The sequence below is a fragment of the Lepisosteus platostomus genome, chromosome 7 (genome assembly GCF_059453375.1).
Source record: "Lepisosteus platostomus isolate fLepPlt1 chromosome 7, fLepPlt1.hap1, whole genome shotgun sequence".
Lineage (NCBI taxonomy): Eukaryota > Metazoa > Chordata > Actinopteri > Semionotiformes > Lepisosteidae > Lepisosteus > Lepisosteus platostomus.
The window spans coordinates 2,004,029-2,064,976 of NC_142617.1; the positions used below are offsets into that span (position 1 = coordinate 2,004,029).

Below are 60,948 nucleotides of genomic sequence, written 5' to 3' on the forward strand. Positions count from 1 at the left end.
TGGAATAAGTCATTTGCTTATGCAAGACCAGTGAGAGATTGTTATGCGCTCCCGTTTCCTCTCTCAGTGTGTGTTAATTCACTGTCCCCCAGGAAACTTTGCCAGGCTTCAAATGGATTGGAAACAGAGTGAAAGAGTTAATGGACAAAGGGAACGAGGTGCTGTTTGCGTTTGAAGAGTCCATTGGTATGTATGGTTTCCGAATGGCTGGGAACACCTGTAGTCAACACCATTGTTCATCTGAGCATGTACTTTCCATTTCACATGACCTGGGAGGCACAGCGCATTTCAGATTTAACGTGGCTCGTGAGCTTACCTTTCTTCTTCCATGAAATTGACTGTTTTTGGGGCCGTTTTTGATTCCTCGCTTGGAGAGTCTGCAAATAAGACCCGTGGCCACTGATGGACAATGATAGTGGTACGCTGCGGTGAACCATTAAGAAAAACTACTGTGAAAAACAGTGGCAATAGCAGTAAATGGATGAGAAAGCCATGCGGAAAATGTAAAATTACAAACCGTTGCAGGTCTTTGGAGATGTACAATACAGTCGCCATCCTTTTCAAACGCATGTTGTAGCTATTGTTAATTGATGTATTTAAGCCTGTTGCTGCCTGAAAGAGCTAATCATAATTAGATTTCACTGCTAGACATCAGGACCTTTGAGACTACTCTTCTTTCCTCGTCAGACTTAATTTCTGGTTCTTCCCTCGCCCACAGGCTTCATGTGCGGGACCTCGGTCCTAGACAAGGATGGGGTGAGTGCGGCTGTAGTTGTGGCAGAAATGGCCGCTTACTTGGAGACCAGGAACTTCACCATGACTCAGCAGCTGGCGCATATATATGAAGTGTGAGTCTTCCCCTCCACCCCCCCCCCCCCCCTTTGACTGGACCAACTTGACCAGAAAAATGGAAACGTGGTGTTTTTGATTAAATATTGAACCCGCCAGTGACCTGACTTACCTAAAACTAGGTGACTGGTCTTGTGAAACTTCTAGAGGGAGAAATTTCCAGAGGGAAGAGCAGGCGAGGATGTGAAGAATGTTTTGCAGAAAGGTCACCATACCTGTACCGATTGTCATATGTACTGTATATGAAATGTCTGTATATTGATAATTCTTTACACTTAGAGTATATAGAGCTTTTCTGGACACTCCACTCAAAGTGCTTTACAGGTATTACAGGTAATAGGGACCCCCCCCCCCTATACAAATGTGTATATCCAATATTGTACAGGAGAAACTGCAGTATGACCATGTGGGGATGTTCTAAATACAGCTTCGGTTCCAGGTTCTTGATGTTTTTAAGTAGGTGCCAGTGCATCTGATTTTTTCATTAAACCTTTTATGCAACAATGTGGTTTTGTGAAAAGCTTTGGCTTGAGAATTCAAATAGGTCAGTCACGCTACACATTGGTGGCAGCCTGACATCTGTGTGATGTCAATAACAGAATATGGCAGTATTGCCACAGTTGCACACTGACAGTATTCATGCATCAGTGGCGTAAAAATAGAAATGTGCCTCCCCCTTTCGTCCAAGTAGCCCACTAGTCCCAGCTTTCAGGCGCTTAGCAATGGGTCAGAATCCATAGGTCGGAAAAGACCACGAGTATATTCACCAATACTCGGCTTTGCTTTCACACAAGGGCAACCTGCTTTGAATTGGCCTTATACGACAGTCTCGGGGAATGCTGTATTTGGCATGGCCCTACATTGCAGTATGCTAAAGGAATGAAGTCTTCTCTGACTGAATAACTGCCAGCGTGCTGCGCGGTGCTCCAGCTGTGCAGGCATCCTGTCCCAGGCCTTCCGCCGGTGATGACCTCTCACCGGTGCTGTCCTTCAGGTACGGGCTGCACGTCTCCGAGACGTCCTATTTGATCTGCCACGACCCTCCGACGGTCAACAGGATATTCGCCCGTCTTCGCAACTTCGGCGGCGAGGTGCGGTACCCGTTGTCGTGCGGAGAGCACAGCATCACGCACGTCAGGGACGTCACCACGGGCTACGACAGCAGCCAGCGCAGCGGGAAGAGTGTAGGTGCCTCTCGGCCGGAATGTCAACCCCTCGGGGGAGAGGCCCCCCGAGACAGTCCCTTTCCTCCTCCTCCTCCTCGGCCGTGGGGGGTTCGTGTTGTCGGCTGGTCGGATGTCTGATGGCAGAGCTGAGTCTGGAGCAGAGAGTCGTAATTCAAATAACCGAGGTGTCCTTGATGCGTGCTTGACAAGTAATGTCTCGGTAACAGATGTGTGATGAATTCTAAAGTTTAGATAGTAGTACGTAGTTATAAAGGACTAACTCCCATGTCCGAAATGCCTGAAAAACCAGTACTTCCTAATTCCTGCTTGTTGTGTTCTGGCACAGGTTCTTCCCATCGCTAAAAACAGCCAGATGGTCACCTTCACTTTCCAGAATGGGAGCGTGGCGACTCTGAGGACAAGTGGCACAGAGCCCAAGATCAAATACTACGCGGAGCTGTGTGCCGCTCCAGGAAAGAGGTTTGTGCTGGGACGTTGTGTGCTGTATGGAGTTTGATTCGTGTCCCATTGAGGTATTTAGGTACAGGGCTGCTGCAGAGGCACAGAAACGTCTTCCCTTGGTTTTTCCTCTGATGGGGTGCCATGATATGAAGATTTTCTGCAGTAATCACAATAATCTCCAGTCTTCAGTCATTTTTAGTCCGTTGCTTAACCTTGGCCTCCTACACTGTCCACTGCCTCGAAATGAGAGAAATGCTTTATTTCATCCATATCGGCGCTTTCTAAATTTCCTGCTTCTCACAGGTGGGATTGTCCGATTGCTAAGCCGTATCCATAAATCAACCAGCAGATTTTTTTTCTTGTTATTATGTATATTATTACTTTCTGCTGGCAGAGGCCATGACTGATTTACCATATTTTCTGACTTTCAGCTTTTCAGGTGTACCGTTTTAGCCGTTTCTCAATGGTACTGAGAGAATTGAAAAGAGTTATTATGCCCAAGGCTTTCCTGTCCCTGCTCATGTTTGTGTTATTTATTTTTAAACTGGTGTACATGAGCACCGAGCTCATCGAGGGAGTTGAGAAATGCAAGCTGTTCAGGACATTACTTATTCATGACTCTGCATCAAATACATGTTTGAAAGCATTAATCTTTGTCTGAAAAACAGTTCCTGAATATGGGACTGTGTTGTTCAGGAAATAACATGTTTGTGTAAGTATAAGCGTTTGTTCAAGAGTGCACCAAAAGACTATAGTGAAATAGTTACCACTGCTAAAAACAAAATGAGAACTTAAAATGGCTACAAACAGCAGGAGACCACTGGAAGTAACGCAATAAGAATATAACAAACCGTAAGAATAGTCATATTTCACGCCTCATTGATGGTGCTTCTTTGTTAGGTGAGGATCAGTAAAACAGTGCGTGTTGTGTTGCTGCTGTCAGACAGTTCAGTAATTCTTCATACTTCACAGTTTGATCAGTGAGTAGTGTCTCAGTATGCACTTTTGGGGCCCTTATCAATAAATAAAGAAATTCTTTTTCTCGCCTTCTGCAGTGACCTTTCCAGCATGAGGGAGGAGCTCCGGAAGCTGACCGCCGCTCTGGTTGAGGACTTCCTGGAGCCGGACAGGAACAACCTCACGCGACGCTCCTCCAGAGAGAGTGAAAAACTACTCTAGTATTAAAATATTCAGCGGAATGGTCACTGCATTGCACTGCCTAAAAAAAAAAGTTTAAGGGAAATGTCCTGGGGGTTTATTTATGTTTTTTTACTTGTTATGATGTTGACTGCGTTATTGAGACACTTTGTTCCAGTTTAATTACTATGACCTGCATCTCTGTCTTGCTTGCTGGATTGCGTTCTGCCAGACAGATGAGCAGTCTAAGCCTTCCTGAGGCTCGATGCCAGATGGTTGTATTGTTTTGTTCTTCAACCATTATAGAACACCAGGGTTCAGTTTCATGAACCACGTTCTGGTTCTGCGTTTCTTAAAACCCCAGCAGAATAAACTTGCAAACCTTTCTTTCATGTAGATGTTGTTTTACTAAAACTGCCTGTTAACGTACAAAAAGCACCTTGCGAAATGTCACTGTGGCCACTGGGTTCTCCTTATTTACCGGGACAGTTCTCTTAAATATGTGCGTGTGACTGGGGGAGCTGGGGATGGTGAAGGCTGTGTCTGAGGGTGTTAGTGCAGGCTCTCTGCTGACAATCTGCTCTGCTGGTCACTCCCCATGAGTGCGAAACAGTGACATGCCACCTTCTACCAGTGGTGTTCTCCTGTACTAAAGCTGCTGTTCAATCGTGCAAATAAGTAAATGTGCTGTGTTTGACTGCAGTTCAGCTCAAACTGAACAGAAAATGCTTCCAAGTGTTTGGTGTCCCGTCTTGGATGTGTGTTTCTGTGCTAAAACAAACGCATCCCTGTAGCTCAAAGTGGGGATATTGTAGGGCTGTGCAGAGCATGGATATTTCAGCCTGTCTTTTACATGGCATCAAAGCAAATGATTTAACATCCCTACTTTGGGAGCCTTTCATACTTTCATACGTCATAGGTGCTTGCTTTTGGACTCCCCTCCCCAGCTACTTAAATAACATGTGCTCCCTACCTTCAAGCCATCACATATCTTACATGCCCGATTATTCACGACTGCTTTAGTTTGTACCTGAGCACACAGACCGCATGGGTCTGCCTTCATATTCATGTTTGTAAACAGAACATTTTGAAAAGGTAGCTTGTAGGTGAACTTGCAAGACTCTTAGTGCTACCTTTGAACAGACTCTCCGTTTCTTTTACACAGCAGTCTGACAATCAGAAGATTAACCTTGTCTGTCACCTGTGCTAAAGACTGCACACTCGTGTCTTATCTCAAGAGTTCAGAATTGTCTACTTCAGTTACAGCAGAATTAACTGCAACAAGTACCGGTCTTTGAGTGACAAATACAAGTCTTGGCAGGATAAAGGGGACGATGGCCTCTTGATTGACCTGTTCAGGTCTCTTGCTTGTCTATTTATAACCCAGGCAGCAGTGTAAGGTTACAGTTTATGCTCGTGTGATGAGTAACACAGCGGCAGTGTCCTTTTCCCTTGCACTAGGGAAATGCATTTGACTTTAGGATCCAACTTTACTGTCACTTTATTTTCACAAGTCCAGTGACGTCTCCATGATAAGTAAATGGTGACTTGTGGTGAAAGCGAAGAGCAGGATGGCTTTGGTCACATTTTATTTCAGTACCAGAAGTGCCAGCTTTTATTCCTTATAGACCTGGCAACATCCACATCTGCATTTTTAATAGTCTATAAATGGTTTTCCTGCACTGAAATTTACATTAAGTGCTCCAGTTGAGTGCTTAACTCTTGCGGTGAAATTATGCCCACGCCTGCGTAACGTTACTGAATCACCTCAGCTGTATGCAAAAAAAGCAAGCAGATTCTGATGCTTGGAGAGCTCAATGTGTGATCTAGCTAAAAGATGTTTACCTCCTGAGTAAAATGTAACCGCTGTGTTTGCTTATTAGAAACAGTAGGTGCTACAAACAAATCCAGATGCAGTCAAGGCTTAGGAGATCAAAAGATGTCTCTGAATAGCAAAAAGCAGAAAACAAGATACAAAAGACAAAAGATGAGACAAAAGGCGCTGGTTGTGTATCTTGTACACATTTGAAATATATGGGCTCTTGCTCAAAGGGGTTGTGAACACCAGCAGCAGGAAAAATGAAAAGTGCTGCTTTTGATGTTCTGCACACTGATGCAGAGTACCCTCACAATAAAAAGATAAGGGAAAAGGAAATTGTCTTTATACTGCATTGCTATATATGCTGTTAATACCTGTGTAAGCCTGGTATTGATGTACACTGCTTCATTTTTATTAAGCTGCTGCAAAGCTTTAGCCCTCCCTGTGTGCATGAGTGTTTTTCTCCACCAGGAGGTGCAGCTGAGAGTCTGTGTGTTCCTAATAACTGCACAATTCGCTTTGGGTAGGGATCCGACAGTAGAGAAGGAAATGAAACTGATTGCTTTAGAGTCTTCAGCTCTAAAGCTATTAAAGGGTCATGAAGAGTGATGCAGCAATTAAATTGCAATAAAGGCAAACCTACCAGACAGCTAGTGTAAGGTAAGCTTTGGTTGGCCTTGGGATAACTTAACCACTAGATACAGTACAATGGCTGCATTCTTAAGCAGGAGGTGTATGTTCACGGTCTGTGGAGTTGTGTGATTGTAAGGCTAGTCACTAGTGATGTTCCAGTAATGCTGTGTTAGATGGTACAACTGGAAAAGGCTTTCACCGAAGGTTTGTTTTCTGTTCATCACCTACAGTACTATAACAATTTGACACTTTAGATGTTATCCACCAAGGTTTAGACATTCGCAATGGGAGTGGCAGGAGAATCTATACAGGAACACAAAATTCAAAGGCTCCAGGATTATGGGGCCATATCAGATTACTCTGAGTGAGATTTTGGATGAGATACAGCAGGTTAGACTGTGGGAATCTGAGCACAGGATCTGGGGATTCGAGGGGAGGGAGTCTGGAGTCTCCCATTGCAGTGCCAACATTTCTGCAGTAAAACTAGAAAACCAAACCAAACTTGAGCAGCAGAGAAGACGAAACATATTTCCAAAACAAGCCACATTGATTGCTAGTCTTTAGAGCAATTTAAAGTGATTTCTAAACTTAAACCTGTATCCGTGTCCTCTGTAAAACTATTGGATATTTAAATTAACAATAGTTGATGATGGCACCCAGCTTGGTGTCATTCAAGCTGGAGTGCGATTTGTCTGTAAGTCTATGCTGCTGGACAGATGTTTAAAGAGTGCCTCCTATTAGTTAGACATTAAATATTTAACTTCTGAACTTAAAATTGTGCTGCTCTGGTGTGTTGCATTATACATAGATATATTTTTTAAGTGATATTTTTGGTAGTCAGAAGATAGTTTTGGACTGAAAAGACTTTATTTTTCATGCTGTTCAGACTGTCGGCACTTTATTCCTCTTTAATCATATTGTATTTCCTCTTGGGTTATCAGCTTTATGATTTCTTATCCTTCAAGTTGTATTCTAAAAATCCGTCAGACATTTCAGGCTAAAGAGCTCAACACCGACAGTCGGTGGTTGGATTGTGATTTTCGTCCTGTCTGAAGCCCAGGCCTGTGAGTGTTGTGCAGCTGGAGTCTCTGTTCCGCTGTGTCCAAACACCGGATCTCCAGGATCTCTCCAGCAGGAAGAGAGATTCAGGGAGCCACCTGCTGGCAAGCAATGTGGGCTCAATGGCCACCTCTGAATTCTGCTCTTTCTCACGTTCTTCAGTGAGAATAAAAAATTAAAATGAAATTTAACTATGCGTTCCTATTTATGAAGAAAACAACTGGCTTGGAAACGTGTCCTTAAATGCACATGGCAAAATGGGGAAAACAGACATGAGGTGTTTTGCAGTTATTTTATATTCTAGTAATAAAAATGTCAATCCAGATTTCACAGTTTCTTACTTTCTTTAAAACTTCCTGTCAGAATAATGTTACAGCGGCAACAGAAGGTTTTGCACTAAAGGGGGTCTTTTGAGACCAGATGGAAACTATAACATCTTTAATGTTTAGGTTTAGGGCAACTGTAAGAATAGTTACTCCCATCTGAAATTTCTTGAAAAAACCCATTCGTCTCGTTCGTCAAAACACTCCATTTACTTCAATTAGTAGTCAGTAAAGTCTCATTCTTATTGATGGGGGCTGCGTGTTTAAATGGGATGTAGCCCATTCCAAGTAAAAGTCCCCAAAGAGAAACTGATGCTGTGAATTCCAAGGAACAGTCCCAGTGTGGATAAATGTGGTGAACTGCTGCTATAGAGGTATTTGCTGAATTTGATAGAGTTTGACTGTAAGACTTTCCTTACAAGGCCAAAGAGCACTGCTTTGCTGCCTTTGTGTTAATGTGAAAACTCTTGTGTTGTTACCTCTTTAATGCTTCTTTAAGAATATATATTTTTAAAATCTTACTGCTCTGCGTCTTTACGATATCTTGAAATTGTCGTGTTCAGGGTCCTTGATGAACAATGGAGTGTTTTCCTGTGTTGTGTCTATTTATGCTTTAACTTGAAATCCATTTTTATATTGTGCCGAGATGATTGAATGACCCTGACCTCTTTTTTTAAACATGCCATGCATGTAAATTTGTCCTGACAAACACGGCCGTAATTTTTTGGTAATGTGAGAGTTCTCTCATCCTCTCTCGAAGGTCAGGCATGACTGCTGTGCGGAGGCGATAAGCTGATTTTTACTCTTTGCCTCAGTTACAAGCAAGGATGAGTAACTCTCAGTTTTCCCTTAAATGTACTATAAAGCAGCAAATGTACTCTTAGTCTTAATTTTCATTTTTTTAATTCTGTGATAAATTATTAAAACAATGTTCAGTGTGGTACAAGCACAGCTAAATATAAGTTATATATTCAATATAAGGCACATTATTAAAAAGTGGGTTTCTGTTGTAGATTTTGCTTTTCTTTGTAACTTATGACTGGCTGCACATTGTTTCAATGCTGATGTACCAATAAAACCATTTTTCCTCTGTAAGACTGTTGCATTTTCTTTCCTTTGACAGTAATGTGATAACTTAGACAAGACTAAAAGCAACTAGCCTATTTCACTTTCTGGACATCTGGACATTCATTAATTGAATGGAACGATTTTTTAAAACCAATTTCTAAGTGTCCATAGCCTTACATATTATTTTTCAGCTCAACCAGTATCCTTTGTTATTCCGAGCAGTTACACAGCAGACTAGTGAACCAGGGAGCCAGATTTACAGAGGAAGTCTCTCCAGATGTAGTGTAATCAGAGACAGATGTTTCTTCGGTCCTGTTTCTGTGTTCAGAACCTGTTTTACGCTGTAGCCACATTGCAGTTTGTTTTCTTGCAGCTTGTGGTCAACTCTCACCTTATAGTTAAAAAGGTCTCTTCTTTTTCTTTTGTCCATTTGTTTTGAGTGCAGCACTCTATAAGCGCTTAATGATATTGTATCAGTCTATACAGTTTTGAATGATGGAGACTGTCTTCGTTACTCTTAAAGCTTAAGAGTATCCAAAGGTGAGTCTCAGGTTTAATGCTACTGTGTGTTGTCATGGAATTGCTTCAAAATAGAATAAAAAGTATTGACCTTGTAATCAGTACAGAACCCTGATTTAATCATGCTTTAGCCACATAAAAGTAATTGTTTCAGCCCGGTTTGCACCTCTTAGCAGAGTGAACGTGCCTTTTCTTGTGCTTTTCTAGTTTCATATTGTCGTATTTCTTTCTGCCACATGAGGTCGCCAATGTACCATAAAACTGTTGCTCGACACTGGTCCCGCCGAACTGTTCCTTAAGCGTATTGTTTCGTCAGTTGAGGTTTTAAAATTCTATCATCTCTTAAAAAGCAATGATGAGTTACAAATTAGCATGAACCCAAATTCAGGATTATGTTTATGTTAAATTATTATATAATTGATCAAGTGCAACTGAAGAGCCCAATAATGATTAGTGATTAGTTATTGGACTGTTAAACAGTTCATTACCCTCCGTTTCTGTTCCTCATTAATTTATAATTAAGAATTAATTAGAAAACTAGTGGTCAGAAGGAATTCTAAATCAAAATAATACAGAGATTTGTCTGCCTAAATTCTTGGAAATAATGCATGTAAAATATTTTTTGAAACTAAGACCTAGCAACAGACACTGATTAACAATAATAATAATCCCCTGCACTTATGTAACACTTTTCTGGAAACTCCACTCAAAGAGCTTTACAGGTAATGGTGACTCCCTTCCACCATCACCAGTGTGCAGCCCCACCTGGATGATGCGATGGCAGCCATAGTGCACCAGTCCTCTCCCCACACACCAGCTCTCAGTGGGGAGGAGAGCAGAGTGATGGAGCCAGTTCAGAGAGGAGGGTTATAAGAAGGCCATGACTGGTAAAGGCCAGGGGGAGATTTGGCCAGGATGCGGGGGTAACATCCCTACTCTTTACGAGAAGCATCCTGGGATTTTTACTGACCACAGAGAGTCAGGACCTTGGTTCTGCGCTGTTTTAAACAGAAATGACTATTTTTGCTGTATCAACAATAAATACTACCAATATCCTATGTTATCCTGAGAAGTATCACATCAGTCCATCTATCTGCTCAGATACCATGTGAGATTGACAAAGGAAACAACACACGCGCCAGAGTACTGAACAAACCTCAACCTGAAAACACCTGCTGTATACAGGACGCGCCAACTGCCTTGAATTCATAGTCACAAGGTCATTGACAGGACCGTTCGGTTTCCTTTTGAATTTCAGACTGCACATCTGGCTTTGAAAGCCAGGTTCTCAGAGAAATGGAGCAAAAACAAACTAATATTTTCCTCCGTCCCTCATTCATTGGCTGATTTGGAATTGTTTCTTCACATCCATGTATGAATACACCTTCTCAGACTAATGTCTTCCTTCAGATCTTCTGTTTTCCCTGGCTCAACCACTTCGTTAACACCAATTTCCTGTTTCTCATTTCTTTCTCCTCACTCCCTCTCTCCCAGGAGCCCTGGAAGACCTGCAAACACACAATCTTCCAGGACCAGAGATCCTATGTAACTGTGATCATCAGCCAGAATTCGGGACAAGTCTGATGCGTTAACAGGCACCCCAGTAAGTAAGACTTTCTGTCATGACCTCTAAATGACAATGCTGGGTTGAAAACATCACCAAGATTTCTAATTTTCAAAACCAAGGTCCGTGGTGGCAACTAATCTGACCAAGAGCTACCAAGGAGCACTCTGGGATGCTGCAGTTGAGTCTTCACTGTCTGTGCTTTCCTGTGCTCTTTCTGGCTTTGATCCTTTCTGGCTTTGGGATACAGTAGTGGATACAGGGAACAAATGTATTAATAGTTATGGTATTTTTGAAGGTTTGATTGCTATTTAGTTATACTTCAATGTGTCTGTAGTTTCCATCAGAATTTTTTTTGTATCGTACACATTGCTACAGAACTGCCTGCCTAGAGTGCATTATTTTGGACTTCTGGGTCCATTCATGGCTCTGTAAAACCACAGAACGTGACAGTAGAGCTGAGAGCTGCGTTCTCAGTTCTGTAGAAACGGTTTTGTGTTCATGTTTCTTGTGTAGAATGTATGTAGATATCACGCTGTTAACAAATCATTCACACATTATTATGGGGCAAATCAATATATTTTTGTTTTTTGTGGTTTTAATCTGATCATACAGTATGCTGTGGCATTAACAGAGCAGAATGCTTTTGTTTTTCTATCCTGCTATCAAAGCTTGGTTTGCTTTATGTTACATCTCCAGTTCCTGGGGTTTTCTTGCTATTCAGTAATCACTCACAGTGTTATATCCTTGAATGGGCGTGGCTCAATCCAACCACTATGGGAGTAAATTTTAAAGCCCTTTAAAATATCCTCTACTGCAGAAAAACATCTAAATCTGCCTGATTAAATCTACCCTGAGAGACACCATGAATCCAAAATTTCTTCTGAAAAACATTTGAAGTGAAATGGCTCAGTGAAATACTGAAATATTTTCATATGGTGCAAAGCAGTATTGTAAAACAGACAGAGTGGGTACGTTGTTGTGAAGTCATTGTTTTCCACAGACAAGGAAGATAGGTTAGATAAACTATAGTGCAGGTGGAAATATAGACTCTGTCCTGTTAAACCGATTACAGTATTACAGGGTTATTAAAAGGTTATATATCACACAGAGGTTGCAATACTATTTTCAGACTTATTGTTGAAATGCTTAAAATCATTCTAAGACTCACAGCGTGACATGTTAGAAATAGCAGCACAAACACACACACACAGCAACTGGAAAATGTTGATTCTTTATTAAGGCATCATTTTTGTGCTTTCATACCAATTTACTGTATTACAGTACATAGTTGATCACTAATCAGCACCTCCCCTGTAAAAAGATCTTCCGTGCCATCTGGAATTTGATCATTATTACACTGTTAATATCTATTATTATCATCTATTTCATTATTTAAATATTGGTATATTGAATTATATTTAATATTTATATTATACCAAGACTGAACATTTTTGAAAATGGAAGAAATGTTCCATCAGAATGAAGGGAATAAAAATAGGTTTTAAAAACATTTCTGAATTATTTTTTTCTCTGCACATTTTACAAATATGAAAGTGTAAAGTATTGCAAATGTGGAAGTGTTATTTTTTAAGCATTATTTTCAAACTGTATTGTACTTCATTGGATGACTGAAAGTGCTGAAAAATGTGCTGATGTCGAACAAATATACATTTACCATGACCCTTTCAATAACATGTAAAAAAACCCAAATAACCCAGAACATACAGATACACAAGTACACACAAGTCAAATGGGAAGCACTGCTTCTTTAGAAATCATGATGCTTACAGAATTCTACCACATGGTCTTCACATGTAGAATTATGATTGGGCACAGATTTATTGTATCATAATTTTCATTTATAATTCATTATTTATAAAAGCCTTCATATGACAGGAAACTACTTTTCAAATTATTAGGTACCAATATGTGCAGGTCTGCATCCAGATTACACCATGTAAGAAATACTCAGCCTTACAAACAGTGAATAACTAAATAACAAAAGGTCTAAAATATAATTATATATTATTATTGTTTGTAACATTTAAATTATTAATTTAGAATTGTGTCCACTATGACAGAAAGTCTACTTTTCTCTTATACTCTTTCGCTAATAAACTTCCGTAAATAATACAATGACTGGTTGATTTTGTAAATGGAAAAATTGAACCCTTCAATGTAAATGAAGGGAATAAAATAGTTTTCAGAAAACATTATTGTTTTTTTCTTTCCCATCATGATAAAAATGAAAGTACAAAGTACAGCAAGATAGAATGTGTAGATATGGAACATATATCTACATACAGTATATCTGCATTTACTATGCAATTAATATTGCTTATAGTCACTCTAAGAAGATCCTTACAACAAATTATCTAAAACATACAGATACTCAAATACACAAACAAGGCAGAAGTGTTTCTTCTTTATTAAAGCATAATGTTATTGTCTGAATTATTGTCATACAGTTTTCACATTTAACATTATTTTTTGGATCCTAATAGAATCTGCAATGACAAATATCAAACTACAAAGAAGGGCTACCTCTCAATAAAATAACAATTACATATATTATTGTAAATATAATAATAATAATAATAATAATATAGAACATTGAACGTACATTTCTGTATATACCAATTTAAAGTCTGTTTTTTATCTAACATTTCAAAATATTTTTAAAAGAACTGCAGTTTTTCCACAATAGAAAATAGTCTTCAGGTGATTGAAAACCGATTTGATCATGTGGTACAGTTATGTCTTTGCATATGCATCCAGATTACACCGTGTAAGAAAACATAGCCTTACACACAGAGAGGGAGTTTTCTAGGTGCATATGAACTATATCACAAAAGGCCTAAAGATAGGAATTATCTGTTGTCAGTTTTTGTAACCTTCACATGCTTAGCTTAGAACTATGTCTAAGATTGCATCTTTCTCTTATACAGTCTCTTAACACTTATGCGAATCTGAGTGAGATTTAAACCATATATGAGTGGAGTTAAAAATGGAGGAAAGGCAAGAAATTCAATCGACAAGATATTGCGCAGAACCTGTGGTATGTTCCTAGAGCCAAATCGAGAATACATTATGTCAAAAAAAGTGGAGATATTTAAGGTGATTAATGAGATCAAATGTGGCACACAGGTCTGCATAAACTTAGTCCTTCCTTCACTAGATTTCAAACACACTCTGATTATCAGGATGTAAGAACATACAATCAAAAAGGCTTGTAGAGTATGAACAACTAGTGGGATATATCCATAGATGCTGTTTACAGTAATGTCCACACAGGAGAGCTTTACAATGGCCCAGTTTTCACAGTACAGTTTGTCAATGTGAGACCCACATAAAGGCAGTCTAGCAGTTAATAAAATTCCAATCATTAACTCACTCAAAGGAAGAAGCCAGGAGATCAAAATAAATTTTCCAGTAACCATAATATTCATGATAGAATGATACTCTAAGGGTTTGCATATCGCCACATACCTGTCGTAGGCCATCACTGTTAAACTGGTGTATTTACATGGAAGATAAGAGTAGATCACAAAGGCTTGAATCAAACATCCAGTGTATGAGATGACATGAGAGTCAGAGAGAAAGTCAGCCAGGAGTTTAGGATACAATCCAGTAGTTCCGTACAGTATATTGACACTCAAGTTACAGATGAAGATGTACATGGGCTCATGGAGGGATTTCTCCAGAAAGATTATAGCAATCAGAGTCAGATTCAAAAATAAGATCATCAGGTAAAAGAGAAGAGTAAAGGCAAAACTCATATATTTATATGATCTTGTCTCATTTAATCCACTGAGATAAAATACGGCCACATTAGATAAGTTCTCCATCAGTTAGGGCTGTTTCAAACTTTCAAAAAACAAACTTTACAAACTTTTAAGAAACGTCATAGAAACTTTTTAATCTTAATTTAAAATAAAATAAAATAGTTCTATGTATTTACCACAAATTAAGAAGTAGGCATCTGAAGGATATGGTGTAAGATTGCCAGTAGACACTGCAAACACGTTACAAAAGGCTCAGACCTGAAGCGATAAAGAGAGGAATTTAGTGCTTTTCTCCTGCTGCTCTGTGAACAGGCACTTCTGCTTCCTCCTAGGAGTGGAGTCCATAACCACACACGCTCTTTGCCAAAAGAGAGCAAGCTGGGGTATGCGAAAAGACAAATTCCTAATGCAAGAAATTGTATATGGCCAATAAAGCGATCTTATCTTAAAACTGGCGACTAAATAAGATTCAAACAGGAACCCATACCTTTAGGAGAGCAAGCTAAATATTTTAAAAAAAATACAGATGTAACCAAGAAAAGACAGCCTAGTATTATAGCACGTAACTAAGACACACAAAAAGAAATTAAAAATAATAAATTATTATTGAGCTATACAATTACAGTATTGATTTACAATTAAACCAGTTTTTCTGTTTGGAATGAGCACCAGGTTCCTGCTACTCTCATTCTGTTCTGTATTTTAAACACAGCTGCGGATGATAGTATATGCGACATTACCTCTCAGTAAGTGCAGGGTGTTGCTGCAGGAAGAGCATGAAGCTTTGTTTCCTAATCTGAGCTACTTCACTCGTTTTTATACCATATATCTCCTGCAGGAGGCAGACTTTAGGGAATTGGAGTCTGAGAGCAGTCCTGGGAGACCAGTGGCTCTGTAGTTTTTGTTTAATGGCCCTGAGCTGGAATACATACAGAAATTTGACAGCTCAGTTAATCTCAAGGAAAAAGTGTGTGGTTACTGTAGAAAAATACATGTTTAAAAAAAATCAGAGTATTTAATACTGTGTTGAGACCAGGCTTGAAAATACTCTCTAAAGACCTTTATTAAGAGTCTGATTTGCACAAATATAACTACAGTTTAGGTTAAAAAGCTTTCCTTTTTTGAATTTTATATTGTTTAGGTTAGCCTGAGAACAGGACTTGTTTCCTACAGCTCTGTTCAGCCTCACATACGGAACAGGTGCATGTGGGTCAGAGATGTCTGCCCTGAAGCTACTCCAAACAGAAATATGCAACAGTTGAAATCTCTCCCCAGTTCTTTTAGAGCAGAATTCAGCTCATAGTTTCACCAAGTGAATTTGTTTTTTCCCCACCTCTTTGAAATTTTTGTTCTGATTCATACTGACACTGTGCTTCATGTTTGCTGAAAAGTGTTAATAACGATATCATAATATTGTTATCATCTTGGTCTATTTTAGCATCTTCATGTCAAAAGAAAACCCAAAGGCACTTTCATAGGTGGACTCTCCTGTTTCAGGGATGTATGCTGAATGTGTGTATGCTCTTAGTCTAAAAAATATTATTTTTATTCAATCATTCATTTTCTAATCCTGGCGGGGGTCGTGGTGATGACTGGCTGAGCCGGACAGACCGGACTTCCCTTTCCCCAGCAGCGGTCTCTGGCTCCTCCTGTGGGATACCCAGGTGCTCCAGGGAGAGCTGAGGAGTGTAAGCCCAGCAGCCCTCTGTGAAACCTCACTTCTGCCCCTTACTGATCGCACCTGCGACCTCATTCTTCCAGCCACGACACCAAACCTGATGAGCACAGGGGAGGATGGGGGCAGAGATTGAATGGAGAACTGATAGCTTTGTCCAAACACTCGGCGCCCATCTCAACACCGGAGTTCATTACTGCAGCCACTGAACCAACCTGCTGGCCGCTCATGAACAAGAGCGAGACTCCACTGGGGCTGCTCTGCTCCCCCTGCCTGGAGAGAGCAGGAGAACAAGCGGCTCTTTCCTGGGAGAGAACAGTGGCCTCAGATTTGGAGGGGCTGACCCTCATCCCTGACCGATTTACACTCTGCTGCAAAAACCTCCAGTGTGTGACAGCAATCACAGAGGACAGCGTCATCTGCAAACAACTTAGATGCAACCCTCAAATGCTCAAACTAGATACACTCCAAACCTAAGCTTTAATCCTGCTTTCTTTGTACTTTGCTGTATTGTAGTTGCCAAAGCCCTTAAGATACAATTTGTTATTATGGGTCTTCTGCCTCCACTTCCTTTAAACACTCTCTGATAATCTGGATGTATTGTTATTTAATAAGAAGGGATTGTGTGAAGGATTAAAATATAGTGATATTAACAATATGCTCTGTCCTCCCATAACAAGCATACAAATAACCAGCTTTCACAGTAAAGTTTGGTGTTCATAATAATAACAATAATAATATTTATTTCATTATTCATCATTTCAAGACACTTTACAATAAACCAACCGACAAATGAGATAGGTAGTCACAAACTAACACAGTCAATTACATAGAATTAAAAGCTAGTGTACAAATTGAAGTCTGAAGACATGATTAAAGAGTACTGACTGACTTGCAGAACGTGATATGGGCTTTGAGATCATTCCCTACCCTTTGTAGTAACAGAGAAGAGAGCACAGTCTCACTGGTTTATGCAAATGAACCTTAAAGGAGATTTCTGTTGTGAAATCCACACTGTACCAGTGAAACCAAGTAAAGTCGTAATCATTTTTAGTCAAAATCCAGCACCTGATTACTGAATACACTGCAGTTTGTAAATAATATGTTTGGAAACACCAACACTCTACCTACAGTATATGAATTCCCCATAAAGGAAAGTATGAAAACCAAAAGCTTCCTTGTAGATCGATTGAAGGAAAGAAACCATCACTAATGTGCTAACAGAGATATTATGACGACTGCTTACTCTAAGGCTTGGATCTGATCACCAATATCTAAAATAAGACATCACTGTCACTTTGAGACATTCATACATAAGAGGCATTATCTATCCTGTCTGGAGTATATTCAGATGTAACAGGAGTTGTCTAGTCCAGCAGTGTGGGGTAGTTCCATACAGTACATTAACACACCAGTTACAGATGAAGATGTACATGGGCTCATGGAGGGATTTCTCCAGAAGGACTGCAGCCATCGATGTATGATTAGAAAAAATGATTAGTAAGTAAAAGAGAAGAGTAAAAGCAAGAAAGATGTATTTATGTGATCTTGTCACATTTAATCCATGCAGTGTAAGTACAGATTCATTGGATAAATTCTCCATTGCAGGTAGGGATGTTTTAAATGTTGATTGTGAATAATCAAGGTACAGCAAGGTTCTAAAAATTAGTCCCCAGCATACCAGGTGATCATGTTACCACCAAAGTGTCAGAGATAGACCTGTGAAGAGAGCAATGCATTACTGTTACGCCATAATCCCTTCTTCCCTGCAGAGGGCACTCTCCCTGCCAGACTTGAGCCAGACACAGGTGCCTCTGCCTTGATTGGAAAGATGAATAATGTAGCTTTAAAAGACATCGACGAGAATATATTAGTGACTGAAGAACAACAGCACACTAATTATACACAAAAGGCGTATTGAGTGTAAACAGAATCAAATAATAGACACATAAAACAGTTACAGTGTATGGTTTCAGACTTCTGTCTAGTAGTTTAGTATTAATCTCATCTCCAGATTGAATTTGTAATTTCTTTGTTTTACTTTAGAAAGATTTTGTTTCCGTGGGTTGGTGTTAAGTTTCTAAAGAAATGTGTATTATACTGACAATCTACACAATCCAACATTTTCAAAGATAGCATCTTAACAATTGTATTTAATCCATTCAATCTGGAGATCTAAAGACTTCATATTTAATTTTAACAGATAAGCAATACATATGTAGTATGTATTTCAACACAATGAAAATAGTTTTGATTCAGCAATTCCTTTGTTCCTTTATTCTTTGTTCCTTTATTAACATGTAACAGAAAACACATTTAAAACCTCAAGAAATCTGCAGTTCAGTCCAATATTCTAATGCACTTCAAATTGCAGACAGGTCATTCCTTTATAAACACCAGAGAAAAAAGATTTCAGGTGAAGCTACTATCAACCAACCATAAACAGTCTCTGTCTTTTTATCCATTAACTAACCCATTTTGTTTTTTAAAAAAGAAATGAAATCTATTGACACAAAAATACACACAACCCACATACACTCACAATATATACATACTGTATAACATTAGTGTACCAAATTTGGAATTTGGTACATTATTTTTGGATCCAATTTTTATTCATGATGAGTTTTTAAAGTTTAAAAAATAGAATATATCGCTGAATATTTTTGTCATGCTCAACTGATTTGGAATAGCCAGTTGTGTCAGTTTTCACATCTCTGAATACAGATATGAACGACATGACCACACAGAAGGAAAACTGAAGGAGTGTTGGTTGACTCTTAAATTAAAAGCCACAGGAATCCAAGATAATTCCATACTTCCTATGGACAGATGTATATGGTGTGCCTCAGGGATCTACTTTAGATTTATTGCTTTCCCTAATAGTTATCAATGAATTAGATCCTGACATAGTTAATACAATAGTTTAATTTGCAGATGACACAAACATTTTGTGTGATGTTTCAAATATCTGTAACATTCACAAGATGAATTTACAAACTTGTTAAGTAGTTTTGAGAGTCTACCTTTCTCTTATACAGTAGTCTCTTAACACTTAGACGGATTTGAGTGAGTTTTAATCCGTATATGAGAGGATTTAAAAGAGGAGGGATGACTAGAAACTCCATTGCCATGATATTGTTAAGAGTCTGTGGTGTGTGTCTTGAACCGTATCTAGAATGCATCACATCAAATATGGTGGAGATAGCAAAGTTGATTAATGTGATCAAATGGGGCAAACAGGTCTGCATAAATTTAATCCTTCCTTCGATAGACTTTAAACATGCTCTTACAATCTGGATGTAAGAATATATAATAAAAAAGGCTTGTGAACCATGAGCAATTACTAAAATATATCCATAGATATTGTTGAGAGTTGTGTCCATACAGGACAGCTTTACAATTGACCAGTTGTCACAGTAGAGTCTGTCAATCTGAAATCTACACAGAGACAGTCTGGAAGTTAACACAATTCCAATCATTATCTCACACAAAGGAAGAATCCAGGAAATCAAAATTAATTTTACAGTAATCATAGTATTCATGATAGCATGGTACTCCAAAGGGTTACATATTGCCACATACCTGTCGTAGGCCATCACTGTTAAACTGGTATATTCACAAGGAACATAAGAGTAGATGACAAAGGCTTGAATCAAACATCCAGTGTATGAGATGACATGAGTGTCAGAGAGAAAGTCAGCCAGGAGTTTAGGATAGAAACCAGCAGTTCCATACAGGGTGTTGACACTCAAGTTACAGATGAAGATGTACATGGGCTCATGGAGGGATTTCTCCAAAAGGACTGTAGCAATCAGTGTCAGATTCAGGAATATGATCAACAGGTAAAAAATAAGAGTAAAGACAAAATAGATGTTTTTTTGTAACCTTGTCTCATTTAGTCCATTGAGGTAAGTAACTGTAACATCAGTGTAGTTCTCCATCAGGCAACTTCAATAAAAATGTAATTTAGCTTAAATTGAATTTTAAAACTGTAAGTTTATTACAACACAAGACACCAGGATATGGTCTTAAGACTCCAGCACTCCATACAAGCATGTTACAGAGGGGTCAGACCTGAGCGTGGAGAGTCTTTAGTGATGAACAGGCACTTCTCTTTACACCTAGAAGAGAGCTCATTATCCACAGATAACCTTTGTCAGAAAACGATTCACACAGGATACCTCAACTAGCAAGCACAATAATTTTAAAAATATATACTTAATGAAATATACAGTAGTAGTACCCAATGAAAGACAGACTACTAAGCTGCCAATACACTATCTCTAGTCTAAGTAAAGATTTGGATGACAATATGTACATACAGTATATTACCTCTCAATAAGTGCAGAGTGTTGCTGCAGGAAGAGCATGAAGATTTGTGTCCCAATCTGTGCTATTTTACAAAGCTTTTTATGTCTGCTGCAGGAGGGATACAGAGAATTGCAGCCTGTATACACTCCTGGGAGACCAGTGGCTCTGTGGTTTCCGTTTAATGATTCTGAACTGGAATCCATAAGGAAAACTGAAAACTGGATTGTTTGCCATCAGGGAAAATGTAACTATGCACAACAAAAACTAAAGGCAACACTCTCACTCAAAGTAACAAGATCATAAGGGAAGGGGTGCAGCTGTTTTTTCTTCCAACTCAAGACCTTAATGACTTCAATCAGGTCTCTGTTTGTTTACGTATCCTGCTCATGCATAAAGCAATTAACATTTTGGTACAGATCTCCTTGACAATTTAATCTATAATCCAGCTCTTAACCTGAGCTCTGCAGAGTCAAGTCTTTTTACTCTGCTGAAGACTGGGGTCCAGTGGAGAACAGATCCCCTCACACAGCCCTGTCTGTGGAGCTCACTGCCCAAATCCATGACAGACTCTGCAGAGTGGCTGTGGCCAGATGGAAAAGCACAGTACCTTGGCAGTGGATATTTGCAAGCAGGAAAGGTAGGGCCAGGAGGAAAGGGGGCTACAGAGATGCACAGCTGTGTGATTAATCCCAGTGGACCTGAGTAAATGTGGTGGAAATCTATAAATGAATGGAGGGATTAGAAAGAGAGGAATCGTGCATATACTGCATGTCTTTCACTCAATTCCAAAACAAATGCTGACAGCAATGTTTGAGCATGCGTTATAGTTGAGTGTCAGCACTGACTGACTTACTCAAAGGCAACATCTAACAATTCATAACAATATGTTACCACTGACAGAGCTCTCCATATTTTATCATAAGACAGCAGCCATATCAATCTGCAGCTCGCAACTGGCAACCCACTGAAGCTCAGTAGGTGTGATCCTGGTCAGTACCTGGATGGGAGACTCCTGGGAAAAACTAAGATTGTTGCTTAAAGTGGGGTTTGTAAGGCCAGCAGGGGGTGCTTACCCTGCAGTCTGTGTGGGTCCTAATGCCTCAGTAAGGTGACAGGGATGCCATACTATGAAATAGGTGTCGTCTTTTGGATGAGACAAAAAACCGATGTCCTGACTCTCTGTGGTCATTAAAAATCCCAGGGCAGAAACAAAATGTTGTGTCCTCACATAACAAGCTTACATCTGACCAGATTCATCAGAAAACAGAAACGTTTGCAGTTGATGATAATTATAAATAAATCATGTTTACTTCATTATTCATCATTTGAAGATGCTGTACAATAAAACAACTAAGAAAAGAGACAGGTGGTCACAAATTAATTATGTTAATTACACAGATTAAAAAGGCTAGTGCAGGAATTGAAGTGTGAAGAAATCTAAGGGTGAAGTTATGATTTGAGAGTGCTGAGCGCCTTGCAGGAAATGATATGGGTGAGGAGCCTCTGCTGTGAGCACATCTGTGCTGCGTTGTGCTTGGAGCCTCAAGTCGGGAACTGAAATAAGGCCAGAGTCCAGACATGTGGGTGTGTCGAGGGTTATCAGGTTACTGATGTAGCCAGGAGCCAAACCATTTAAAGCCTTGTTGTAGGTTCTTAGAAAATGTTCGGTAACCCCAACACTATTCCTTTATGATTACCCCATGACCAGGAATTTTCTTGGAGGCATGAACAAAGCATGAAAACAACATTAATTTAGTGAAATGAATGTCATCCTTACAAGTGCTTGAGTATGGGCACATATCTGTCACATCACTGTGTCATTGTCATTAACCTGTAGCAACTGTTGTCTATCCCAGGAGTGTGGGGCAGAAAGCAGCAGTTCCATACAGTACATGAACACACCAGTTACAGATGAAGATGTACATGTGCTCATGGAGGGATTTCTCCAGAAGGACCACAGTCATCAAAGTCTGATTCAAGAGAATGATCGATAAGTGCAAGAGAAGAGTAAAGGCAAAAAATATATATCTCTGTGATCTTGACACATTTAATCCATGAAGCATACATTCTGTGACATCAGATACATTCTCCATTTCAGGTAGAGATGTTTTAAAGTCGATTGACAATTCAAGATTAGGTTTCAGTCTTTAGTCCTCAGGACACCAGTTGAACATGTTACCACAAATGTGGACAGAAATTCTCCTGTGAAGAGAGCAGTTCATTACTGTTGTGCCATAATGTCTCCATCCCATCATAGGGCGACAACCATTTGCTCTCTCTGCTAATCCTGTCCCCAGAAAATCCCATTTTTAAATTAAACTACCCAGCAAATGTGTCCCACAGATTTAATGCTGTATCCAAGAACACAGTTGTAGCTAAACACAATACCCTTTAGAGTAACCAAAGAGGTATTCTATGAAAATAGGGGCAAATGATGCATGACGATACAGAAACATTAATTCTAGAGTATACTGGCTGAAACTTTCAAAGTGTTTAATTGATTTGATAAATTTAATTCTGAGATCTTAAGACTGAAGAATTCATATTTACTTATAACACATGAACAATACACATACAGTATAAACACAATAAAAACAGCTGATTGAGAAATGTCTTTGTTCATTTATTCTGAAGGCAATCATGCAACAGTAAACAATAAATATATAAATTTGATAAATTTCATATTGCAGTCAATAATGACTGTCAAAAGTTTTAAAATATCTCCACTATTTTCCTTTCTTTTCATTCATTAAAAAGTTATTTTACTCTACTGAATAAAAAAAAATGGAATGAACGACTGAAAACTAGAGAAGAATATATACAGTACTATATATATATACATTTCCACTTTACTCAGGTGATACTATGAATGTGTCTTTACCCACACAGAAGGTGAGTTTTTGAGTGCATGTGAAGTACATTACAAATCTTTAAGAATTGGAAGTACATTTTGTCAATCTTTTAACACTTCAAAATGATTTTTGCATTTTGAAGAAAAATAAATTTTAAATTGGAATATTCCTAGATTTTGACATCAGCTATGCTCAAGACTTTTGTTCGCTGTTACACAGTCTCAAAAACCTTCTGCGAATCTGTTTGAGATTTAAACCATATACGAGGGGATTTAGAGCAGGAGGGATGACTAGAAACTCCACTGCCATGATATTGCGAAGAGTCTGTGATGTGTTTCTAGAGCCATATCTAGCATACATCACATCAAAGAGTGTGGTGATAGTGAAGTTGATTAATGTGATCAAATGGGGTAAACAGGTCTGTAGAAATTTACTTCTGCCTTCACTGGACTTTAAACACTCTCTAATAATCTCAATGTAAGAATATACAATAAAAAAGGCTTGTATGATATGAACAATTACTACAATATAACCATAGATATTGTTGAGAGTTGTGTCCACACAGGACAGTTTTACAATTGACCAGTTGTCACAGTAGAGTCTGTCAATCCGAGACCCACACAAAGACAGTCTCAACGTTAACAAAATTGGTATCACTGTTTCACAGAATGTAAGAATCCACAAAATCAAAACTATGTTTCTAGCAGTCACAGTATTTATGATAGAATGATACTCTAATGGTTTGCATATCGCCACATACCTGTCATAGGCCATCACTGTTAAATTAGAAAACTCACACAAAACAGAAGAGTAGATCACAAAAGCTTGAATCAAACATCCAGTGTATGAGATGACATGAGTGTCAGAGAGAAAGTCAGCCAGGAGTTTAGGATAGAAACCAGCAGTTCCATACAGTGTGTTGACACTCAAGTTACAGATGAAGATGTACATGGGCTCATGGAGGGATTTCTCCAGGAGGATTGTAGCAATCAGAGTCAGATTCAAAAATATGATGAAGAGGTAAAAAAGAAAAGTAAAAGTAAAAAATACATACTTCTGTGATCTTGTTTCATTTAATCCACTGAGATTAAATATGATAGCATCAGACAAGTTTTCCATCAATGATGCTGTTAATGTGAATTAAAAATGTAACAGAGGATAAACTTTAATTAGAAAATGCAAATACTCCAGTTAACAGGAAACCAACAAATGTAGGATATGGATCAAGTTCCCCAGCACTGCATGCTGCCCATTATAAATGGTTCAGACTCGATTGTGGAGAGAGCATTTCTCCTCCTGTGCTGCCTATAGGTACTTCTTCCCAGCAGAGGGTGCTCAAACCATGAAACCTGTCTGCCAATCGTGATCAGGTACAAGATACAAGATTCACAGAGGCATGTCCTCCTCCAGTAATCACGTTTACTGATTACATTTAAAAAATAAATTTATGAAAGTACAGTCATGAGGTAGAACATATTATTAATATTTTACAGATAAACAAACACAAACTTAAACTTAAATGTAAAAATATTTATTAGACATGCAATTATAGTTACACAGTTTTATGATGAAATGAGCCATAATGCTAGAAATGATGTTTTCTCTCTTTTAGATAAAGCTACAGATGACAGTATATACAGACATTACCTCTCAGTAATGCAGGGTGTTGCTGCAGGAAGAGCATGAAGATTTGTTTCTCAATCAGAGCTAATTTACTGCTTTATACTGTATGTCTCCTGCAGGAGGGAGGCTTTAGAGAGTTGCTGTCTGGAAGTCCTGGGAGACCACTGGCTGTGGTGTTTTTTAATGACCCTCAAACAGAGTGCATAAATAAAATTCGAAAGTTCAAAATAACATCCTTTGTGATTGTGGAAATTTTAACTGTGTGGCACAAACCAGTGTAGACCCTTTTCCTTTAGGGAAAATGTCTGTGATTGACTGTGAAAACTGCACACCTATCAGTGTGCTGATAATAGTTTTAATGCCCAATAAAACTGGGCATTGGAACTAAACCTGAAGATACACTCTGAACAAGCACGTGTGTCATGAAAGCTGCAGAAACCCATCTTTTTTCACAGTAAAAGCACCATTGAGAGGACAGATACATTTCCCTTGCACTTCAAACTACAGATGTGGTTTGTGAAAGCTCCACCTTCTCATATTTGTCTTTGTTGTCCCTCTTCAATTCCTCACATTCACCTTGGACTTCATCTTCTCAGACTAATGCCTTCCTACAGATCTTCAGTTTTCCCTGACACAACAGCACTGTTAACACCACCAGTTTCCTGTTTCTTATTTGTACACCCTCTGTGCTCATGTTCTAGGGCAGGATGTGTCCATTTCAAATGCAGGTGTGTAGGTGTGTCTGTGGGATTTGCCTTTCAGTTCAGGTCTTATTGACCTGAATCTGCTCACTACTGGCCTATTTGGAAAATTGACCTATTTTGCCAACTTCAGCTGCTACTACTTTGAAGGTGCCCAGAAGACCTGCAGGCTCAGACTCTCCAGGGCCTGTGACCCTGTATGACTGTGATCATCAACCAAAAGTCTGGACATGTTCAGTACCATCTTGCAGGGTTACCAGTCCCTGTCCTGGACGCCCACACACCTGTGTGTTCTTATTCCAGCTGAGTCCAGTCATCCAACTGAAGGCTTGATTGACCTAACAGGTTTCTTCATTGGAATATTTTAATTTTTCTTTTACTTACTCAAAGGAATGGGATTTTAACAAAAACAACATTAATTTAGTGAAATGAATGTCATCCTTACAATCTAAGTGCTTGAGTATGGGCACATATCTGTCACATCACTGTCATTGTCATTAACCTGTAGCAACTGTTGTCTATCCCAGGAGTGTGGGGCAGAAAGCAGCAGTTCCATACAGTACATGAACACACCAGTTACAGATGAAGATGTACATGTGCTCATGGAGGGATTTCTCCAGAAGGACCACAGTCATCAGAGTCTGATTCAAGAACATGATCGATAAGTACAAGAGTAAAGGCAAAAATATATATATCTCTGTGATCTTGACACATTTAATCCATGAAGCATAAATTCTGTGACATCAGATACATTCTCCATTTCAGGTAGAGATGTTTTAAAGTAGATTGACAATTCAAGATTAGGTTTCATCCTTTAGTCCTCAGCACACCAGCTGAACATGTTACCACAAATGTGGACAGAGATTCTCCTGTGAAGAGAGCAGTTCATTACTGTTGTGCCATAATCGCTCCATCCCATCATAGGGCGACAACCATTTGCTCTCTCTGCTAATCCTGTCCCCAGAAAATCCCATTTTTAAATTAAACTTTGATCCAATTCAGGATCGTGAGGGGAGCAGGAGCCTATTTTGGCAAGCAAGGGGCACAAGGCAAGAGACTCGTAGTGCCCAGCAAATGTGTCCCACAGATTTAATGCTGTATCCAGGTGGATGCTGCACATTGGTGGTGGTGGAGGGGAGTCCCCATTACCTGTAAAGCGCATTGAGTGGAGTGTCCAAAAAAACGCTATATAAGTGTAAGCAATTATTATTATTATTATTATTATTATTATTATTAATTATCCAAGAATACAGTTGTAGCTAAATGAACACAATGCCCTTTAGAGTAACAAAAGAGGTATTCTATGAAAATAAAAGCAAATAATGCATGACGATACAGAAACATTTACTCTATACTGACTGGAAATTTCCAAGTGTTTAATTGATTTGATAAATTTAATTCTGAGATTTTAAGAATTCATATTTACTTATAACACATGAACAATACACATACAGTATAAACACAATAAAAACAGCTGATTGAGAAATGTCTTTGTTCATTTATTCAGAAGGCAATCATGCAACAGTAAACAATAAATTAAAAAAAGATCAAACAGATCAATCTATTATTTCTTATATATTTCATATTATTGTCAAACTATATATATATACATTTCCACTTTACTCAGAGGATACTCTGAATGTGTCTTTGCCCACACAGAAAGTGAGTTTTTGAGTGCATGTGAAGTACATTACATAGCTTTAAGAATTGGAAGTAAATGTTGTCGATCCTTTTACATTTTGATGAAAAATACATTTTAAATTGGAATATTCCTAGATTTTGACATCAGCTATGCTCAAGACTTTTGTTCGCTGTTACACAGTCTCAAAAACCTTCTGCGAATCTGTTTGAGATTTAAACCATATACAAGGGGATTTAAAAGGGGAGGGATGACTAGAAACTCCACTGCCATGATATTGCGAAGAGCCTGTGGTGTGTTTCTAGAGCCATATCTAGCAAACATCACATCAAAGACTGTGGTGACACTGAAGTTGATTAATGTGATCAAATGGGGTAAACAGGTCTGTAGAAACTTACTTCTGCCTTCACTGGACTTTAAACACTCTCTAATAATCTCAATGTAAGAATATACAATAAAAAAGGCTTGTAAGATATGAACAATTACTACAATATAACCATAGATATTGTTGAGAGTTGTGTCCACACAGGACAGTTTTACCATCGACCAGTTGTCACAGTAGAGTCTGTCAATCTGAGACCCACACAAAGACAGTCTGAGAGTTAAAAACATTGGAATCACTGTTTCGCTGAATGTAAGAATCCACAACATTAAAACAAATTTTCCAACTGTCAGAATATTCATGATAGAATGATACTCTAAGGGTTTGCATATTGCCACATACCTGTCATAGGCCATGATAGTTAAATTAGAAAACTCACACAAAACAGAAGAGTAGATCACAAAAGCTTGAATCAAACATCCAGTGTATGAGATGACATGAGTGTCAGAGAGAAAGTCAGCCAGGAGTTTAGGATAGAAACCAGCAGTTCCATACAGTGTGTTGATACTCAAGTTACAGATGAAGATGTACATGGGCTCATGGAGGGATTTCTCCAGAAGGACTGCCGCAATCAGAGTCAGATTCAAAATTATGATCAACAGGTAAAAAAGAAAAGTAAAAGTAAAAAATACATATTTATGTGATCTTGTTTCATTTAATCCAGTGAGATTAAATATTATAGCATCAGACAAGTTTTCCATCAATGATGCTGTTAACCTGAATTAAAAATGTAACAGAGGATAAACTTTAATTAGAAAATGCAAATACTCCAGTTAACAGGAAGCCAACAAATGTAGGATATGGATCAAGTTCCCCAGCACTCCATGCTGCCCATTATAAATGGTTCAGACTCGATTGTGGAGAGAGCATTTCTCCTCCTGTGCTGCCTATAGGCACTTCTTCCCAGCAGAGGGCGCTCAAACATTAACACCTTTCTGCATGTCCTCTTCCACCAATCAAGTCCTCTTCCACTAATCAAGTTTCAACATTTTAATATTAATTATATACCAGTACAGTTAAACAGACTATTATTATTTTACGGAGACAAACACAAAATGTAACTTAAATGTAAAAATATTTAATAGATATAGAATTACAGCAACATGGTTTAATGATTAAATGAGGCATGTTAGAACTAAGTAATGTAAACATTTATTCAAGCTTTCAGCTTTTTTTTTGCTGCTTTCATTTAGATAAGGTTACAGAGGACAGTATATACAGACATTACCTCTCAGTAATTGCAGGGTGTTGCTGCAGGAAGAGCATGAAGCTTTGTTTCCCAACCCGAGCTAATTTACTGCTTTATACAGTATGTCTCCTGCAGGAGGGAGGCTTTAGAAAATTGAGATCAGTCCTTGGGGACCTGTAGCTCTGTGTTTTTTTTAATGACTCTCAATTATAGTCCATAACGAAAACAAGACAGTTCAAAATACTATCCTTTACCTTTGGGGACAATTTAACTGTTCAGCACAATGCAGTGTTGAAATCTAAATGCTACAGTCTGATAAGTGTGAAAGAGGACCCTTTCTCATCGGGGAAATGGGGTATTGAAAGTAAGTCTGAGAATACAATCTAAACATCTATATGTGTCATGAAAGGTGAAGACAACCATCTGCTTCACAGTAACAACACCATTGAGAAGAAACATAAATTTCCACTTACACTTCAAACTACAGATGCTGTTTGTGAAAGATCCACCTTCTCATATTTTTCTTTGTTGTCCCTCTTCAATTCCTCTCATCCATCTAGGACACCACCTGCCCAGACTAATGTCTTCCTACAAGTCTCAACAGCACTGTTAACACCACCAGTTCCCTGTTTCTAATTTATATACCCTCTGTACTCATTTTCTAGGGTCTATTTGCGTGTTCTTATTCCAGCTGAGTCCAGTCATCCAACTGAAGGCTTAATTAACCTGACAGGTTTCTTCATTGGAATATTTGCACGTTTTTTTAACTTTCTCAAAAGTATGGGATTTTATTTTACTAAGGAAAAGTACATAGTTAAGTGCAGCCTCCTATTTTAAGAGATGAAATAATCAAACTGTATTGCAAACATTATATCTTGGGATGGGTGTAACATGATTCACCCATCAGTAGATTTAAGAGTTCTCAGTTTCTTACACTATAAAAGTGTCCAAATCTCTCACCTTAGAAGACCAATGGAAAGCCTGCTTCACTATTAAAAAATCAAGAAAAATTTAAATCCCTTATAACACATTTTCTTCTGGAACATGTGTTAAGGGAGAATTAGTACAAATTGTATAACAATGACAACATTTCCACTTCATCCGGATGATCGTGTCCACACAGGACCGCTGTACCGTTGACCAGTTGTCACAGTAGAGTTTGTCTTAGAAGTATTGTTTCACAAAATGTCCACAAAATCAAAACAATTTTTCCACAATTTGTCACAATATTTATAATATCAATTCTTTACTTCTGGACACTCCACTCAAAGCACTTTGCAGGTAACTGGGATCCCCTCCACCATCACCAGTGTGCAGCCCCACCTGGCAGCCAAAGTGCGCCAGTCCTCTCCCCACACACCAGCTCTCGGTGGGGAGGAGAACAGAGTAATGAAGCCAGTTCAGAGATAGGGATTATTAGGAGGCCATGACTGGTAAAGGCCGATGGGAAATTTGGCCAGAATGCCGGGGTATGAAAGACCACAGCGAATCAGGACCTCGATTTTACGTCTCATTTGAACGAAAGTGCCTTTTTACAGTATAGTGTCCCCATCACTATACTGGGGCATTAGGACCACAAAGACCGCAGAATGAGCACTCCCTACTGGCCCCTGTAACACCTCTTCCAGCAGCAACCTTAGTTTCTCCCAGGAGTCTCCCATTCAGGGACTGATCAGGCTCACACCTGCTGAGCTTCAGTGGGTTGTCAGTTGTGAGTTGAAAGGTGATATGACTGCTGTTAACTGCTGGTGATTTATGATACAATGAATAGGGGTGCCATATTGCCACAAACCTGTCGTAAGCCATCATCATGAAACTGCTGTATTCACACATCACAGAGGAGTAGATCACAAAGACTTGAATCAAACATCCAGTGTATGAGATGACCTGAGTGTCAGAGAGAAAGTCATCCAATCCAGTTTAAAATCAGTTTTAATTCATTTGTTCAGAATTTAAGCATGCAAAATGAAAGGCTTTAAAATGATCTCTATAGATGAATGTAACATACTTATACTTTTCAAACTGCAGTGAGTTGTAGATTTTATAACCAGCAGTTATAAAATGTTAAAGAATTTCACCAAACCACCTCCCCCATTTCCCCCTATTTTGCATTCACTGCAACTAATTTGGCTTTAAGAAACAGAAAATTAATCCAAACCTCTGAAAAGAGGAGAGGTGGTCTTGATTATGTACAATAATTCACATTTTGATTTCAGTGAAGTGATTTTATTTCAGTTCTCACATAATATTGTAACATTCCTTCTGTAGAACATTGGAACACAATAAATGTTTCCATTTACTGCTCAATAATATTGTACAACAGTAAGAGTGGTCACACTGACCTCACATTAGGATTTTTCAGTTTGTGTCTCACAGATAAATAACACAAAGTGCTGTATCTTTCAGGTGGAGATATGGATTCAGTGCTGTCAAAGCAGGTATTAGTGGATTACTGTAGAACTGGATTTCACAGTTCACTCCAAATTGTAATAATAATTGCTTACACTTATATAGCGCTTTTCTGGACACTCCACTCAAAGCGCTTTACAGGTAATGGGGACTCCCCTCCACCACCACCAATGTGCAGCATCCACCTGGATGATGCGACAGCAGCCATAGTGCGCCAGAACGCTCACCACACATCAGGTATCAGTGGGGAGGAGAGCAGAGTAATGAAGCCAATTCATAGATGGGAAATTTGGCCAGGATGCTGGGGTTACATCCCTACTCTTTTCAAGAGACACCCTTGGATTTTTAACAACCACAGAGAGTCAGGACCTCAGTTTTACGTCTCATCCGAAGGACGGCGCCTGTTTACAGTATAGTGTCCCCGTCACTATACTGGGGCATTAGGACCCACATAGACCACAGGGTGAGCTGGCCCCACTAACACATCTTCCAGCAGCAACTTTAATTTTTCCCAGGAGGTCTCCCATCCAGGTACTGACCAGGCTCACACCTGCTTAGTTTCAGTGGGCTGCCAGTTGTGAGTTGCAGGGTGATATTGTTCATTGTTATAAGACATAGAGCATAACATACATTATAACCCAGTGCACACAGATACAGTATATACAGTATGCAGGACAAACAGAAAATGTTGTTTCTTTAATATTATTATATGTAATATTATGTTTGATATAATTTTAATATTATGCTTAAAATATGTTTGAAAATGTTTCTTAATGTTTGCATAAATTCACCATTTGAAAGTATAAAATGCTTCCAAACACATAAATGTTTTTTTTTCTGTTTACAGTACAAACAGTATATATATATACTGCAGTATATTCTGCCGATTAGAAAGTGCTAAAGAATGTGAAAGTCTGGGGTAAACAGATTTAGATTTCTTGTGGATCTATATTTTGTCAATTTTGTATATTTTGTAAAACTGTATTGTAAAACAGCAGTATATACACAGAAAGTGAATAATCTGAGTGTTTAAAACTATATAATTAATTGTCTAACCATATTAACTATATTTAACTAATCTTTCTATTGATATTTTTTTAATCTTTTTATGAATATGTATACAATTGTATGAATTATGTTTGAGAGTCTACTTTTCTGTTAAACACTTTTTTAATCCTTAAGCGAACCTGAGTGAGACTCAATCCATATACAAGGGGATTTAAAAGGGGAGGGATGACTAGAAACTCCACTGCCATGATATTGCGAAGAGTCTGTGATGTGTTTCTAGAGCCATATTTAGCAAACATCACATCAAAGACTGTGGTGACACTGAAGTTGATTAATGTGATCAAATGGGGTAAACACGTCTGTAGAAATTTATGCCTACTTTCTCCAGAATTTACACACACTCTGATAATCTGGATGTACGAATATAGTATAAAAAAGGCTTGTGAAACATGAATAACTAATAAAATGTAACCACAGATATTGTTGGGAGTTGTGTCCACACAGGACAGCTTTACAATTGACCAGTTGTCACAGTAGAGTTTGTCAATCTGAAATCCACATAGAGGCAGTCTGAGAGTTAACACAACTTGAATTATTACCTCGGAGAACACAAAAATCCACAAAATTAAAACAAATTTTCCAGCGGTCAGGGCATTTATGATAGAATGATACTCTAAGGGTTTGCATATTGCCACATACCTGTCATAGGCCATCACTGCTAAACTGGTGAATTCACACATAACAGAAGAGTAGATCACAATGGCTTGAATCAAACATCCAGTGTATGAGATGACATGAGTGTCAGAGAGAAAGTCAGCCAGGAGTTTAGGATAGAAACCAGCAGTTCCATACAGGGTGTTGACATTCAAGTTACAGATGAAGATGTACATGGGCTCATGGAGGGATTTCTCCAGGAGGATTGTAGCAGTTAGTGTCAGATTCAGAAAAATAATCCACAGGTAAAAAAAAAGAGTAAAACCAAAAAAGACATATTTACGTGATCTGGTCTCATTTAATCCACTGAGATTAAACACTACAATGTTAGATGAGTTCTCCATGAGGTTGTGGTTTTTTAAAGCTGATCTTGATTTCCAGTTTGGGTGTTAACATAGTGTCCTCTGTGAGTTTAACATAACATTAAGCAGAATCTCTAGGACAAGCGATGTGTACCCAGCACTCCATGCACACATTACAAAATGTCCAGACTCAATTGTGAAGAGAATAATCAGTTGTTCTCTCCTACTGTGCTGTGCTTTGCCAGATTTGTGACAAAATAAGCATCTGCCTTCATTCAACAGACAATCTAAATGTTTAAAAAAATAAATAGCTGGCATTGCATCAGTTCTAATAGCAAGTCACACAGCCATTAAGTTGGTGAAACTATATATCAAACTTAGAAAGAAAAAGTAACATTTTTAAATATATTTACGCGGTTTTAAAATAAAAGAAATTAGATCTTTTATGTTTTATCTAAATGTAAGTCAGAATTAATGCAAAGTTTATGCTTTTCTCATTCCTTCAGTTCTCTTCTTGAGGAGCTGTGAGTAAAAGCATCTACAGTTTTTACCTGTCAGTGAGAGCAGGATGTTGCTGCCGGACGAATATGAAGCTCTGTTTCACAGCCTGAGCTGCTTTATTCTAGTTTATTCTCCCTGCAGGAAAGAGACTTTAGAGATTGCAGCATGTAAACAGTCCTGAGAGACCACTGGCTCTGTGTTTTTTGTTTAATGATCTTAACATGTGAAACAGTAAAGAAATAAGAGTTTAATTAGGATTATTATCCAGTTTTGCAAATACAGTGTAAGGACCTACAATATGCACTGTACGTTTGAGCTTAAAATGGAACTCAGCCTCAATTTCTCAGACGGGTTATGAAATCTCCATAAGAAAATAAATTAATTGAAGGTATTGCAAAATTTTACAAATGCCAAATTAAGCACAGAATGGTACAGTATAGTTGCCATGTTGTCAGAAACTGTTGGTTTTGCTACGAGTTCAATTGTGATGAGAAAGCATTTCTTCCTGCTCACTAGTCTCTGTAAACAAACAACAAACATGTTCTCCTAACAATGTTAAATATGATGTATTTTAGTTGGTTGGCAGGTTGCTCTATTTTGCAATACTTAAAAGTATCTAAAAAAAACGTCACCTTGTATGCATCAGTTTCATGAAAATATCTGCTATTAATATAGAATCAAACTTTGCTTGGTCTAAAGCATGTTTACAATGTGTTGCCTCGTTCTGAATCACAGACAAAATTCAGATCACAGGCAATATGGTGCAACTAAAGGGACAAGGCCAATTATTTCAGTTAGAATGAAGTGTTATTGAAGATTTGTAATAATCGTATGTGTGTCTTTACCAAGCAGGCTGTTGCCTGTCACAGGAATGTAGCCAAGGAGGCTCCCCATTGTGATCTACCCAGTGGCCTTTGCATGTGGGCAAGTGAGGGAGATGAGTTTGTCTACTCTGGATATGGATCTTTCCCAATCCAGATCCATTTAGATATGAGTCAATACTCATTTAAGATGGATGTCCACTGATGGTGCCTCATAAATATTATGTATTTAAGTTGGTTGGCAGGTTGCTCTTTTTTGCCTGGTTTATCCCGTGGGAATGGCCTTGTATCCTACTCCTGATGACAGATGCCCTCGTATGGAGCAGTGCTGGTCTCGGGATTGGGAACTCTACATTTGGGTTACATTGTGATCGCCGAAGTCTGGTTTAGGAGGGACTCAGTGTTTTGTCTCACGCCTGTATTTGAACTTGTAAATCCTGATTTCCTTAACCTTAGACTGTGTTATAGACAATGTTAACGTGTTAGTTCCCATGGGTTTGTTATTAAAACTTTGTATTTAAACTTATACCATAGTTTTGGTTCTTGCACTTTAAGGGCTTCTGCTGTGCCGCATAGGGTCTGTTTCAGTTCTTTAGCGGTTTTTTATTAAAAAAAAAAACAGTAACAGATTTGCTGCCATGAAAGAGACTCACTGCAATTTTCATTGAAGAACATCATTTATTTCTCATTCGTTTAAAAAATTTACATCCACCAGAACACTATGAATCCTTAAATGTCTCCCTGTATATAATACACCTGGACTTCTGATTTGTAACTTCAATAAAAAACAGGTCTGTATAAACTTATTCCTTCCTTCATTGGATATTACACACACTCTGATAATTTGGATGTATGAGTATACAATAAAAAAGACTTGAGAAACATTAGTAATTAATACAATGTATCCAAAGGTATTTTTTAGAGTTGTGTCCACACAGGACAGCTTTACAATTGACCTGATGTCACAGTAGAGTTTGTCAATTTGAGTCCCACATAGAGGCAGTCTGAGAGTTAACACAACTTGAAGTGCGACTTCAGAGAACACAAAAATCCACAAAATTAGAACATATTTTGCAGCGGTCAAGGCATTTATGATAGAATGATATTCTAAGGGCTTGCATATTGCCACATACCTGTTCTAGGCCATGACTGCTAAACTGGTGACTTTACAGAAGACAGAAGAGTAGATCACCACAGCTTGACTCAAACATCCAGTGTATGAGATGACATGAGAGTCAGAGAGAAAGTCAGCCAGGAGTTTAGGATAGAAACCAGCAGTTCCATACAGTGTGTTGACACTCAAGTTACAATTCCTTCGAATTCCTTCGTAATTAGCACAGTCCTGTCTTTACGCTTTACACCCACATTGTTGTTTAACACTACAAAGATTCCTGCTCCTGTCGTGTTACTTGCTAATGCAAGTCAACAAAGCAAAACAAATCCTGAACTAATTAATTTGGTCAAATAACTGACATGAAGTTGTGTATTTGGCATTGTTTGTACTTTTACCCAGGTGTATTGAGAAATCCTTAGTAACTTTAATCTAGAAATGAGCGGATCTTCTAAAATTAAGAAAACATCACATATTTGACTAAAAACAGTATTAATACCAAGGGTAATTTAATGTATTAAAACTAAGGTATTTTGTTTTTTTTCTCTGACTTCTCATTTTACTGCATTGGAACTGTGTCTCCTCTTGCAGGCAGAAAGATCTGTAACATGATTGTGTGGGATATTATCTCTTTAGGCAAGTAGCAATCTTCCTTGTATTATGTTCACTGTGCTTTGTCATTTAATGTTACATTTTGGCTAAAGATCCCAAGCTAAATATTTCATATTCTGAACCTTCTTTTGAAAAATGTTAATTCACTGAGTTGCCACGAGTCTTTAAATGTCTCCCTCAGACACTCAGTGTTTTGTTATCATGCAGGTGGAGATACTGACTATGAAAAGTAGTACCCATTATACAGAGAAACACACAGCATAAATAGTGCTGTTGTATTATTTTCATGCTGGTTAAACTGTCATATAGTGGTCACAGCATTTTAGTCTATTTTGACAATGCTGTTGAGCATTAATGTTCACATGAAAAACGTTTTGAAAATGTTTATTCAATGTTTGTGTGGATTCACATTTTGAAAGTATAAAACGCTGCATAATATTTATGTTTTTCCATCTTTTCTGTTTGAAATATACATATTCTGGTTATTAAAAAGTGTAGAATAATTTGAATATCTGTACACACAAAGAAAATCAATTATCTAGGGGCATAGAACTATTTAAAATACAAATAAAAATACATCTAAAGACATTTTATTGATTTTTATAATATACAATTAACACAGTTGGATATTCCTTCACTTTGATGAACTTTCAGTGTCTACTTTTCTGTTACACCATTTCTTAATATTTATGCGGACCTGAGTGAGATTCAATCCATATACAAGGGGATTCAGAAGAGGAGGGATGACTAGAAACACCACTGCTATGATATTGCGAAGAATCTGTGGTGTGTTCCTGGAGCCATATCTAGCATAAATGATGTCAAAGACAAAGGCAACAGTAAAGTTAATCAGTGTGATCAAATGTGGCAAACAGGTCTCAATAAACTTATTCCTTCCTTCACCAGAATTTACACACACTCTGATAATTTGAATGTATGAATATACAATAAAAAAGACTTGTGAAACATTAGTAATTAATACAATGTATCCAAAGATATTGTTTACAGTCGTGTCCACACAGGACAGCTTTACAATTGACCAGTTGTCACAGTAGAGTTTGTCAATCTGAGTCCCACATAAAGGCAGTCTGAGAGTTAACATAGCTTGAGCCGTCACCTCAGAGAACACAAAAATCCACATAATTGCAACACATTTTCCAGCAGTAAGAGCATTTATGATAGAATGATACTCTAAAGGTTTGCATATCGCCACATACCTGTCGTAGGCCATCACTGTTAAATTGGTGAATTCACACAGAAGAGATGAGTAGATTACAAAGGCTTGAATCAAACATCCCGCGTATGAGATTACATGGGTGTCAGACAGAAAGTCAGCCAGGAGTTTAGGATAGAAACCAGCAGTTCCATACAGTGTGTTGACACTCAAGTTACAGATGAAGATGTACATGGGCTCATGGAGGGATTTCTCTAGAAGGATTGTAGCAATCAGAGTCAGATTCAAAAATATGATCAAGAGGTAAAAAAAAAGAGTTAAACCAAAAACAACATATTTATGTGGTCTGGTCTCATTTAATCCACTAAGATTAAACACTACAATGTTAGATGAGTTCTCCATGAGGTTGTGATTTTTAAAAGCTGATTCTGATTTCTAGTTAGGGTGTTAACATGCTGTCCTCTCTGAGTTTACAAGAAAACATTAAACATTGATGTGTCCCCGGCACTTCACACACACGTTACAAAAGGGTCAGGCTCAATTGTGAAGAGAGTAATTAGTCCTTTTCTCCTCCTGCACTGTGAACAGACACTTGCTTCCTTCCGCTTGCTTCCAGCAGAGGGGTCTCTACCCACATCCTCCTGCCTTGTGACAGAATAGGAATAGCACAGGAGTGCTTACCTCCAGCAAATAAAAATAAACGTCTGAAAATGTATTCGTTCTGTCAGAAAGCCAAACTGCCCTAAAGCTGATAACAAATATAAAATAAGAAAATTAAATAATAACAGGCATGCAAGGACATTTGCATGTATGTTCTCATCCTTTCTGTTCCCTTGTTTAAGTAAAGTTATGGATGACAATATGTAAAGATATTACCTCTCAGGGTGAGCTCAGCATGTTGCTGCAGGAAGAGCATGAAGCTTTGCCTATCTGAGTTAATTTATTCACCTTTATATGTTTCCTGCAGGTGGAAGGCTTTAGAGAATAACTGTCTTGAAACAGTCCTGGGAGACAGTTAAACTGTTTTGCTTGTTTAATGAACTTGAACTATAACACTACATGGAACTAAGACTCAATGTAAGATGTCTTATCATTTGGGAGATTTCTCACGATTCACATAGAACAAAATTTCAAGACCCATATACGGTTTCTTCTGAACTTTAATTAGGATAACAGGATGATGCATTTTTTAACTAATGAACACAGTATAGCTTTCATGATACAATTTTAATCAACCGGAGGCTTTTGTTCACTTGCATGTACTTAAGACACAAGGATTTAGCTTGAATTTAACTGTACAACAAATAGGTTTCCTTGTAATTTTAGATTAAGTTCTTTCAGAATTAAAAAAAAATGTTAGTAAAGTAAGACAGGGTTTAAAATCATTTTTCATTGCTTTACAAACTGGCAAGAGGGGAGTGTTTCTGATGGAGGAACGAATACACTTTATTCTTATGTTAAAGATGAATCACACAATTCATTCAATTTCCTGTCGGTTCAATAATATATTCAGTTTCCACATGCAAAAATATGTTGTTGTCCCCAGCATGATACAGTACATGATATCCAGTTCTGCTGAGTGTGGATGAGTGTACACACAGAGCACCCTGACCTGTTCATTGCTTCATGTGGTCACAGTGAATTGCAGAGAGAAATCCATTTGCATTTCATTGACCTAGTTAAAAAGGTCGGTCTTTGCAAAATGAATAGTGGTGACATATTTCTAATATTTGCTGACCCACTCAAGGGTCTTGACCCCACTTGGAGTCTTGCAGCTCTGCTTAGTGCTTGGATTTGTGAAATGTACTTTCAGATGTGACTTGTGTGGCTGCTGTACTGAACCTCAGTCTGGCCACCTGAAGAACCTCTGTTGTCTTTACTATCAATCTTTGGCCATGATGTCTATTGCTACCAATAGATGAGTTCCAGTGCATCCAAGTGATGTGTCTTCAGTATCTGTGATGCCCTTTGACCCCATTGTGGTTGACTTCATTCACAGAAACTGTTGTAGTGGAAACACGGACAGCTAGATTCGAGTTTGCTAGTGTGACACTTCATTGTGGAGTTTTCTCACCTCTGCAAACCTCTTACACAGAGTGAGGGTGTGTGACAGAGGGATCTCTGTCACCATCCGCAGACAGTACATTACAAGACACTCATTATCCATCTTGAGTTACACACGATCTCACATATACTTTCCTGTCGGGTAGCTAGCTCATGAGGGTGCACACTCGGGGCTTGGCTAGCAGTTTCCTATTTTCATACACGCAATACATTATCACCTCTTATTTCAAAATCCGTTTCTGTTACCTGAAAAGACACAAACACAATCTGTTTCTCTTTATTTGTACTTATCTGTGTGAGAGTGCTCTGTCTGTTTGTCCCTTCCTGTCCGACTTCCTGGTATGGTGGCCTCTTGGGTCCAAACCCGATACCTGTTTTAAGCTTGGCTTTATAATGTCAACGTGGAGTGGTGCATGCGCACATCAAGGAAGTACCATTTTTACAGGAGGTTAAAAATAAGTGAAATGTATTCAGGGTTGGTGTTTTTTTTATACATTCTGTTTACACTATTCTTTAAAAGAAAGAAGGAATTCCCATGTTAAGGAAATTAGTTTATCTGGGGTGAAATGCAGCTCCATAATTTTGTAACAGTGGTACAGTCCAAGGGGGCAGGGCTATATGGTACCTATTTATGAAGGGGGGAGAGATCTAACTGGGTTTTAGTCCCGCTATCGCTACAGTGTGGAGCTGATAGGACCTAAGTGTGCTAGAACTCCTGACCTCTTTCTTAGAGAAAGGGTTTGTTTTTTTGTGTGTGTACTAGTTCAACTTTGTTGTTTGTTTTTTTTGTTTTGCTATATATAAATTGTCTGTGGGGTGCATTGTCATAATATACCTTCATCTTTGCACCTAAGTGCAATTGTGGCTGAGCCATCATTTAGTTTTAAAAGGACTCACTTGGGCACCCCTCCTGCCCTCCCTGTGACAGGGTGCCTGTGTATATTTTTCACAGCTGCTGTTAGCTTGCAACCTGCTTGTTTTATCACTCATCATGTAAAACTCTAAACATAAGACCACCTTGACGTTGAGCTCCTATTTTATATTTTTTTAATGTTTGTTATTTGTCCTTTCTTGTAAAACAACAAACATATGTCTCAAAAGATAATTCTGTGTCACGGAGCATAGATCAGGACCCTATGCAGACGGTAGAATCTGGATGGAAGTGAAACGGACACGATGAGGAGACAACGAGGAACTGGGCAGGTTGACGAACAGGGGGGAGTGAGGGCTGTGCACTGGTGCTTGAGGGGGGGGGCGTGGTCCAGGCGTACAAGTCCAAGGGAGTCCAAAGGGAAAATCCAGAGCAAAGTCCAAGAGTCCAGAACCGGGTGATCCATTCAGGACAGACAAGACGGGGTTTAAAAACCGGAGCAGGATCCAGTGCAGGGACGGGGAATAAAAGTGGGTTAACGGGGCCAGGCGCCCTGATCCCCGGACCCATGGTGAAGCCGATGCTGTCGGGACAGTCCTGGACCCGCTGGTTGGCGGGCTTCCGGGCGTCCATCTCCCAAAGCTGAGCCCAGAATGGTAGGAGCGTCTGTCCTAAATAGGGAGGGGCTGGACAGGAGGCAGGTGCACAAAATCAACTAAAATGGGAAAGAGCCAGAACGCCCTTGAGGGGAGGGATTATGATCGTGACATTCTGACTGGCTTGAGAGACATTTAGCTTTTGATGATTTGATGACTCTATTTGGAGTATACTGTATATGTAGTAATGGATTAAGAATAAAATACACTACATAATCATATACTTACTGTTGTGTTTTCTTTAGAATTCAAAACAAGCAGTAAGAGAGAGTGATATTATCAGATTTAATGTTTCTGACATTCAACGACAGTTTGTTTATTGTGTTTTAAATTGAGTTTGAATTATTTTACTTTATTTAATACACAATGTCTCTTCTGTGGATCTGAGTGAGATTTAAGTTGTATATGAAATTCCACTGGTATCCCCAGGATATCCAAGATATTGTGAACATAAGAAGCTGAGAGAGGTTACATTTAGTCCTTTGGTATCTTGTAGGTGAATGTAAGATAATCCATGAGGTTCTGGGATGTAACCAGTTTCTCTTCCTTAGACCAATTCCAGAGCAGCAATATATTTTCTATGATATGTTAAATAAAATATTATGCACTATTGTAAATGAGGCTTTCCTAGTGTAACATAACAGTTCTGGTTTTACGTTCTACAATATTATACTTATAATATACAATATTAACCAGCAGTTATAAAATGTGAAATAATTTTTGCATTCACATCAACTAATTTGGCTTTAAGAAACAGAAACTTAATCCAGACCTCTGAAAAGAGGAGAGGTGTTCTTGATTAATATAATTCACATTTTGATTTCAGTGAAGTGATTTTATTTCAGTTCTCACATAATATTGCAACATTCCTTCTGAAGAACATTGGAACACAATACATGTTTCTGTTTACTTCTCAATAATATTGTACAACAGTAAGAGTGGTCACACTGACCTCACATTAGGATTTTTCAGTTTGTGTCTCACAGATGAAGTACACAAGTGCTCTATCTTTCAGGTGGAGACATGGACTCAGTGCTGTCAAAGCAGGTATTACTGGATTACTGTAGAACTGGATTTCACAGTTCACCCCAAATTGTAAGGCTTGCAGAAGTCATTGTTATAAAACATAGAGCATAACATACATTACAACCCAGTACACACAGATATATATGCAGGACAAACAGAAAATGTTGTTTCTTTAATATTATTATATGTAATATTATGTTTTATATCTTTTTAATTTTATGCTTAAAATATGTTTGAAAATGTTTCTTAATGTTTGCATAAATTCACCATTTGAAAGAATAAAATGCTGCTTAACACATACATGTTTTTTTATTTTTCTGTTTACAGTATATATATAGTATACTCTGCTGATTAGAAAGTGCTAAAGAATGTGAAAGTCTGTGGTAAATAGATTTAGATTTCTTGTGGATCTATAGTTTGTCAATTTTGTATATTTTTTAAATTTGTATTGTAAAACAGCAGTATATACACAGAAATTGAATAATCTGAGTGTTTAAAACTATATAATTAATTGTCTAACAATATTAACTATATTTTACTAATCTTTCTATTGATATTTTTATAATCTTTTAATGAATATGTATACAATTGTATGAATTATGTTTGAGAGTCTACTTTTTTGTTAAACACTTTTTTAATCCTTAAGCGAACTTGAGTGAGATTCAATCCATATACAAGGGGATTTAAAAGAGGAGGGATGACTAGAAACTCCACTGCCATGATATTGCGAAGAGTCTGTGATGTGTTTCTAGAGCCATATCTAGCAAACATCACATCAAAGACTGTGGTGACACTGAAGTTGATTAATGTGATCAAATGGGGTAAACACGTCTGCAGAAATTTATTCCTACTTTCTCCAGAATTTACACACACTCTGATAATCTGGATGTACGAATATAGTATAAAAAAGGCTTGTGAAACATGAATAACTAATAAAATGTAACCACAGATATTGCTGGGAGTTGTTTCCACACAGGACAGCTTTACAATTGACCAGTTGTCACAGTAGAGTTTGTCAATCTGAGTCCCACATAAAGGCAGTCTGAGAGTTAACATAGCTTGAGCCGTTACCTCAGAGAACACAAAAATCCACATAATTGCAACACATTTTCCAGCAGTAAGAGCATTTATGATAGAATGATACTCTAAAGGTTTACATATCGCCACATACCTGTCATAGGCCATCACTGTTAAATTGGTGAATTCACACAGAAGAGATGAGTAGATCACAAAGGCTTGAATCAAACATCCCGCGTATGAGATTACATGGGTGTCAGACAGAAAGTCAGCCAGGAGTTTAGGATAGAAACCAGCAGTTCCATACAGTGTGTTAAGACTCAAGTTACAGATGAAGATGTACATGGGCTCATATAGGGATTTCTCCAGGAGGATTGTAGCAGTTAGTGTCAGATTCAGAAAAATAATCCACAGGTAAAAAAAAAGAGTAAAACCAAAAAAGACATATTTACGTGATCTGGTCTCATTTAATCCACTGAGTTTAAACACTACAATGTTAGATGAGTTCTCCATGAGGTTGTGGTTTTTTAAAGCTGATCCTGATTTCCAGTTTGGGTGTTAACATGGTGTCCTCTGTGAGTTTAGCAGAAAACATTAAGCAGAATCTCTAGGATGAGCGATATGTCCCCAGCACTCCATGCACACATTACAAAACGGCCAGACTCAATTTTAAAGAAAGAAATCAGTCCTTCTCTCCTACTGTGCTGTGAACAGACACTTCTGCTTCCTCTCAGCAGAGGGCTCTCTAGCCACTCATCCGCTTTGCCAGATTTGTGACTAAATAAGTCACTGTGGCCTGCCTTTATTCAGCAGACAATCTAAATATTTAAAAAAATATATAGCTGGCAATGCATCAGGTCTAACAGCACGTCACACAGCCATTAAGATAGTGAAACTATATATCAAACTTAGAAAGAAAAAGTAATATTTTAAATTATATTTACACAGTTTTAAAATAGAAGAAATGAGATCTTTTATTTTTTATCTAAATGCAAGTCGGAATTAATGCAAAGTTTATGCTTTTCTCATTCCTTCAGTTCTCTTCTTGAGGAGCTGTGAGTAAAAGCATCTACAGTTTTTACCTGTCAGTGAGAGCAGGATGTTGCTGCCGGACGAATATGAAGCTCTGTTTCACAGCCTGAGCTGCTTTATTCTAGTTTATTCTCCCTGCAGGAAAGAGACTTTAGAGATTGCAGCATGTAAACAGTCCTGAGAGACCACTGGCTCTGTGTTTTTTGTTTAATGATCTTAACATGTGAAACAGTAGAGAAATAAGAGTTTAATTAGGATTATTATCCAGTTTTGCAAATACAGTGTAAGGACCTACAATATGCACTGTACGTTTGAGCTTAAAATGGAACTACAGCCTCAATTTCTCAGACGGGTTATTAAATCTCCGTAACAAAATAAATAAATTGAAGGTATTGCAAAATTTTACAAATGCCAAATTAAGCACAGAATGATACAGTATAGTTGCCATGTTGTCACAAACTGCTGGTTTTGCTACGAGTTCAATTGTGATGAGAAAGCATTTCTTCCTGCTCACTAGTCTCTGTAAACAAACAACAAACATGTTCTCCTAACAATGTTAAATATGATGTATTTTAGTTGGTTGGCAGGTTGCTCTATTTCGCAATACTTAAAAGTATCCAAAAAAAACGTCACCTTGTATGCATCAGTTTCATGAAAATATCTGCTATTAATATAGAATCAAACTTTGCTTGGTCTAAAGCATGACAAAATTCAGATCACAGGCAATATGGTACAACTAAAGGGACAAGGCCAATTATTTCAGTTAGAATGAAGTGTTATTGAAGATTTGTAATAATCGTATGTGTGTTTTTACCAAGCAGGCTGTTGCCTGTCACAGGAATGTAGCCAAGGAGGCTCCCCATTGTGATCTACCCAGTGGCCTTTGCATGTGGGCAAGTGAGGGAGATGAGTTTGTCTACTCTGGATATGGATCTTTCCCAATCCAGATCCATTTAGATATGAGTCAATACTCATTTAAGATGGATGTCCACTGATGGTGCCTCATAGATATTATGAATTTTAGTGCCTGGTTTATCCCGTGGGAATGGCCTTGTATCCTGCTCCTGATGACAGATGCCCTCGTATGGAGCAGTGCTGATCTCGGGATTTGGAACTCTATATTTGGGTTACATCGTGATCACCAAAGTCTGGTTTTGGAGGGACTCAGTGTTTTGTCTTACGCCTGTATTTGAACTCGTAAATCCTGATTTCCTTAACCTTAGACTGTGTTATAGACAATGTTATAGTGTTATTTCCCATGGGTTTGTAATTAAAACTTTGTCTTTAAACTTATACCATAGTTTTGGTTCTTGCACTTTAAGGGCTTCTGCTGTGCCACATAGGGTCTGTTTAAGTTCTTTAGCGGTTTTTAATAATGTGGAAACTATAACAGATTGGCTGTTATGAAGGAGACTCACTGCAATTTGACCTTCAATGTTACATTTCTGCTTCATTGAAGAACACCATTTATTTCTCATTCGTTTAAAAAAGGTACATCCACCAGAACACCATGAGCCCTTAAATGTGTCCCTGAGAAAGTCCCTGTATATAATACACCTGGACTTCTGATTTGTATACTTCAAGACAAAAAATGTTTTATTGCTTTGTTCCGATTTCTTTTTTTACCTGACAGGCTGCTCATGGGATCCTCTGTTCTTTATTATCAGTAGGTCTGCTCTGTTCAAGCTAAAATATAAGATATACATCCTCAGTGAAGAAGCTGTAACATTAGTGTATTCGGATATAACAGGAACTGTCTACCCCAGGAGTGTGGAGTAGAAAGCAGCACTTTATTACAGTACATTAACACACCAGTTACAGATGAAGAGCGATGTGGGCGCAGGGAGGGATTTCTACAGAAGGTAAACTTGCATCATGAGCCCTTAGCTCATGGACTCTTGGACTCAGCACATTTCACACCTCTGGTACTCTCTCTCACGGCCACGACCACTCCAATCTCTCCGTCTGTGTTCTCAAAGACGGTTTTCCGAACTCATACATCAGAAAGACTACCGAAACCAAAGTTATCCTGCAGCTAGGATCACACCTTCCTCCTTCTCTTAACGACAGAATACTCTTCTTCTTAATTTTATCCATTCATTGGAAGTTTCATTTCACACCTCTCTACACCCATTCTGACTTCACACCTCTTGATTGGCCTCTCTTTCTGTCCCGCCTCTCACTCCTCCTCCCTCGCAGCCTTTGTTCTCCCGCTACATTACCTTTGCCTACTGCCTTGTCTCTCTCACACCTGAAGAAGGCTCCACAGCCGAAACGTAGTGTTTTCATGGAATAAACCTATTACATGTTCCTTTGCAGCATACACATGCTGACGCAGCTACCCACCTGAACTAATATTATGAGCTTTAAAACTGTAAAAACGTTAAATGTTACTAACGTGTATATTTTATTCTCCATGACAACATCACTCCATTTTAAGAGGTAGAACATGAGATGTCACCATTTCACAAGGAATTTGGGGCAATTCCCTTCAGGGAAGTCTGCTCTAACGTGCACTTATGAGCTACAACCTGTGATCTTGATTTTGTGCAGTAACACACAGTGTGGTTCCAAACATGATTTTTATTTTTAGTTCTTACATGATTTTGCATTCTTCGTGAAGGACATTGAAAAAGAGTAAAGCTCTGTGAAGTGTTTCAAGTTGCTCCCCAGTAATATTGTGCAGCTGCCAAAGTTGTTAGACTTAATTTAATATTTTTTTAATGTGTGACATTATAGTCCTGTGCCACAGACAGAGGAGACAGTTTGGGTAAAATATCATCCAGGTGGAGATATCAGCTCAAGCGTGCCAAAGCAGATATTCCAGGATTATTGCAAAACTGGAATTCATAGTTCACACCCAGCAACTGTTATAAGACCTAAAGCATAATATATCATATAACAAATACAAGATAAGATCACTTTATTACCCATATATAATTTCTTGCATTAGGAATCTGTCTTTTCACATACCCCAGCTTGCTCTTCACACAGGCGGGGAGAGAGAAGCTTGGGGTTAGAGCGCAGGATCAGCCATTTATACAGCACTCCTGGAGCAGCTGGGCTTAAGGGCCTTGCTCAGGGATTCCTCTGTCAGCTGTGGGATTTGAACCGGCAACCTTCCTGCCATGGGCGCAGATCCTGAGCCACAGAGCCACCACTCCACCCACAGTACAATCACCCACTACAGACACATACTGTATATGCAGGACAAATTATTTTTATCCTTATGCTTTTTATCCTGTCATACAGTACTCATAACCTTTAAGTTTATTACATGTGAACATACATTATCACAAGAAACACATTCCTGAAAATGTTTCTATAGTATCGGTGGATGTTCACAGTTTAGAAATACAAAATTCTGAAAAACATTTTAAACTGTCAGGGATAAATATAGATTTTCTGTGCATCCATATTATATTGTGTAAAACCACACAACAGTAAGATAATTTTCTCAGTTCCTAAAACTACACCAAGAAAAGCCTTAAGAAATGAAGAAATATTCATTGATATTTTATATTGTTATTTGTAGCGTACACATTTTAATGTCTTTTAATGTCGAAAGTCTACTTTTCTGTTAAATAATATTTTAATTCTTATGCGAATCTGAGTGACATTCAATCCATATATGAGGGGATTCAGAAGAGGAGGGATGACTAGAAACTCCACTGCCATGATATTGCGAAGAGTTTGTGATGTGTTTCTAGAGCCATATCTAGAATACAACACATCAAAGAGGATAGCAACAGTGAAGTTGATTAATGAGATCAAATGGGGCAAACAGGTCTGTATAAATTTATTCCTGCCTTCTCTAGACTTTAAACACACTTTGATAATCTGGATGTAAGAATATACTATAAAAAAGGCTTGTAAAACCTGAGCAATTACTAAAATGTAACCACAGATATTGTTTACAGTTGTGTCCACACAGGACAGCTTTACCACTGACCAGTTATCACAGTAGAGTTTGTCAATCTGAGACCCACATAAAGGCAGTCTGAGAGTTAACACAGCTTGAATTGTTACCTCAGAGAAAACAAAAATCCACACAATGAAAACAAATTTCCCAGCAATCAGAGCATTTATGATAGAATGATATTCTAAGGGTTTGCATATTGCCACATACCTGTCGTAGGCCATCACTGTTAAAGTAGTGAATTCACTCATAACATAAGTGTAGATCACCACAGTTTGAATAAAACATCCAGCGTATGAGATGACATGGGTGTCAGAGAGAAAGTCAGCCAGGAGTTTAGGATAGAAACCAGCAGTTCCATACAGTGTGTTGACATTCAAGTTACAGATGAAGATGTACATGGGCTCATGGAGGGATTTCTCCAGGAGGATTGTAGCAGTTAGTGTCAGATTAAAAAAAACAATCAACAGGTAAAAAAAAAGTGTGAGACCAAAAAAGACATATTTATGAGCTCTGGTGTCATTTAATCCACTGAGATTAAATACTATAAAATTAAATGAGTTCTCCATGAGGTTGTGATTTTTAAAAGCTGATTCTGATTTCTAGTTAGGGTGTTAACATGCTGTCCTCTCTGAGTTTACAAGAAAACATTAAACATTGAGGTGTCCCCGGCACTTCACACACACGTTACAAAAGGGTCAGGCTCAATTGTGAAGAGAGTAATTAGTCCTTTTCTCCTCCTGCACTGTGAACAGACACTTGCTTCCTTCCGCTTGCTTCCAGCAGAGGGGTCTCTACCCACATCCTCCTGCCTTGTGAAAGAATAGGAATAGCACAGGAGTGCTTACCTCCAGCAAATAAAAATAAACGTCTGAAAATGTATTCGTTCTGTCAGAAAGCCAAACTGCCCTTAAGCTGATAACAAATATAAAATAAGAAAATTAAATAATAACAGGAATGCAATGACATTTACATAGTTTTAAAATGAAAGAACACAACCTGTAGAAGAAATATAAACTTCATGTTGTTCTCACCCTTTCTGTTCTCTTGTTTAAGTAAAGTTATGAATGACAATATGTACAGATATTACCTCTCAGGGTGAGCTCAGCATGTTGCTGCAGGAAGAGCATGTGAATTACTTTATTCATCTTTATATGTTTCCTGCAGGTGGAAGGCTTTAGAGAATAACTGTCTTGAAACAGTCCTGGGAGACAGTTAAACTGTTTTGCTTGTTTAATGAACTTGAACTATAACACTACATGGAACTAAGACTCAATGAAAGATGTATTATCATTTGGGAGATTTCTCGCGTTTCACATAGAACAAAATCTGAAGACCCATATTCGGTTTCTTCTGAACTTCAATTAGGATAACAGGATGCTGCGTTTTTTAACTAATGAACACAGTATAGCTTTCATGATACAATTTTAATCAACTGGAGGCTTTTGTTCACTTGCATGTATTTAAGACACAAGCTTGAATTTTACTGTACAACAAAAACGTTTCCTTGCAATTTTAGATTTAGTTCTTTCAGAATTAAAAAAAATGTTATTAAAGTAAGACTTTACAAACTTGCAAGAGGGGAGTGTTTCTGATGGAGGAACGAATACACTTTATTCTTATGTTAAAGATGAATCACACAATTCATTCAATTTCCTGTCGGCTCAATAATATATTCAATTTCCACATGCAAAAATATGTTGTTGTCTCCAGCATGATACATGATATCCAGTTCTGCTGAGTGTGGATGAGTGTACACACAGAGCACCCTGACCTGTTCATCGCTTCATGTGGTCACAGTGCATTGCAGAGAGAAAACCGTATGTATTTCATTGACCCAGTTAAAAAGGTCAGTCTTTGCAAAATTAATAGTGGTGACATATTTCTAATATTTGGTCTTGACCCCACTTGGAGACTTGCAGCTCTGCTTAGTGCTTGGATTTGTGAAATGTACTTTCAGATGTGACTTGTGTGGCTGCTCTACTGAACCTCGGTCTGGCCACCTGAAGAACCTCTGTTGTCTTTACTATCAATCTTTGGCCATGATGTCTATTGCTACCAATAGATGAGTTCCAGTGCATCCAAGTGATGTGTCTTCAGTATCTGTGATGCCCTTTGACCCCAATGTGGTTGACTTCATTCACAGAAACTGTTGTTGTGGAAAAACGGACAGCTAGATTCCAGTTTGCTAGTGTGACACTTCATTGTGGAGTTTTCTCACCTCTGCAAACCTCTTACACAGAGTGAGGGTGCCTGAGTATATTTTTCACAGCTGCTGTTAGCTTGCGACCTGTTTGTTTTATCACTCATCATGTAAAACATAAGACCATCTTCGAGTTGAGCTCCTATTTTCTATTTTTTTAACATTGGTTATTTGCTCTTTCTTGAAAAACAACAAAAATATATCTCAAAAGATAATTCTGTGCCACAAAGCGTAGATCAGGACCCTATGGAGATGGTCGAATCTGAAAGTAAGTGAAATGGACACGGGGAGGAGATGACTAGGAACTGGGCAGGTTGACGAACAGGGGGGCGTGACGACTGTGCACTGGTGCTCGGTGGGCGAGGTCCAGGCGTACAAGTCCAAGGGAGTCCGAAGGGAAAATCCAGGGTGAAGTCCTAGAGTCCAGAGCTGGGTGATCCATCCAGGACAGACAAGACGCGGTTTAAAAACCGGAGCAGGATCCAGTGCAGGGACGGGGAATAAAAGTGGGTTAACGGGGCCAGGCGCCCTGATCCCTGGACCCAGATGGTCAGGATGCCGGGGTGAAGCCGATGCCGTCGGGACAGTCCTGGACCCGCTGGTAGGCGGGCTTCCGGGCGTCCATCTCCCAAAGCTGAGCCCAGAATGGTAGGAGCGTCTGTCCTAAATAGGGAGGGGCTGGACAGGAGGCAGGTGCACAAAATCAACTAAAATGGGAAAGAGCCAGAGCGCCCTTGAGGGGAGGGATTATGATCGTGACATTCTGACTGGCTTGAGAGACATTTAGCTTTTGACGATTTGATGACTCTATTTGGAGTATACTGTATATGTAGTAATGGATTAAGAATAAAATACACTACATAATCATATACTTACTGTTGTGTTAGAATTCAAAACAAGCAGTAAGAGAGAATGATATTATCATATTTAATTTTTCTGACATTCATCCACAGTTTGTTTATTTTGTTTTAAATTGAGTTTGAATCATTTTTAGAGTGATAATTTATTTAATACACAATGTCTCTTCTGTGGATCTGAGTGAGAGTTAAGCTGTATGTAAAATTCCACTGGTATCCCCAGGATATCCAAGATATTGTGAACATAAGAAGCTGAGAGAGGTTACATTTAGTCCATTGGTATCTTTTAGGTGAATGTAAGATAATCCATGAGGTTCTGTGATGTAACCAATTTCTCTTCCCTAGACTTATTCCAGAACAGCAATATCTTTTCTATGACATGGCGTATAAAATATTATCCACTATTGTAAATGAGGCCTTCCTAGTGCATTACACAGCTTGAACTTACTGTAACAGATCTGGATTTAAGATCTACAATATTTTAAATATAGAGACCCGAAGAAGGCTCCACGTTGTGTTTCCTTTCTTCTCTTTTCAGCAGGAATAAACCTTTACTTGTTATATTGTAACATTTTTATTGTCTTTTAATTTTTGCTGCCTGCCTACAAATCTCTGCAGTTTTCTACATTAAACCTTTTCTGCCAATGCTGATATTTGTACAAATACAAACATCCATAAATATTAGTATAACATTTGTTATTATACGATCCACATCCACAGTGAATACACAGTTACTACAACCTCCTCTGACTGATGTTTTATTACATTTTTACTAAGGGCATATGATTAATAATGATGTTTTTCTATTTTGCCTGTTGAACATTTCACAAACTTTTCTAGGTTAAATTTCCACTACCTAAAATATCTACAAAAATTAATATCTGACACTGTTCACATTTTAAAAGATACCATAATCTTATTTTAAAGGGAATTTAAATTAAATTGAGGAAACAGAAGACTTCATATTAACATATTTTTAAAAAATTTGTTAAGAATTTAAGCATGCAATATAAAACACCCCCTAAAACAAAATCACCATAGTTCTGGGTTTTAAATCTAGCAGTGCTGAAGAATTTCAAGCAAAACTCCTCAATATTTCCCTTTCTTTCATTAACCAATTAATTCTACTTAAATAAACAGAAGTTTAAGACAACACTCTTAAAAGAGACAAGATCAGATCTTGATTTTGTGTAGTATCACAAATAGTGATTCCAAAGTGTTTTTTATTTTCATTTCTCATATGATTGCATTCTTTCTGAAGAACATTAAGTCATTAAATGTTTTCAGCTGCTGCTAAGTAATGTTAGATAGATACTGTAGATAAGACTTTATTGATCCCAAAGGGAAGTTGATGAATGTTGTGCAACTACTAGAAAATAATAAATAAAAATAATATATAAGAAGCACAAGCACACAGTACACACTAATACATATGCAGGACAAACAGAAAACGTATGAAACCTGTAATGTAAAATGCTGTTGAGCATAAATGTTCAGAACAAAAACATGTTTCATTAATGTTGGTGGAAATTCACAATTTGTGAGTATAAATTGTTTTTAATTGAAAACATTAAAAAATGTCTGGGGTTAAAATACATCTAGATTTCCCATGGATTCATATTATAATGTGTAAAACATACAAAACTAAAAATGGAAAGTGATTTTTTTGGGTGCATGAAAATTCTACAGATATGAACAAATACTGTATTATAGTAATATTTGTAGGATACATAAGCCTAATTTATTAATTTGTCTATGTTGTACTCTTAGATGGCAACTATGTTCACAAATCTGCATTTCTGTTAAGCAATCTTTTAATGCCTATGCGAATCTGAGTGAGATTTAATCCGTATATGAGAGGATTTAGAAGAGGAGGGATGACTAGAAACTCCACTGCCATGATATTGCGAAGAGTCTGTGATGTGTTTCTTGAGCCGTATCTAGCATACATCACATCAAAGAATGTGGCGATAGTGAAGTTGATTAATGTGACCAAATGAGGTAAGCAGGTCTGCATAAACTTTCCTCTACTTTCATGAGACATTAAACAGACTCTGATAATCTGAGTGTAAGAATATACAATCAAAAAGGCTTGTAAAACCTGAGCAATTGTTATTATGTAACCACAGACATTGTTGAGAGTTGTGTCCACACAGGACAGCTTCACAATTGACCAGTTGTCACAGTAGAGTTTGTCAATCTGAGACCCACATAAAGGCAGTCTGAGAGTTAACACAAGTTGGATCGTTACCTCGGAGAACACAGAAATCCACAAAATTAAGAGAAATTTCCAGCTGTCATTTATGATAGAATGGTACTCTAAGGGTTTGCATATCGCCACATACCTGTCGTAGGCCATCACTGTTAAACTGGTAAATTCACACAAAACAGAAGTGTAGATCACAAAAGCTTGAATCAAACATCCAGTGTATGAGATGACATGAGTGTCAGAGAGAAAGTCAACCAGGAGTTTAGGATAAAACCCAGCAGTTCCATACAGGGTGTTGACACTCAAGTTACAGATGAAGATATAGATGGGCTCATGAAGGGATTTCTCCAGAAGGATTGTAAACATTAGAGTCATGTTCAAAAATACAATCAACAAGTAAAAAACTAGAGTAAAGGCAAAACAAATGTATTTTTGTGACCTTGTCTCATTAAATCCATTAAGGTAAAATACTACAACATTAGTGAAATTCTCCATCAGTAAGGTATGTTGTAAACTTAACAGATGAAAATAACAGATGGTGTAGCTGAATTTAAATTTTAAAACTCGATCATCTGTGTGTTAATTACAATATAGGAAACCAACATCTTTACAATCTGGTACTAGGTCTACAGCACTCCACCTAAGCATGTTACAGAAGAATTAGACCTGACTGGGAAATATTTAGTGCTTTTCTGCCGATTAGTACTTTTCTGCTGTGAACAGGCATTTCTCTTTACGATTAAAACAGAGGTTAATTAACTACAGATGATCTTTGTCAGAATAAAGTTTACATAGGATACTTCATATAAAAATATAAATATAAAAAACATTTTCTACATATATTTATATGTATGCTAAATATAAAAATATGTACAAGGAAATGCGGTATTATCTGAGGAAAGACAGAAGATTAAGTTACCAACAAGCACACACTTGTCTCTTTAGTTTAGAAGTTTAAGCTATGGATGACAATAGGTATAGTCTTTACCTCCCAGGGAAGGCAGGGTGTTGCTGCAGAGCATGAAGCTTTGTTTCTCAATCTGAGCTAATTTATACAGTATGTCTCCTGCCGGAGGGAGGCTTTAGAGAACAGCTGTCTGAAAACAGTCCTTGGAGACCACTGGTGCTTTTCTGGTGCTTGTTTAATGAGCTTGAGCTCTGACACAATAACGTATTGCAATTAAGATATCATTTTCTCTTCAAAAAGATGTGTTTCAAACTATATATTTCTACATCCCTAAAGGGCTGTGTGTACTATTCTTTTGAGATTATTTTCAATAAAGGTAACATGATAAAATATTTTTATTCCAATAATGCAGGTTTTTCTTATCTTGTGAATAGGACTAGTGTAATGTATCTGATAAAAATTGTGTTTAATTTCCGTCACTTAGAGTATTTGTAAGAAATTAATTTCACACCAACACTGACCCCATAATGAAATATTGTACCTTAAAAATGAAATCAATTAATTAATTAAATGCAAAGAACATAACACTTTATAGCAATGCAATGAAAATGTCTGATTTTTTAAATCATATTTGTTTTTTTTATTTTTCAGAATTGAAGTGTGTAACAAAAACATTCATTAAAATGAATTCAATTTGGGAAATCGTTGTGCTTCAATGTCTCAAAACAAAGGAGGCAGTTTAGGTAAAATACCATGCAAGTGATAAAGACAATATGGGCTGAGTACTGTCAAAGTAGATTTATTATACTGTACATAATTATTGCTGAATTGGAATTCCTACAGTAGTTCACAGTGGAAAAGCTTGCTGAAGTCATTTGTATAAAACATGCAGGTAAGGTATAACAGACAGAAGAACATTGGTACACACAAATACATTGAGTGCACAGGACAAATGGAAAGTGTTGTTTCTTTATCATCATACCTGCTATCTTGTCATACAGTGGGCATCACCTTTTAGTTTATTATAACAATGCTTGTGAGCAGAAATATCCACGTCAAAATATTTTAGCAAATGTTTTTTAATGTTGGCTTACATTCAAAATTTGGAAATATAAAATGCTGCAAGACTTTTTACATCCTTACCTCATGCTTAGCTCTCTTCATTGGCTTCCTGTCAGATACAGGGCGGACTTCAAAATCCTTCTACTTACTTACAAGGCTCTCAGAGGTCAGGCACCTGTCTATCTAATGGAACTTATTACTTTTTACAGTCCAAGTTGCCTCCTTAGATCATAGATGTCACGACCACCAGCCAGCTGAGATCAACACATAAGCGAGCCAATCAGCACCAGCAGCGGATTACTACTAACAAGCGCCGCCGCACGAGTTAACACACCTGCAATTGCTCTACCGTGCGGCACGCCGGGTTATTTATACCTTTCTTACCTGATTCCCGTTGCTCGGTATTGAGTTCTCTACTTGTTGCTCAGCCTAGCGTTCTTACCCCTCTTTTGCCTTCCTGGAATTCTGCCTGCACCTTTTGCCTTCGGACTTCGGATCTCTTCTCGCCCCTTGGATTGTTTGCTATCATTGCCTGTTTTGGATTTGACCCTGTAGCTCTCTTTTCGACCACGATTCTGTCTCACGTTTTGGATTGTTCGCCACCAGTGCCTTTATCGGATCTCGACCTACCTTCGCTTTCGGACTACGACTCAGCTCCTGGATTTGCTCGGTACGTTTACTTACCTCCCTGCGACTCCTGCATCTGCATCGGATCCTTTTCACCTCTACAGAGCAGTGTTACAATAGAATGCTGGTCCAGGAGCGACTCGACGTGATAGGCTTCACAACGGCATCCTGACCATCTGGGTCTGGGACTGGGAGCGCCTGGCCCCATAATCCCCTTTTATTTCCCCCAACCCTTCGCCAGATCCCGCTCCTGTTTTTAACTTCTTCTGTGTCAGAATGGATAACCTAGCTTTGGACATTGGCTTTCCCAGGATATTCTAACAGACTCCCTTGGACTTGTTCACCCTGGACACCCCCCCCAAAACACCAGCGCACCTTGGACACGTACCGTGTTATTCTTCCAGCCCCTATCCTAGTCTTTTTTTCTCTGTGTTTTCTCACTCCCTTCCAGATTGTGCTGTCTGCATTGGGTCCTGAACGATGCTTCGTGACAGCAACCATGGCTGCTGGTGCTGCTGTACATGCCATTGTGCATCTCTATGTTGGCCCACCACATAGATACATCTGTTCTAACCAAACAATCCTATTCTACTCCACACATGTCCGGATGGCGCCCGGGCTGGGCACCATCTGAGTTGGATGCTTCATCACTGCCATGGATCCAAGAGGGACATCGTGGATATAGCTATCGTTTAGGAGGAATTTACTGGTCTACAGAGATCTGCATGGAGTACTAACACACAGAAGACATGATGGATGGATGGGTTAATACCTTCATTATTTCCTTTTTTTAATTATATAATGTTAGCATGCCCAAAGGGTTGGGCAACCAGTTGACCTTGGACCCCTGGAGGTTTTTTTTTTCTCCTTATTAAGGAGTTTTTGGTTCCTCTCCTCCGTTGTCTTCTGGTCTTTTGTTCTGTATTGACAAACTGTATCATCAGTTGCATTGTTAAGCACCTTGGGGCAACTGATCAGTATTTCCACTGATCTCCTCTAGTTTGTGTTCTGTAGTTCATTCTGAAGAAACCCTTCTGGGGTGACTTTGTCTATACCTTTGAGAATCAGAAATACTTGTATCAGGTTCCCTCATAGTTTTCTCTGTTCAAGACTAAAACAGTTCTGTTCCTTAAGCCTGTGAGTGTAGGACATTTTGTAAAGGACAAACATGTCTGATTGCTCTTCTAGTGTCGTCTGATTCATGGGCAGCAATATCTTTCTATAATGTGGTGACTAAAACTTCACACACTATTTTTAAATGAAGCCTTACTAATGTGAGACACAATTTTCTAACATAACAGACCTTGATTTAATTTAATGCTTTTAACTGGATATCTTAAGGTTTTAACTGTCTTTTTAATTGCTTGCTCACATTGTCTAGAAGAGGTTACTTATCAGTCAACATAAACAGCTACAAGTCTTTATCATAATTAATCTCATATCTCAGTGTTACCAATTTTGTATTTATTCTTTATATTTTTGCTATTTGCACATAAAACAATGTAGATACAGCATCTATGTTAAATGTGATCTGCCAGTTTTGATAAAATATTTGTTAATATAATATCCACATCCACAATGAATTTCATTAATGTATTCAGATGTAAGAGGAGTTGTCTATCCCAGGAGTGTGGGGCAGAAAGCAGCAGTTCCATGCAGTACATTAACACACCAGTTACAGATGAAGATGTACATGTGCTCATGGTGGGATTTCTCCAGAAGGACTGCAGCCATTAGAGTCTGATTCAAGAGAATGATCGATAAGTAAAAGTGAAGAGTAAAGGTAAAAAGGACATATTTTTGTGATCTTGTGGCATTTAATCCATGGAGTGTAAATACTGTTACATTGGGCAAGTTCTCCATTTCTAGTTAGATACTATATGTGTTAAAAAGATGTGATTATGACTAACTAAGATTAAGCTTTAAAAGTTCCGTCAGTTGAAAATGTTACCACGAAAAGGTCTGAGGTCAGCAGTCCACCTGTGAAGAGAGCATTACATTACTGTGAGACCACACTCACTTCTTCCCAGCAGGGGGCACTCAAACCCCCCATTCTCCCCACCCTGTGTGTGTCCATGTGTGTACACAGACTGTACAGTATATCTAAAACAATAGGAAAAATAGGAAGGAATTATATTTTGTTTCTGAATTTAGTCTATAGTGAATGGGATGGTTACTAATGACTTGCAAAACAGAAACTGGGAATCAAACTAGAAAAAGAGAAAAGTAACCAGGACATTTTGGAAAATATATTTTTACTTGCCTGCTTAATTCTGCAATTTGAAGCATAACATATAGTACCACCCTTCAGTTACTTTGTTTTTAGTATTTTAGAGAATAAGGTATACAGTACACCTTCAGAAAACTGTCTAATACAGAGTTATATAGTACAAGTACATCACAATTTCCTTTGCATTCAGAATGTGGCGCTTTAATCATATGCTCAGCATCACACACGTACAAAATGAAATTTCAGTTCACATTTAAACATAGGAATTGTAGTTTGTCATTATTTTTAAGGTAAACAAGCTTCAAAAGTCAAACGTTTACATTTTGATACCGTGCATATTCTAGTGTCTGTTATTGTTACACCATCTCGTAACCCTCATGCGAATCTGAGTGAGATTTAAGCCGTATATGAGGGGATTTAGAAGAGGAGGGATGACTAGAAACTCCACTGCCATGATATTGCGAAGAGCCTGTGGTGTGTTTCTAGAGCCATATCTAGAAAACATCACATCAAAGACTGTGGTGACACTGAAGCTGATTAATGAGATAAAATGAGGAAAGCAGGTCTGCATAAACTTACTCCTGCCTTCTCTGGACATTACACACACTCTGATAATCTGGATGTAAGAATATACAATAAAAACAGCTTGTGAAACATGAACAATAACAACAATATAACTATAGATACTGTTGAGAGTTGTGTCCACACAGGACAGTTTTACCACTGACCAGTTGTCACAGTACAGTTTGTCAATCTGAGACCCACATAATGGCAGTCTGATATTTAAGAAAATTGCAATCATTACCTCACAAAATAGAACAATCCACAATATCAGAATAATTTTTCCAGCAGTTACAGCATTCATGATAGAATGGTACTGTAAGGGTTTGCATATTGCCACATACCTGTCATAGGCCATTACTGCTAAATTAGTGTATTCACACAAAACAGAAGAGTAGATGACAATGGCTTGAGTCAAACATCCAGTGTATGAGATGACATGAGTGTCAGAGAGAAAGTCAGCCAGGAGTTTAGGATAGAAACCAGCAGTTCCGTACAGTGTGTTGACATTCAAGTTACAGATGAAGATGTACATGGGCTCATGGAGGGATTTCTCCAGGAGGATTGTAGCAGTTAGTGTCAGATTCAGAAATATGATCAAGAGGTAAAACAGAAAAGTAAAGGCAAACAAGACATATTTATGTGATCTTGTTTCATTTAATCCATTGAGTTGAAACATTGCAACATTTGATGAATTCTCCATCGGTTAGAGATGCTTTAAGGCTGATTCAGAATTATAGTTTGGGTGTCAATATGGGATTGTTGATGACTTTATCAGAACACAAAATGCCAGACTCTCTAGGACACAGGCTATGTCTCCAGCACTCCATGCAAGCAAATTACCACAAGGTGAAACAGTAATATAAGTCATTACCTTACTGACAAGAATGTGTGAAACAAAAAATACATGTAAGACATATTAATAAATATATAATTCTAATTCCATAGATTAAGATTAAACAAGTGCTCCTGTTAAAATTAGCAACAGCTTTCTGCTGTTATCATTACTTTAGTGTTTTTTAGGTATATCTACAGATGATAATACCAACAGTATAGACATTACCTCTCATGGAGAATGTGCTGAGAGCATGAAGGTTTGTTTCCCAAACTGAGATGATGGACAACTCATCTACAAACATTACCCCCTCTCTGAGAGAGCAGCGTGTTGGTGCAAGAAGAACACGAAGATTTGTTTCTCCATCTGAGCTACTTTACTGCTTTATTTAACTCCTGCTGGAGGGAGACTTTAGAGAGTTGCTGTCTGAAAACAGTCCTGGGAGACTCTTGACACTGTACTACTTGTTAAATGATCCCACGACTCTCTGGTTTTTGTGTAATCATCTTAAGGTGGAACTCATTAAGGTGAAAATAAAACTACTTTTAAATGGGCATCTCATGCTCTCTAGGAAATTGTGTGTAATTCATATAGAAAACTGCACATGTGCCAGAGAACCAAATCTATTTGAACAGTGAAATCAGGAGTCCATGCCAATATATGCCCTTTCCTCTGAGCTTAAAATGCACAGTATAAGTGTGAAAATAGATAAGAGAACAATATAAATGAAACAGTTTTCTTTTTCATTAACACAGGCTATAACACTTCTGGTACATTTCTGTTGAGCCATACTTGTCAACATAATGCATATGGGGCATATATTTAGCCCTAATTTCTCCCAGAGAGATATTTTGAAGTTAAATTGGTAGATTTTTGTTAATATCAAGGAAGTACATATGGCGTAATCACCTAAAGAAGATATTCAAATACAGTTACATTCAGTTTATGATTAATGTAAAATAAATGCTATACTTTTCTTGGCTTTATATTTTACTATTTTACTGATATTTACTGTTTTGCTGTTTCCCTAAGGAAATATGATCATTAATTTTGTTCTTGTCTTTGAAAAATTATTTTTTTTCTTAATTTGATGTAATTCAGAGATGATTAGATTTCACATTTCATTTGACACACTTATATGATACATAAGTATATACAGTATATCATTCCAAATTTAAACATGCATCAGGAAAAAAAAACATCCAATATTCTTATACTATACATTTCAAACTGATAAAGGTTAAATTCCATACTGAAAGGAATAGAGAAGAGCAAATTGTCACGCCCTCTGCAGCCAGGGGGCGCTCCTTCTCTGTCCTGTCCCTAGTTTCCGGTCTGCTGTCCTTCCTGTCCCTCTCTTTCCCTTGGGCTATATATTTTCGGGTCTTGCACACTGTCCTCGCTCAGCATTGACATTCGGATGTCCTGAGACCCGCCTAGCACCAGGGCGCCCCACGT

At 38.1% G+C, this 60,948-nt stretch overlaps 11 protein-coding genes across 15 annotated transcripts in view; 1 reads left to right on the top strand and 10 right to left on the bottom strand.

Annotated features, from left to right (window-relative positions):
* The window catches only part of pgm2l1 (phosphoglucomutase 2-like 1), a 22,876-nt gene extending 14,333 nt beyond the window's left edge, over nt 1-8,543 (top strand). For all 5 annotated transcript variants that reach the window (XM_088638484.1, XM_088638480.1, XM_088638482.1 and 2 more), the window contains 5 exons: nt 93-186; nt 719-848; nt 1,844-2,033; nt 2,362-2,495; nt 3,533-8,543. In XM_088638484.1, coding sequence (XP_088494610.1) covers nt 93-186; nt 719-848; nt 1,844-2,033; nt 2,362-2,495; nt 3,533-3,656 — 672 coding nt within the window. In that variant the 3' untranslated portion in view covers nt 3,657-8,543. The remainder of the gene's footprint in view (nt 1-92; nt 187-718; nt 849-1,843; nt 2,034-2,361; nt 2,496-3,532) is intronic.
* Nucleotides 8,544-13,411: 4,868 nt separating this feature from the next.
* Nucleotides 13,412-14,462, bottom strand: LOC148657782 (olfactory receptor 52B2-like). The gene has a single exon (XM_088641859.1). The coding sequence runs from the start codon at nt 14,448-14,450 to the stop codon at nt 13,524-13,526; it is 927 nt and encodes a 308-aa protein (XP_088497985.1). The 5' UTR covers nt 14,451-14,462; the 3' UTR covers nt 13,412-13,523.
* Nucleotides 14,463-19,055: 4,593 nt separating this feature from the next.
* Nucleotides 19,056-20,006, bottom strand: LOC148657783 (olfactory receptor 4C12-like). Its single transcript, XM_088638252.1, has one exon. The coding sequence runs from the start codon at nt 20,004-20,006 to the stop codon at nt 19,056-19,058; it is 951 nt and encodes a 316-aa protein (XP_088494378.1).
* Nucleotides 20,007-23,420: 3,414 nt separating this feature from the next.
* Nucleotides 23,421-24,347, bottom strand: LOC148657784 (olfactory receptor 1496-like). Its single transcript, XM_088641860.1, has one exon. It carries the CDS (start codon nt 24,345-24,347, stop codon nt 23,421-23,423), a length of 927 nt encoding a protein of 308 aa, XP_088497986.1.
* A 3,000-nt stretch (nt 24,348-27,347) lies between these two features.
* LOC148657785 (olfactory receptor 1496-like) lies at nt 27,348-28,274 on the bottom strand. Its single transcript, XM_088641861.1, has one exon. The coding sequence runs from the start codon at nt 28,272-28,274 to the stop codon at nt 27,348-27,350; it is 927 nt and encodes a 308-aa protein (XP_088497987.1).
* A 4,030-nt stretch (nt 28,275-32,304) lies between these two features.
* LOC148657786 (olfactory receptor 4C12-like) lies at nt 32,305-33,237 on the bottom strand. Its single transcript, XM_088641862.1, has one exon. It carries the CDS (start codon nt 33,235-33,237, stop codon nt 32,305-32,307), a length of 933 nt encoding a protein of 310 aa, XP_088497988.1.
* Nucleotides 33,238-36,874: 3,637 nt separating this feature from the next.
* Nucleotides 36,875-37,816, bottom strand: LOC148657787 (olfactory receptor 4C12-like). Its single transcript, XM_088638253.1, has one exon. The coding sequence runs from the start codon at nt 37,814-37,816 to the stop codon at nt 36,875-36,877; it is 942 nt and encodes a 313-aa protein (XP_088494379.1).
* A 4,812-nt stretch (nt 37,817-42,628) lies between these two features.
* LOC148657788 (olfactory receptor 4C12-like) lies at nt 42,629-43,635 on the bottom strand. The gene has a single exon (XM_088641863.1). It carries the CDS (start codon nt 43,559-43,561, stop codon nt 42,629-42,631), a length of 933 nt encoding a protein of 310 aa, XP_088497989.1. The 5' UTR covers nt 43,562-43,635.
* Nucleotides 43,636-47,635: 4,000 nt separating this feature from the next.
* LOC148657789 (olfactory receptor 4E2-like) lies at nt 47,636-48,568 on the bottom strand. The gene has a single exon (XM_088638255.1). It carries the CDS (start codon nt 48,566-48,568, stop codon nt 47,636-47,638), a length of 933 nt encoding a protein of 310 aa, XP_088494381.1.
* A 4,093-nt stretch (nt 48,569-52,661) lies between these two features.
* Nucleotides 52,662-53,763, bottom strand: LOC148657790 (olfactory receptor 4S2-like). The gene has a single exon (XM_088641864.1). It carries the CDS (start codon nt 53,761-53,763, stop codon nt 52,843-52,845), a length of 921 nt encoding a protein of 306 aa, XP_088497990.1. The 3' UTR covers nt 52,662-52,842.
* Nucleotides 53,764-58,130: 4,367 nt separating this feature from the next.
* Nucleotides 58,131-59,361, bottom strand: LOC148657791 (olfactory receptor 5M5-like). The gene has a single exon (XM_088641865.1). It carries the CDS (start codon nt 59,356-59,358, stop codon nt 58,435-58,437), a length of 924 nt encoding a protein of 307 aa, XP_088497991.1. The 5' UTR covers nt 59,359-59,361; the 3' UTR covers nt 58,131-58,434.
* Nucleotides 59,362-60,948: the final 1,587 nt, after the last annotated feature.

Coding starts and splice junctions, on each gene's coding strand:
- LOC148657782 (XM_088641859.1), bottom strand. CDS start 14,450: ATGGAGAACTTATCTAATGTGGCCGTATTTTATCTCAGTGGATTAAAT.
- LOC148657783 (XM_088638252.1), bottom strand. CDS start 20,006: ATGGAGAACTACACTGATGTTACAGTTACTTACCTCAATGGACTAAAT.
- LOC148657784 (XM_088641860.1), bottom strand. CDS start 24,347: ATGGAAAACTTGTCTGATGCTATCATATTTAATCTCAGTGGATTAAAT.
- LOC148657785 (XM_088641861.1), bottom strand. CDS start 28,274: ATGGAAAACTTGTCTGATGCTATAATATTTAATCTCACTGGATTAAAT.
- LOC148657786 (XM_088641862.1), bottom strand. CDS start 33,237: ATGGAGAACTCATCTAACATTGTAGTGTTTAATCTCAGTGGATTAAAT.
- LOC148657787 (XM_088638253.1), bottom strand. CDS start 37,816: ATGGAGAACTCATCTAACATTGTAGTGTTTAATCTTAGTGGATTAAAT.
- LOC148657788 (XM_088641863.1), bottom strand. CDS start 43,561: ATGGAGAACTCATCTAACATTGTAGTGTTTAAACTCAGTGGATTAAAT.
- LOC148657789 (XM_088638255.1), bottom strand. CDS start 48,568: ATGGAGAACTCATTTAATTTTATAGTATTTAATCTCAGTGGATTAAAT.
- LOC148657790 (XM_088641864.1), bottom strand. CDS start 53,763: ATGGAGAATTTCACTAATGTTGTAGTATTTTACCTTAATGGATTTAAT.
- LOC148657791 (XM_088641865.1), bottom strand. CDS start 59,358: ATGGAGAATTCATCAAATGTTGCAATGTTTCAACTCAATGGATTAAAT.